This window comes from Cavia porcellus, unplaced genomic scaffold, assembly GCF_034190915.1.
Source record: "Cavia porcellus strain 051 isolate PalLab524CR breed Dunkin Hartley unplaced genomic scaffold, mCavPor4.1 scaffold_6, whole genome shotgun sequence".
NCBI classification, from domain to species: domain Eukaryota; kingdom Metazoa; phylum Chordata; class Mammalia; order Rodentia; family Caviidae; genus Cavia; species Cavia porcellus.
Window position 1 is genome coordinate 73,192,709 of NW_026947489.1, and position 71,607 is coordinate 73,264,315.

General features: G+C 47.6%; 1 protein-coding gene across 1 annotated transcript; it reads left to right on the top strand.

Annotated features, from left to right (window-relative positions):
• The first annotated feature begins 8,188 nt into the window (after positions 1 to 8,188).
• Positions 8,189 to 46,577, top strand: Wscd1 (WSC domain containing 1). The gene is made up of 9 exons (XM_003469631.5): positions 8,189 to 8,329; positions 16,713 to 17,419; positions 21,939 to 22,053; positions 22,927 to 23,111; positions 27,364 to 27,485; positions 39,063 to 39,222; positions 39,997 to 40,161; positions 42,967 to 43,167; positions 45,583 to 46,577. Exons 2-9 carry the CDS (start codon positions 16,999 to 17,001, stop codon positions 45,933 to 45,935), a joined length of 1,722 nt encoding a protein of 573 aa, XP_003469679.2. The 5' UTR covers positions 8,189 to 8,329; positions 16,713 to 16,998; the 3' UTR covers positions 45,936 to 46,577.
• Positions 46,578 to 71,607: the final 25,030 nt, after the last annotated feature.

Below are 71,607 nucleotides of genomic sequence, written 5' to 3' on the forward strand. Positions count from 1 at the left end.
GGAGGAGAAGAAGATTGTAAGCACTCTCTCCTTGCACATAGCATTAGAACCATGGAGCGCAGTCTTCCCTTGAAGATGAGATGGGAAGGGTGGTGCGGGGACATGATGAGAATGGAAGCAGGTAGCTGGCCTGCAGATGAACCTCAGTGTGGACCCACTTAGGGAGAATTTAATACAGAGCAGGCCTATTGGGTAAGGTGGAGACAGTGAGCATCTGGGAAGTGCAGCTTGGAGAAGACACAGCCATCCAAGTGAAGAGCTCAGGTGTTCTGAGAAGGTTGTATGCTCTTGTCTATTTGAATCTCAGAGTCCAGACAAGCTGAAGGGTAGGAACTTGCCTCCTGCTGCTCCTTTGAGTTCAGTAACATGCTTATGTACTCTGCTCACAGCTGTAGGTGGCCACACAGGATATACAGGAGAAATACCCCTCCCTTGAGATAGACTTGAGAAGGGCAGTTGAGAGACTTCAAGAAGCCAATATCAGGCTTAGTGTTTCTTCAAAAGCCTGGTGCAGCTTCACACTGTGCTCGGTATCCCTCCAGGTGGCTCCCGGTGAGTACACCCTGTGGGATCTCTGTGCCCTTGAATGCAGGCAGGATCTTGAATTGCTTACCAGTAGGATAGGCAAAGTAGATGAGATGCCACCCCTGATTACAACACGTTCTGTAAGGCCATCTTAACCCACTGCGACAGGTGAAGTTGTGGTCTTCAGGAAGCTAACAGCCATGTTATATGAAGCTGTGGGTGACCTCTAGGAACTGAAGGTGACCACCCAGCCAGCAGTCAGGAGGAAACCAGGCTATCAGTGACCCAGGGGCAAGGAAATAATTTCTGAACTTGGAAGTGATTCTTCCTCAGTGGAGAGAGGTGAGAATGCAGCCCTGCTGACTTTTTGCCTGCAGCCTGATGAGACTCTGAGCAGAAGGCTCAGCTACTCTGTACCCAAAATTCTAACATACAGAGACTATGAGGAAACTCATGTGCATTGCTTTAAGATGCTAAGATTGTGATAATTTTTGTGCAGCAACATGTCACTCATAAATCTAGCTGTCCGTGCATCACACGTTTTACCCCTTAGACCTCCACTCACCTCCACACACACATCTGCCTTCTGAGCTGTCACCTCCCATAGTTATAAATTTGATCAACAGATACTCACTGAGAGTCTGCTGTCTCTCAGCTGGGCAGCACCTGCAAATGTTAAGATACACAGGTTCCCTTCTGTCATGGGATATGAGTCTGGGCATTCATATCTGCTCCTCATCCACTCCGCACCTGTCCATCCCCCACTCCTCGGCCCATCTGCATAAAGCCCACACCCCCATCATCTGCTCACTAACACACCACCCTTCCAGAAGATAGGAGAAGACACAAAATGTGGAATCAAACTTCTAAAGCGTTCCATTCTCATAATGCGCAGACATTTGTTTGAAACTCATCGAACGTGTGATACTGTTACAAATTCATCAGTCCAGTATGTGTTAGAAGGGGTTATTATTTCCGGGGAAGAAATCATAGTAAAGCACATAAAAAAGTAGGATTTTCCCACCCCCAAACCAAGAGACCTCGGTGATGTGTGTTCAGAGGAAAACACACTCCATTGGTAGGACAGCTCAGGGGATCCACCAAGGATGCAGGCTTCCTTTTCCTTTGTACTATGCTCCCTTTGAGCATTAGTCTGTCATTTCATGGCGCAAAAACAGTATAGCTGAGTTTAAGTGTTTCAGTGGAAAGCCCTGAAGAAGAGAGGGTGAGGAAAGGGATTAGAGCAAATTAAAAATGTTTCTCTTTCTTAAGAAACAAAGGATGACTCACCTTGAAAAGGATGTTTACAGAACACTTTGGATGCCCCTTGGCATCAGTGTGCTGTGACCTTTTGGGCTTTGGGCAGAAAGGAGAAGAAGTAGGACAATATTTAAGTGAGTGGGTCTGTGCCTCTGGGATAAGGGGCAGAGCTGGAAGGTAAGGCAAGGGAAGGACACCTGGGGTGGGAAGAACACGGGGACAAGTGAGAAGCCCCTGCACACCAGGTGCACCTCTGGGAATCTGCCAGCAGTGCATTCAGACCTTGCTCCTGCATTTTCTCCAGAATTTTATTTCAGCCACGAGCCATCTGGCAGCCCTGATTCTGCCAGAATTTCTTCTGTGGCAGCTTCTCCTTCCTGCCTCTCTTCAGGAAATTGACCAGCTCTCTCTCCTCATGCCCTGAGAGACAGCATCCACACTTACATGATGCCACTAGCTTCAGAAGCTGCTCTAACTTGAGGTGTCTGGTTGTTTGCACTGAGCCAGCTGGACATTCCACCTGGCTAGTGCTTCTGGAAATTGCCAAAGTCATAAAAACAGGGAAAGAATGAGAACCCATCACAGACAAGAAGAGACTGGGAAGACACAGTATAATATATATTATAATATAATATAATGTGCCCTGGAAAGACATAATATAATGGGATAGGAAGGAGATATTAATGAAGAAACTGGGGGACATTCAAATAAAGTCTGGGGTTTGCATATGAGCAAAGTGCTAATGTCTTATCTTTGACAAAATACCACTGTAATATAAGATATCGACTGTAGGGAAAACTAATAAGAGGTATATGAAAATTCCTTTACAACTGACCTATAAATTTAACAGTATTCCAAAGTGAGAAGTTTATTAGAGTGACCTTCTTTTCTGTAGTATCAATGCTGTATGCTGGGATGCACTAGTAACTTAATAGTTGACTTGCAAGTGCAAGGCTTTCAGTGAAAGACTTGCAGGGAAGTGCATAAAAGTGAGGCACAAATGAGGTGCTTTCTCTGTGGAGCATCTGTGTCTGCTGGTCAGTTAATATCCATCAGGTCAGGGAACCAAAGGCTAGGCCACTTTTGTCATCCTCTTATACCATAGCTCATTCACCACGTTACATCTCCCAGCTGATGACCGATACCACACTGACCCCAGCCCAACTTCATGTTCGGCTGTCCTTCGGCATGTTCTGTGCTGCCTCTGTGTCAGTGGGGATGGAGATGCTGCAGTTATCAACCCAAACTCAACTGTCCGCTTTTCCAGAGCTGGAAGAATCATCATCGCTATCATGTATTACACATATGCACTGGCTAGAAACTATACCTTGGACATAAAGCACCTTTCCCGTTTTTCAGATTAATAACCTACATCTTAGTATTTTACCCACAGAGACATATCTTCCAAAATTGTCCTCTCTGCTGCTTTACCTCATCCTCTCTGCTGCTTTACCAACTAAGCTTATGTAATATTCTAGATCCTTTGTTATCATGTTAACAATATTCTAGCATCTTCACTGGAATAGACACATTCTCAAGAAACCAGTTTTCTTCATCCATAAGAATCAACTCTTCTTCTGAAAAAATTTGGACATTAGATTGCAGCAACTCAGTTGCATCTCTAGGCTTCGCGTCTGTTTTTTTCTCAGTATATTTAGAGTTGCTTCTTTCACCGAGGTCTTGAGCCCCTCAAAGTCAGCAAGGAAGGTTGGAGTCAACTTTTTCCAAACTCATGTTAATGTTGGTATTTTGACCTCTTCCCACAAGTTACGAATGTTCCAAATGTCATCTAAAATGGTGAATCCATTCTAAAAGGCTTTCAATTATCTCTATCCATATCCATTAGAAGAATCACTATCTGTGATAGCTATAGTCTTGCAAAATGTATTTTTTAAATAAGATTTGAAACTTTAAATTACTGATTGATCTACAAGCTATAGAAAGGGCATTTTATTATCAACCATTAAAGTCAAACAAACAAATTACATGAAAAAGGCAAAATTACTAGAAATTATATAATCTTCCCAAATATAGTCTTTTAAATGACCTGTCCATGTCAGTAGACAATCTGACCATTTCATCGGGGTTCAAACCAGGGATCAGAGTAATAAATTTTGCATGAGGCTACACAGCATATTCAGGTCTGGTCAGGAAAAGAACTCAGATCGGTTTCTTTCTGTCTCTCTATCTGTCTCTCTCTCCCTCACCCTCCACCCCCCACCCTTTCATTTTGATTCCTGAAAGCTTTCTGGGAGCCTCTGGCTCATGCCTAGAGTTCAACTTCTCCCAAACTAGAGCAGTGCTCAGGGAGTCCCCTCCCTCCTAGGCAGGTACAAATCCTTTGCCCTCCTCCACACCCTTCCTTCCCTGCCTCTGCAGGCCCAGCTCAGCAGGGGGTGCAATTACCATCTGTGTCACTGGCATCTTTACAGAGGCATATTTAAGTCACTGCAGCACTCACAGGAGAAAGCAAGTAAATACACAGCCCAGCGAGGTGCTGAAGCCAGCACGGAGCAGACCTCAAAGGTTCACACCACCACGGAAAAGAAAAGCAAAGGATGATAGAAGAGAGAACATTCTCCTTCTGCTGCACACATATGATGCCTGAGAGTTTAGACAGCTTTCACAGGCTACTCTGCCTGGCCAAGTCCATGTCACGTTGGAGACCAGGGTGGTAGTGGGGCAGCAGTCCAGAGGTGTGCAGTTAAAGGCAAAGGATGTGCAGATGCAGGTGGTCCCATGCAGTGATGGCCACTTGCATCCTCATCCAATCTCTGGTAAGTGGATGAGGTGAACAGTACCAGTCTCTGTCTCTCTCTGTCTCTGTGTCTGATTTTCCCTGTCTCTGTCTCTCTGTCTCTCCATTTCTGTCTGTCTGTGTGTCTGTCTCTCTGTCTCTCTCTGTCTCCCCGGAGGCCAGTACAATCTGATGAGCAATCATAACATGGCTGGCTACAAATAGAGATCAGTTTGTCACAAGAGCAAGAGCAAGCAATCTCTTGAGCTCTTGAGGAAAAAAAATGTGGCATCCATTGGCAACTTACTCAAATTCACTAAAAACATGTCATTGTAGGCATACTGCATCTTAAAAATCAATTGTTTCTTTAATAAATATTTAGTGAGCATGTCTATGTGCCAAGAATTAACCTAGCACTAATAAACTGTATAGCTGTTTCTGAAACAGAAATTTCCCTGGCTTTGGTAGACATTCGAATTCTAGCTGTGGGGTCTTTGAGGATTAAGAAGACCAGGAATAAGCTGGTAAATATACAAGTGATAATGGGGTGATGAGTGTTAGGAGAACTGGAAACTGAAAAGTGGGTTATGCATTTTAGTGGAACTGGATCAGATCTCTCTCGGGAGGTATCATTTAGAGGAAGAGACAGTACTACGAACCCAGTGGGCCAGTAACATGGCATGCATGGCGCTTCTGTGTTCTATCAAAGTTTTGGTGAAAAAAGTATATCTAATATTTAATAAACTGTGCTATGCACTTATTTGGTGGAAGATGCTGTTTTAGTCACACATTTTTCAATCATGACTTGGGAACTGTTTTCTGGTCCAGGTCTCCACAGCAGAGACCTCTTGAGGACACCACCGCTTCCTATCAGAGTCAGCTGTGTTCATGGCAAAAATCTAATACACTATGCTGTCTTGCTCAGTGACAAAATGAAAGGATGGCCTCAAGGGAAGAAAGAAAGGAGGAGGAAGAGAAACCAGCAGGTGACAGATAGTAGTTGGAGGCAGTGTATGTAGGTGGGATCCAATAATTAAGGTCCTCAAAGACAGCAGCAGATGTAGGCAAGAATCAAACAGAGAGATGGGAAGAAATGAGATCAGACTGATTGATTCTCAGTCCCAGGGATAAGGAGAAGCAGGAGGGAACGCATTATTCAGCAGGAACTCTGAGCATCATGTGGAACCACTGCTGAACCCTCTGTGGCACTAGGCTCTTTCCACAGCTGCTTTTGGGAGTGGACCAAAGGGGTATACGGATGACTAGCAATGTTTCCAGCTGTATAGAAAGACCTCAGTGCAGGGAGTTGGTGTTTGTTGGGAGAAACTGCTATCAGACCTACTCCACATGGCTCCTTACACCCTCTTATTTGTCACCAGTGCAAGGAAGGAGGATTTTGTGCCAATGCTGAAATACTCCTGGCCATTTGGACAACCAAGCTCCCTTTATAAAGCCCTACTTGATGACTCCATGAGTCCTATGATGGCCTTTCTCAGCTTCCCTCCCCAGAATCAGCAGATGTGCCTATTTTCCCTGCAGAGACCAGAAGTTCAGGTAAAGCGAGACATTGGGCTCCCCTCAATGCTCCTCTCCTTCCTTGATAGCATACAGACTCCCCAGCTTGCATCCTCTGTCTCACACGGCATCCCTTCAAAGTTGCCTCTTCTTCCAAGTGGCAGCTGAACGACAGTGCTAGACTCCCTCAGGAGCTGGACTTGAGCTCACCTAGGAGCTTGCCTGCGATTATCCACTTCTTGAATCCAAGAGCTTCATCATGAGCTCAGAAAGGCAGCTTACTGTGACTTTTAAGTGGGATGATGGGTACCAGAGGGCCAGGGTCGGGTGACCACTTGGGCAGAAGAACTATGCTCAGGATTCTATCATATCCTGATTTCATCTCTTGAAATTCTTGATAATTTTTGACATAGATTTCAACGTTTCCTGTTGCATTCAGTTCTGCAAAGTAGGCAGCTGGTCCTGGAGAAGGCTGTAAGAACCAAAGAGCACTATAAAGGTGCACAGTGGGATCTCCTTACTGATAACACAAGTGCTCGCTGCACAGCGCACGGGTAGAGGAGGGCTGTTGCACAAGCCTGAAATGTTGGGATCACTCAGAACTGGCCTCTCATTCCCTGGCTCCTTACCCAGGGATCAACTTTCACTTCCATGCCATGGACTCTGTTCCAATTCTGGACCTCACTTGCCTAGCTAGCTGTGCAGACTTCAAGGAGTCCCTTCTCCTCTGGGTGGCCTCGACTGACCTGCCTGAAGCCTGCTAGGACCAGTCTCCACACAATCTTCTCCTGCTGCCCTGCACCTGTTGAAATGCAGCTAGCTCTTCAGCCTGGCCAAGCAGCTCTGCCCCTAGCGGGAGTCAGAGGCATGCAGCTCCCTTTCAAGAAGACTGGGTTAGAGTCATTGCCTCCTGTGCCTGCCGCCTCTACTGTCCTCAGCCCCTGGAAGCATCTTGATGAGGGAGGACTGGGTGTTAGGGGCACCTGGCAGGGCAGGGAGGATGCTGTGACTTGAGAGCTTCTGAAGAGCAGGTGTGCCTATTCCTTAGTGAGGGGAAGTCCTTAAGATTAGATCCAACCTTTATTTAAGGGGGGTGTGCATCTGTGTGTGTGCACACGCGCATGTGTGTGGCCTGCCAGTGAGGCGACGCCAAGTGTCTCCCTCTATACAAGGGTGTCTGTTAATGGACTCCATCTGTGCGTGGCACCATTTCTGTGGGTAACCCAAGGAGGGATCTGTCACAGTGTGTCGGCACAGAGCAGTGTGATGAGCTGCTGGTGGAGCCTCAGGTGTGTAGGGAGACAGTGTCGGGTATTGTGGGATTGTGGCTCTGTGTGGGACTGTCTCAGATATCGTGTGTGTACTCGGGTGCGATTGCTTCTGAGTGTGTGTGTGTATGTGTGTGTGTGTGTGTGGGCGTGTGGCAAAGTCTATACAGTATGTGTCTGTGCCAAAAATCTAGTTGTCGGTCTCTAGCTGTGCATGAGATGGTGACCCACTGCGTGCCTGGCTCCTTAATTTCTTATCACAGTGCTACAAAGTACACGGGGTGTGTATGTGCCCGTGTGCGTGGGCGCCCTGGCCTGTCACACTGACCCAGTCTGCTGCTGCGAGTGGGCCGAGAGTGTGTGTGTGTGGGGGGGGGGTGAGTGTGTGTCTGTGAAGTGGTGATTCGGTGTGTATTTGTAGCAGACGGAGCGTCAGTCTGTGTTTGCGTCTGAGTGAGCCCCGCTGCAAGCCCCTCTCTCCAGTGCCCACGCGGGCAGGGTGATAAGCGCCACAGTGCGTGCCTGAAAGGCAGCGAGGCTCCAGTGCAAGGCTGTGGCAGAGACAGAGCCAGCGTCTGGGCTTGGCGGCTCAGCGTGTGGCCGGCTGCGGGCGCAGGTCTCCAGTCCCGTCAGAGTGCGGCTCTCAGCGCCAAGCGCGGACCCCTCCCTCCTTCCAGGGGAGCGGCGGGCGAGCGCACCGGCGCCGCTAGGACCCGGCGGCGGCCGGCCGCTGTCCCCGGGCCGCGCGAGTGAGCATGTGCAGAGCCGAGCGCCCGCCAGCCCGCTGCCCGCTGCCCGCTCCGCGCCGCCCGCCAGCTCCGCGCCCGCCCGCCCGCACTCTGCGCCCGCCCCGCCGCCTGGGCTTCGCGCGAGGAAAGCGGCCCCGGGAGCCTTAGGAGTCCGTGGGCTCGCGACGGGCGCTGGTGGCGCCCGGGCTGCGGGCACTGCAGGGCTGCAGGCTCGGCGCCCCGGGAGGCGGGCGTGTGGCCGCCGGTGTGGGCGCCCAGCTGGCCGCGATCACTGGGTGAGTCCTGTCTCCTGGGTGCCCTGGCCGGGACCCCTCCTGCGTGCCGCGAGCTGGATTCCCTCTGATGCGGGCAAACAAGTTTGTGCAGACGCGGCTGGGAGCGCGGCAAGGCTGCACCTGCTCGGGCTTCGGGCTGGCGCGTTGGGGGCGCCCTAGCGGGGTTGGGGCCGCACTGCCGGGGAAGCGGGTGTTAGCCGTGCGCGTCAGGGGAGCGCTTCGCAACAATCGGGCGGGTGGGGGTACGCTGGGCAGCTGCACAAGCCTGGCTCCGCCACCAGCAGTCCCAGCCAGGTCTGTTTCGCTGGAGGGCGCCTCAGAAGGAGCTCCGTGGGGCCGGAGCAGGGTCTGGGGTGCGCACTGCCTCCCTCCTAGGCGGAGACGTTCACCATCCGCAGCTCCTCGTTCCGCTACCCAGCCAGGCTTCCGGTCAGCGGAGGGTTTCTTCCATCTCTTGGTGAACTTGAGCAGAGGTAGAGGCAAAATCCAAACGTATGTGTCATGTTCGGAAAATTACCCACTATAGAGCTTTGTGTCTTCCTAGGTGTGCACAGAGACTCACAACTGGGTGCTCTCACGAGTTTTCCTCTGATCCTCAGAAGGGTCGCTGGTAGAGTCCCCCACCCCCGAGAGCCTCCCTGACTGTCTCCTGAGCATCTGTGCATCACGGGTGATGCCTGCCCAGCGCTGCCTCTCCCGTGGGGACGTGGGGACAAGGAGAGGGACCTCTGTCCCTTCTACCGACCCGTTCAGGGCTGACATGGAGGTTGCAGCGCCGCAGCCCTTCCCTGGGATCCAGCCCCATGGCCGCTGCTCCAGGATACGGACACCTCTTCCCTCTCACTGCTGAGTGCGGAAGGCACTTGCACTGTCCCACGTTAGCAGCAGTGCTTGGCATGAGAAGCGAGAACCTTTTCTTTGAATCACTGGTTTATCAGGCGCAAGGCTGGCGGGGAATGAAAGAATTAGAGGCCTCCAAGGGCAGCACCTCCCTTCCACCCAGGGGGGTTTTCCTGCATGTAGGAACAGGTTAATTTCTCCCAAACATGCCCCCTACACACACATACACACACACACACACACACACACACACACAGGCCCTCAGAAGTCCCCTGAAGAGGGAGTTTCAGGGAAAGTGGTCAGAGTCCAAAGTTTCTAGGGGAAGAGCAAGACTCATCCCAGGGACCCACTGGCTGTTTACCTGGTGCTCCCCACTCCCCAAGCCAGTGACCCTTACCTGCAACTTCATCTTCTAGGCCTCAGCAGGTTTGTTCTCACGGTTCCTCTGGAAAGGGTGAGGGATGTATCTCTCTTCTCAGTGAGCACCGCATGCCTTGTAGCATATGTAGTCAAAGTGAAGAGAAGCCTGAACTAAGCAGAAGGCCAGATTCCTGTCCCTTCCTCTGCTGGCTCACCAGATAGAGGAGGAGAGTCTGGGCCTGCTGCTAAGCCTGTGCCTCCAGCCTGGCCAGTTCAGCATGAGATCTTCAGACCAAGTCAGTGACTCACAGAGGTGGTTCCCTGTAGTCAGTGCATGCAAGCAGGTAGCTCAGACTCTCCAAACCCAGAACCTCCAGGCCCAAGTCAGATCATCTCTGAGCACACTGTTTCACTCTGGGGACACTCACAGCTGGTATTCTCATCAGCTCATAACCTGGCCAGTCTCAGTAAGACAAGTTCTCTGCTGCTTAGTGAGGTCAAGGCCAAGGACTTCAAGATTTGGGAAGCTCTGTGTTTAGACCTTCAGTGTCTTTACCCAGGAGAGTGATAATGATATATACCACCAGGGACAGCACTGAGCCCCAATATCTGGGGTTCGCTGGACTGGAACCTGCCCTCCTCCTCTAGGGAACCAGAAGGGTGAAAAAGCCCCTCCACTGATTTTTCCCTGTGCCTCTGGTCTTGCTTCCAGCTGTTGGATGCAATGTCTCCTCGTCTTGGTTTTATATCACCGTGTTGACCTGTGCTCTGAACAGTTATCACAAGTGTTCCACTTCAGGGGAATGTGGTTGGGGAGAATACATACTTATGTACCCCCTACCTCCTGGTGTGGACTTGAGAAATGGGTAGAAGGATGGAATGGATTAATTCTGTAATATAAAGACCTCTTGGTGTATGCTAAAGCCCTTCCCTTCCCACATTTCCCGAAACTCCTGGAGATGTTAGCCCACTCCCAGAGGGCGGCTGCATTCACAATGGGACCACTGGGTTTCTGAGGATGGAAATGCTCATGGAGTATCTTGGTCCACTTCCATAGCTTGCGTCCCCACCCCAGGAGCAGACATCAGGCTGGAGAACAGGGCTGATGGCAGGGTGCTCCACTCACTAGCTCAGATTTACCCACGTTCCTCAGTGGAGTTTGAACACCTCTTCACTTGTCACACTTTAAGCTGAGCTCCAGGTAGTATTCAAAACTTCTCCACCAGGTGGAGGAAACAGGAACAAATTAGGGTTAGTGATCAGTTAGAGATAGCCCAGAAGAGTGTGTGGTTGGCTATGTAACGTGGGATGGGCTCCCAATCAATCAAAAGGAAAACTCTAGTCCCACATGGGGCTCTGTCCCTCTTTGAAGGCCCAGCCCCTGGCACAGTGCTTGGAAGATCACCATTTGATGAACGGTGTGAAACAAAGGCTGTGTGGGATGGCAGATGACACTGCACACTTGGAACCAGGAAACTTGAGTTCAGTCTAGCAGTAGTTGTTTTCTTTTGCTCAAGACCTTGGTCCTCTCCCTGGCTCACACTCTGTATCTATGTAATGGGGATAGCAGTTCGTAATGTAACAGCTTTCTAAGTTTGTGGGAAGACCATTCATTCACTTGTTCATCTGCTCATTCAGCCAACACACTTAATAGTATGTAAAAGTACTTTGCGTTCTCAAATGTGGCATATAAAATTTATTATCATATGAACTTTAGCCATAGGTTTACTAAAAGACTTTTCCCCATTTGCAGTGAATGGAGCTTTGACGTTTCCAATTGTTTGTATTTTTTTCTTGTCTATGATGCACAAACTGAGGTTGTATTCATGAATGAGAGATGTTTGAGGTAGGTGTGCAATGAGGGATGATCTAAACTAGTTAACTATTATATTTCGTATCTTTTGCACAACATATTTTGAATCTTTTAAGCCTCAAAACTTAAGTGATAGAGATCTGCCTCTTCAAAGACAGGGACTGCACCCATCCCTAGGCCCCAGCCTCTATACCTGCCAAGAGCAGTAGGTTTGTGTTTAGTGGATTTGTTTTGTGTTTCATGGGTTTCTTGCTCCCTGTCTGCAGCCCTCAGTGCCTTGGGGCCCGTAGTCTTGGAGTAAACACGGCAGTCTCAGTACTGACTGCGCTTGCAAGGGGATCACACACTGGGAGAGGACTTAGGGACATGAGCAGGCAGCCTGACTCAAGGAACAACATAAAACCTAGGCACGGCCATCGCCACAGCAGCAGTAGCCTTCCCTGTCAGCACTGACAGCTCTGCTCCAGGCCTCAAGGGAACATCGTAAACGTGGCCTTGAAGTTAAGTCTTGGTGGGCTGGAAGTATTCCAGAGTGGTGAGCTGGGGTATAGGTACCCCTCACTGACATAAAGGCATGCATGAACTGGAGGGGCTTGGGGGCTTTAAGCATCTCAAGCCGGCCAGGGACATTGGGTTAACACACAGTGCCTGAGCCTGAGAAGGGTTAGAGGCAGAGGTCAGAGAGGGGAAAGACCAGGGAGTGGTCATCCAGCTGGAGGCTCTCATGTATGGCTTCACTGTGGTTCCATTTGGTGGTCACTGAGGCTGGGCTCTGAGCTTCTGGAGCATGGGTGTCCATTTGCTTGTCTGGAAAGCAACCAGCTGGGCCCCATTCTTGCTCTGTTCAGAGTGTCCAACTCTGAGTTAAGAGAGGTTCCTAGCCTTTGCTGCAGTGGCTGCAGTGGCCAGATTCCTTCTCTCTCCACACTCCTGCTCTCTGCAAGGCAACAGAAGGGAGCTGACATCACACAACTGAACCCCAGATCTTATTGGTCACCTGGGCCAGTTCCAGGACTGCCTCTTTCCCTACTGCCACCCTTCAGGCTCTGTCCCAGCTTGACTGGGAGGCAGGTGCCATTCGCCCCTTCTTCCTCTCTCTGGGGCTCAGGTTCACTGAGTCCTACGTACTGTAGGGTCTTGCTCCCCCTTTGACACTTGTAGAAGCCACTCTTTGATTATTCTCCTCTCTCTCCCAAGAGAGAGCTCTAAGTCCCTCTACTCAGGCCTCACTTTGCTCTAGAATAACTCTAAGGCCTCAGGAAGGCAGTGACCAGGGTGGTGGATAGACACTTTTACCTAACTCACATGCCCCCTTTTCACAGGGCTTCGCCTCATGCAGGGGTGCAGTGGATCCACTAACCTCCCCCCAAAGCACCTTGCATGGCTCTGAGACAGGAGGTATACCTGGCAAGAACCCCTAGAGAAGGCTTCACCTTGGGGAAGAACACAGAGACTTCTGGGGGTGGGGGACACTCAAACTGCTTCCCACTGGCCCTGGGAGGCTGGGACATTTACCCACATGGTAGCATCCGGAAGGTTTGACTCAGCAGGCACTATGTGTAACATCTTCTCCAGGAGCTCCAGCCTGGCATGAGTTCAAAAAGCTGCTGAGAGAAGCACACAAAACTCCTTTCAAGAATAAATCTTGCTTCATGCAAAGCTGGGGTTGGGATAGGGAGAGACACAGGAAGTTCTATAGGTGCAAGGAGGAATCTGGGAGCAGATGGCTGGGCCTTACTACTGGCCTTGGTAGTCTAATCTGGGGCACTGAGTGTCTCTACCTAAAGTTAGGGATGGACTTCAGCTCTTAAGCATAAGGAAGCAGGGCTTCTGCTGTGTGGAGTGAAAGAGATGGTGCCAGGGAAGTATGCAGTCTGTCTAACCTGCTTCCTAATACTGCAAAGACTCTACTATGTGGTGACACTGAGAAAAGCAGCAGTGGTTACCAGCATCTCAACAGGCATCAGCTCCAAGCAAGAGTGTGTCCATCCTGGGGTTGGGGCTCACATGGAGGTCAGAGGCCATTGAGACTGATTTCATTAGTGCCACTGCTGCTCTAAGGCTGTCCTCCAGTTGGTACTTATCCACCTATTTTGCACTTATAACCAGTATGTGCCACAGTAGGTAACAGAAGTGTCAGGTCTACTCCCTGGTTTCATCCCACGGTAATGTTTGCTTACACCTATTTAACAGATGAGGAGCCTAGGGCTCTGTGCTGGACAGTTGTTTTCCTGAGCGAGAGTGCTGTAATGGAGTGTTTGCTGGGTTTGGGATACAGTGGGAACTGCCCATGACCTTCTAGTGGGCGCTGGCTAGATCCTTGTCCAGTTTTCAGCTGGTTCTAGCTAATCTTGTAACTTGGCTGTTAACCCTCCTGCAGGTGTTCAAGTCCCCCCCACTGCTACTTCATTCAACCACTCAAAAAACATGTCTGACCACTTCCCTTCTATCTGTGTATTGAGATCTGTGGACATGGAGATAAACCAAGTGTAATCTGTGCCTTGGAGAGGCTATAATACCAGCCTTACAGAGTGGTGACCATGGCAGAGAACGGAGAACAATTTGCAAATAGGAATTTAGCAGTAAAGTGCTATGGAAGTCCAGGACAAGGGAGTGAATTCCTCATGCTTTGAGCATACAGATCCCCCTGCCTATCCTGGCTAGTGTTCTGGCATGGAGACAGCTTGCCATTCTGAAAGTGGGAGAAGACAGTCTGCCCTATAGGACACCTGGGCCACAGGACTCTATTTTAAAAGTGATACTGACCTCACAGTGCTTAGCACACCTTGCCTTTGGAAGGCGCAGCGCCAGGAAGGACTGGGGAGGCACCTGAGAAGCCTGAGTGGGACCCACTCCCGATGGACCAGCCCCAACGCCCCACCCTACCACGCCTTGATCTGACTTGTATCAAGCATTCAAACCTGAGTTTTAGACTATATATGAGTATTACACCAATCTTGCCTTTAAATTTCATAACTGTGGGGTCATACCCTTGTACTCCAGCTCAGTAGAAACTTTTTCCTAGTGGGCCACCTTTCACTTTTCATTTTAGTTTCCTTAGATCTTTCAGTGATACAGTTCCAACATTTTTTAGCTAGAACCTTTTTGTAAACACACCTGGAAAGCCCTCTTCCGGTACTTCCTGGATTGATCAGATTCCACGTAAAGCACACACAATGCCCTGTCCCTGAGAGATGCCAACCCTGGAGCTGCATCCTTTGGTTACATTCACCGTCCTTCTTCCCCACATCTCAGGCTTCACCCCAGTGCTGGGTGAGGGGCATGGGAGATCTGACCCTCTAAGTACAGGTTTCTGATTATCAGGACCTGTTTGTTTGTTTTTCTGTGCTCTCACTAATTTGAAAAACTGCATTCGCAAAGTTCACTGAGCAGCCGCACCCACAATGCCTCAGGCTGGGGGCCAGAGGGACAAACATGAACTGGGGATGGCTTCTCCCCTGGAGGTGACCAGAGTCCTCAGGATGCTTGAGGAGGACAGTGCTAATCATTCTACCATGGTGTGTGCGAGGATAGGGGTCAGCACAAGCTACAGGGTGACCAAGGAATCGATGCCCATGCACGGGTGGGCAGAGGGGATTCTCCTCTGGTGAGGGTGGTGAAGAAACTGACACCTGGGATGAGCCTTAGGGATGCACAGAAATTGGCCAGGTGAGGAGAGGAAGAGCAGTAAAGGCAGCAGGTATGAAGGCACAGATGCTGTGATTGTAGGTGTCTGTGTTGGAACACAGTGGTAGAGGTACAGCAGAAAGGGCATTAAAAGCTCTGACTGGCCAGACCAGATCACAAAAGGGGCCCTGTACATCCAGCTAAGGAGCTTGGAGTTTATCCCCAAAGCCCCAGGGCCCCATTGAAAGGGGTTTTAAGCAGGGGAGCACCATGAGCAGATTTGCACGTTAGGCGGATCACCCTTGCAGCCTTGTGGAAGATGAATTCGCGGGGCCAAAGCTGGAGGCCGAGAGATCAGTCAGGATTTCCTAGGATTTTCTCCATGGTTTTATAAATCTGAGGCCCTCTGGGTAGGCCCAGTGGATACATCACTTAGAGAAAAGAAAGGCGCTTAGAGCCTTCTCAGATAGCACCCCACTTCTGATTAATTCTGCCTCCATTTGCTGATTGCCAGGCCCAAGCCACCCGTGCTCCCATGTCTCTGCCTTTCTGGAGCCCGGGAACCTGGATGCCCTCAGCGCTTACTCAGAAAAGGTCACACTGGTCCAGGATGCGCCTCTGAGAGCCTAGAATGGCGGCCCCAGAGCCCCAACGTTGTCATCCTTCTCCCCCTGTCCATCAGTCTCCAGGGGCACACAGAGCAACCATTGAATGGCTGCGTGGGCCTGGCAAGAGTCCCAGGCCACATTAGTCACGGGCAGTGGCTTAGTCACGCTTCTGGGGCCCTTTCTTCCAGGACAAGCCTGCCCTTTGTGTGGAGGGCCTTCCTCACATGGCAGCCCAGCTCGCGGCAGCTGCAGAGCCCTCTGCCAACCCTAACAACACACTTCAGAGGCTCCGCCAGTGGAAATCAGAGCCCGACTCAACCCCTGCTTCCTGAGGAGCAGGGAAACATGGGGGTGGGAGTGCTGCTCACAAAGCTTTCAGTCCTCTCTACAGCAGGTGCCACAACCTCGGTGCTAACCTTGTCCTGCCCTTGGGCTTCGGCAGGGAAGTACCGAAGCCTACTCTACCTCTTAGGCCCCTTCTTGTGAGAGCCAGCTGCCAACCTCCACAAAATCTCCTTCCAGGACACAGCTTGCAGTCCCAATGCACACCGTGGAGTCAACTTGGTGCATGCATGTATCCAGCACCTACTGTATACACAGCCTAGCCTAAGTGCATTTATACATGCTGGTGTCTCATTACAGATTGGTTTTTTTCATGAAGATGGAGTCTGAATAGAGAGTGTTCAACACCTTGGTTCTTCTTGTTTCTCAAAATTACTTTGTCTCCACTTGCTAATTTTCAAATCTGCAAATTGGTAATATTTCAGTATCAGCTGCACTGCGTTGGTTAAATGCAGTTGTGTGTAACACAGAAAGCTGAGTGTCTAGGACTCAGGAAAGGACTGAGTAAGAAGCTGCCCTTGCTTTTCTTACGTTTGTTGCTGTTGCTATTATCTCAAGGCTTTCAGAACTACTCAAGAGCAGTGTGTTAGGTCCACTTTATAGATGAAGAAGCTGAGACCCAGAGAAGGAAAGCAATCTGTCACAAAACTGGCCAGCGGCACAGCTGGGATCTGAACCCAGTCCTGGGCCCAGGGCTCCTGTAACACAGCGGCTGCTTCAATGAATCAGCCGTGCGGCAATGAGGGGAGGGAGCAGACTCTTCGATCTAAGTCCTCTTCCCCTGTTTGTCCAGGTTTCCAAGCCAGAAGATGAGAAGCAGCAGAAGTCAGGGATGGGAAAGCCCGTGACTCCTGAGCAGAAGCTGCTGCTGCTGCAGGGCCTCGTGGCTGCTGGTCAGAAGTGATGGTGCCTTCTGCACACCTACAGGACATGGTGCTGTAACGGTAGCCTGAGGGAGCCCAGTCAGGTGCCAAGAGCCAGGATGCAAGGATGACACCCCTGGAGGCCCTGGCCTCCCTCCTTCCCGGGTGCTAGGAGCCATCCCCAGGCTCCAGCCGGGAGCCCTGCTGCCCAGGGGCATGGCCAAACCTTTCTTCCGACTCCAGAAGTTTCTCCGCAGAACACAGTTCCTGCTGCTCTTCCTCACGGCTGCTTATTTGATGACCGGCACCTTGCTGCTACTGCAGCGGGGGGCCCGAATGGCCCTTCCCCAAAGCCCCCGGGCACCTGGCACCCTTCAGGCCTTGCCGGTGGCCACTGTAGCACTGGGCATGGGCCTGCTGGACAGCAAAGGCCTCCAGGACTCCCGGATCAGCTCAGACCTCTTGCTCAACGTGGATATGTTGCAGAACCCTCTGGCCCGGCTCCCACCTGGACTCCGCTGGCCCCGGAGAAACCGCAGCTCAGTACGGCGTCGCTGGTTCCACCACTTTGTGAATGATCCACATGGGTCACCCACCCTGGGTCCCGAAGCCCCCAGAGCAGCCGCCCACAGCCGAGGTAGGTGCTCAGGGTGTCTTTGGACACAAGATCCCTACACAAGTTCAGGGATCGGGGTCCCCCTTGTCTGGCTCTGTGGCAGCCTGAAGAAATAAGCCCTGCAGGTTCATGACCTTGACAAATTGAACCTTCTGCTCTGCGGGCCGGGGATGTAAACTGTGGTGGGTTTGTTCACTTCCTGTCTGGAATTCCATAAGATGAGCTGTGTGAGTGGGTCACCTCCAGCTGTAGATTTGGGCTTACACAGACCTGGTTTTGAATACTGGCTTAGCCACATCTTTGCTAGGTGACCTTGGGCATCTCACTTGGTTGCTGTGAAATGCAGATGGAGGCCCATACCCTGTTTTGAGGACTAAATGTGATCGTGTACAGTAGTGGTTACCTCCAGCGACTTACAGTGGTGATAGAAGGGAGTCCAGTAAGAACCAGAGATTATGGTTATATGTAAACAGGACTGACTCTCATCTGCTGTTCAACATCCAGTCTTATCAGGCAGCTAGGAACACTTCCACTCCTGTTTCTAGTTCCTGTTTTAGCCTCTGTGGTGTCTTCCATACTCTCACTGCCTCCCCCGACTTAGGAAAAAGGGTTCACGCCAGGAACCACAGAGTACCCAGGTTCAGTTCTAAATAGTAGCATTTTCTAAAGGTTGCTGCCCTCCATGGGTTGTTAAATATTTGGATATATCCTGAGATTTTGGGAGCAATGTGCTGTCCCTGCAGAACATGAAAAACCTTGTATGGGGAAGGCCCTGCTGTGACCCGGTTGGAGGTCTTCAGGGAAAGTCAGGGTGCTGGCCTAGTTGCCCCCCAGTGGCCCTTGGATCTGGGGTACTGTGCTGGCAGGCAGGCCTCACTGGCAGAGAGTGGCCCAGAAGGCAGCCCTAGTGTAGCCGCTGGAGCTGCAGATAAGCAAGCATCTCTTTGCGGCCTGGGCATCCCGCCACGCTCCTGAAAGGGGATCCTGCAACCCAAGGAAGCTGCAGGAGGCTCCATCAATCACGGAGCATTTCATTATACCTTGGACAACATCCATAATGGAATAAAATGTCAGTAAGTTTACTAGGGGAAAAATAGTAACTTCTCAGTAGCCAGTTTGGTTTTTATTGATAGTAATTTCCAAAGACATTCCAATATCTCCAAAGCCATCGTTAATAGCCTCATGACTTGTCCATTTTGATGTGCAAATGAGCAGATGTGAAGTCACAGACAATAATGCATTGCCTCCATTTCAGGCGAAAGCAATAAATCTGTCTCAGATGTGTCCCGGTGTATCCCTTGAAAGTTCTGTCTTCCCTGGGTATTCTTGCCTGTGTCAGGAAGTTAGGAAAACCATTTGTTATGTCTCGGGATAAAAGAGCTCACCTGCCACTCACAAACCAGAGCAACTATCTGCGTCTCGGGCTCCGGCCACACAGGAAAAGGGACCGGGCGGGGGCTTCCTCTCCACCCTGGCCAGGCGCATGACCGACCAGTCAGTTACTCCTGCCACCGCTGGTACTCACAAGAATCAAGCCTGCCTGCTGGAAACCACTTTTCTCTCCCATATTAATGTGCTAATTATTCAGCTAATATTTACCAATTCCTTGTCACACTGGGTCTCTGGTTAGGATGCAGGACCAGAACGATGTTAGCTGTTTAGCAGAGATGCACATCTGTTGTCTCATTTATCTCATTTTCACACAGCCTCTGGCATAAGTGGTGCTATCACTGTTTTAATGTTTCAGAAAAATAAAAGTAATTGGGATATTTTCATTATTAATCACGCTTTATGAACAGTAAAAATGATTGCTACTGTGTACTTCCTATTCCAAGACTGGTGTTAGACTCTTGATATATGTTCTCCCAACCAGCCCATAGCTTGACACCGTGTTCCTATTTCACAGATGGGAAAACTGAGACTCAAAGATGCAAGCCACACATCCCAGGTTACACAGGTAGCTAGTGATGGAGATACGATTTAAACTCAAGTCTGTCTTTTCCCAGAAGCCGTTTCCATTCTGTAGCCCAGAAATATGTCTTATACCTGCCTCAGACTTGGACAGTTTTGAGCCCAAGCACTCTTAAATTCCCAACTACACTGTTAGATATTTTGGGTGTTTAATTGAAAGCAGAAGTGAACTTTCTTCTTTGCTGAGAAAGACATCAGAAATTTTTCAAAGGGTAGTTTTATTTTATTTACTAAACAGACAGGAGAAAAATACATGCCCACTGCCCTGGGTGAGGTTTCTGCAGTGGTGCATGCTGTGTGCTGTGGTACTGAACCCTATAGGAGAGAAGTTTGCAGGGCCCCAGGACAGGGAAGCGGTCCCAGGGCAAGGAAATAGCAGAGGCTGTGGTCAGTACACTGGGTATGGCCATCTCTCCATGAAGGTAACCCCAGAAGGCTAATAGCTTGGGAAGGAGCCAGACCTTTGAAGAATAGGAAAGAAGGCAGGTGTTTGCTCCTTCCTCAGCTCTGGTCCTCTGATCTGAGGGTCTCTGGGTCCTTCAAATCCTGCATCCTGCAGCCATTTTTACCTTCCTTGGCTGAGCCTCTCTTACATCAGAGCCCTGGGAAGTGCACTCAGGACAGTCAGCAGGTCCTCTCCTCCCTGTGCTGGGCTCTCTGTGCCCATCTGTACACCCACAAGCATCTCAGTGTGGTTCTAGGGAGCTGTGACCCACTGCTCAGTTAGGCGTCGACGTTTGCACTGTCCTTAACTCTGATCAGTCACTGAGGGTCGCCAACTAGGGTGAAGGCAGGCCCAAACCCTGCCCTCCAAGAGGCTGCAGTCATGTTGCAGAGACAAGACACACGAATTTAGAAGGTTTTTAACAGCAACAGTCAATGGCAGGGATGTGGTTGACAAACGAGTTATTCAGACAAAACATACAAGAGTTCAAAGAAAAGAGAGGCAGGAGTGGAGTCAGGGTCTCAGCTATCAGGGCGGGTGGGAAGCACAGAGCAAACGTGAAAAAAGTAAGGGAGGGGTCCAAAGGTGGCGCAGGAGAAATGAGCCGACTTCTGTGGAGGAAACTGAGGCACAGATGGTTGAAGTGAGAGCAAGATAGGAGGGAAGGCAGTGTGGCAGTGCTCACAGATATGAAAACTATGGCCTGCTGCACACCCCAGGAGTGGAAGGACAGGGAACCTACTCCCCGGTGCCCCTCAGCATGTGGCCCGGGGCCTCCCCATTGGCAGGAATAAAAATGATCTTTCCCTGCCTTCAAAGAGCTTGGGGAACACTAGACCATCAGGACTTTCCTCCTCACCAAAGTGCCATGCGGGAGTGACAGGCTGCCTAGAACCTTTGGTGTACCTTCCAAAGACAACTTAATTCCTCTGGAGGCAGGCACACCACAGGTGACATTTCAGAGGCACCGATAGCTGAATGCAGAAGTTCTCGGGGAGATGTGTGACATCTTTATCACAGATGCCCAATCCAGATCTCAGCACAGCTATTGTGGCTTTGCTTTCACAGCTTGGGTACCACGTGGTGGTGTGTTTGCAAATCCCCAAAGCACCATTCCTTCACAGTTCTGATGCATGTGTGACATTTACCTGACTGGTGCTGCGTTTGCGTTTGCTCCCTTTCTCTGAGTTTTCTGTACATCTCCAGGCGGCATTTCTTTCCCTGGGGGAACAGAACAGGGCTGATCAGACTTCTACTGGCCCATCCCTGGTTAGGTCAACGTCACTGCTGCCTTCTGTCATCCCCAGTGTCACTGGTGAGAGACAGGGATGCATTACAGGGTACTGGAGACTGTACAAGGTACAAAGAGACAGCAGAGGGCCCTGTGGGCTCTTGGCCCCATTGATTCCTTTGCAGGACCCTGCCCTACACTCTCACACACTCTGCTTACAGACTCCAACCTCAGATGTCAAATGCCTTTATACACACAGCTCCCCTCTTCTGAAACCTCTTCTTTACATCAGCCACTATCAGCTTTTCCTTGATTATGTCTTCCCATTGGCCCCCATGGAGAATTTTCTTTTGGGACTTTTGGAGAGGCACAGGGACCCTTCTAAGCCTTGGAGGAGGGATGGGGAGGAGACGATGAGGGCCATAGGAGGTCATTAAATTGTCCAATTATTACAAGTAAAATAAAAGTTTTTCTTTACTATTTATGGAGATGGAAATGCTAACTGCCCTGATTGGATCATTGTACACTGTATACATATACTGAGTGTACCCTGTAATGCATACAACGATATAATAATAGTGAATCTAAAAAACCCCAATACAGACATTGGCACTTGGGGAGTGGGGGAAGAAAGCAGCCACCAGGCTGCCACTGGGCTCCTGTCAGTACTGTGCAGGGACAGGGGCCATTAACCGAGAGAAGGGGCATGAAATAGACAAGATAGAGACGGCCACGTGCCTGCTTGACTCCTACACCGAGAGGAAGTTGGACCACAGCCCTCCCCAGCCATGTTTCCCTGAGCGGTGCCTGGGCCAGGGGGGCTGGACAGTCCCTGGCTTTCCCTGAGGGTAAAGCTTCTCCCAGTCCTCTGACAGCCACCTGCCTTCTTACAGGAACCTACATGGGATGCTTCAGTGACGAAGGCCAGGAGAGGACGCTGAAGGGAGCGGTGTTCTATGACCTGAGGAAAATGACGGTTGCCCATTGCCAGGATGCATGCGCTGAGCGGTAAGTGCAGGGCCCCTGCTGCTGACTGCACAGAAATAAAGCAGGATTTAGTCCTCAGCCTACTGACACCTTAACTACAGTCAGCTGTCCATCTGCCCTCAGGGGCCTGGAGGAAGCTCATTGGCAGATGACATGGGCTCTGGGTCAGTGTCAAGTGACCTGAATTCTGATCCAGTTGTTCTAAAGATTTGCTCTTTGGCTTTGCTTCTTTTCCTTCTCTGAGCCTCAGTTCTCTTTGTGTAAAACGAACTAAAGACTTTTATCGGAGACTTTTTTGGAGGCCCTTTCCCCCTATGGCAGGATGAGTATTCCTACCTTGCATTTATAATAAGGTTTGCATTTCCTGATACTGCTGGTTCAGCCGGCAGTTACTAGACATTTGTCAGGTGCCAGGGATCAGGCCTTACCACTGAGGCAGTCACAGTGCAGGCTGTGCTGTGTGGCTGCTGTGTCAGACCGCTGGGCCGGGACCTACTTCAATTTTAAGAGCTGCAGTGAGCTGTGATTGTGGTGAGAGTGTTCCCGCCACAGCAATGGGCAAGTGTCTCCCAGCTCCTACCAGAATCAGTTTCCCAGGCTGCCACTGGTTTCGTCCCTCAAAGCCATTTATATGGGTGGTATCAAAGCTCGGAGCTCACAAGACATACTGGTGTAGCCGAAATGTGTATGACAAAGGAAACACTGGTTCCTGAATTTAGATGACCTTTAAGTCAGGATGAAGTCAGGTTTCTCGAGCATCCTTGTGCTGATGGCTGTGACTCTGGCTGTTCACTCAGACCCGGCTGCATTGCCTGAACTGTCCCTTCCTGTAGGTAGGACCCCAGCCCTTGCTCGGTGCCCAGCTCCAGACTCACCCAGCCTACTCTCCCACAGGTCCTACATGTACGCTGGCTTGGAGGCGGGGGCAGAGTGCTACTGTGGGAACCGGCTGCCAGCTGCGCGCGTTGGACTGAACGAGTGCAATCACGAGTGTAAGGGCGAGAAGGGCGCCATGTGTGGGGCCCTGGGCCGGCTCTCCGTATACCGCGTGGACATGCTGCATCCAAGCGCCAACAAGCGTGAGTGGCCACCTTCTCTGGAGCATTGCATATCCCGGGTGCCCCAGCTGCTCCTGCCCACAGCCTCAAGTGCGTGCTGTGTGAGGCAGAACCATGGGATAGGTCCTTCCTTCCCTATGCTTTCTCTGGACGGGGTCCTGGCAGGCGCGGTGAGCTTAGGGTCCATCGCAAACCCAGTTGTTTCATTTATGACAGGGGCACAACTTTGCTTGTCCCTTAGAGGAGGAACTTGGTAGGAGGCCTGTTGTGCCTCAGACATGCAGTGTGGCCCCAGACAGTTCGTTTCCTCCTCTGCAGTTTAGTTTATTTTGTAAAATGTCACTGGAAAGAACCTAGATTTTCAGCAGTAGGTGGACCTGCGGATCTGAAAGTTCCCTAACTATAAAACACCTAAAAAATAAAAAGCAAAACTAGGTAAGATTTAACCACTATCATTTTTGGGGGGTTAAATTTTCATTAAACCACTATCATTTTTTTTAGTTTTTAAAAATACTTTCCTTTATAGATAAAAATCGTGTAGATGCAGCTTGACATGTGCTAGGCTTAGGTCCTGATAAACACATTACGTGTTAAAAATGTGTCTAATTTGTTGCATCTTACCTGCTGGATTCTTGTTTGGCAATCCTGGACTTGAAACTAGGACTTTGCACCCAGATCCATCTTTGCCACTTTTTAAAAATTTGTTTTTTTAGTAAGTGTTTGCAGTACATAACGACGACATTCACTGTGGGGAGCTGGTATACGTGCACCCCCTTCCATCCCTTGCTTAACTAGAAGGACAGTAAGGCAGTCCCTAGGTCCAGAAATGTAAAAGGAGCCAGGAACCAAGTGGGGAGAGGCAGAAACAAGGCTGTGCCCTGGGTTTTAGTAAAGCGAAGGTGGCAGCTTAGGTGGACTCAGGGCATAGGTTTTAAGGTCTAAGCAAAGCAATCATGCAGGGCTTGGGCCTGGCATCCAGTGGGACCTGGGTAGAAATCTCTGCATAAGGTTTCAATTGAACTCAGTTTTACTGATGTTTAGATATAAAAAAAAAAGCAATAATAAAACACATACATACCAGATAGGGGAGACAGAAAACTTTTCTGTTTTGACTTGAGCTTCACATGAAAAAAAATTTTGTAAGAATTTGTAGCTTATAGTCCAGCATTTGTGTGAGTTTCAAGGTTCAGTGTAAAAGTTGGTTCTGAGGGGTCTGGAGATATCGGGCAGAAGCCATGCAAAATCCCTCTTGAGAGCTGTCCCACTGACCTAGGTGTTAAGGGTTCTCACAGGAAATTCCCATGGAAGATGAGCTTACAGTTCACGATTACAGAACATAGAAGAAAAGAACCTATCATGAGGGAAATAAGTAAAAATGGCAATCAGCAAGAAATTCAGGTGAGAGGGCTGCCAAGTAGAGGACACAAAGGGGTCCAGGTAAGTGAATCTGAAACTCAAGACGGTCCTTACTGTAAGCCAATGAGCCCCAAATCCACTTACTCTGATTACAAAAGGCTCCTGTACGACAACGGGTTGTGCACATTCAGACACCCTGGAAGCCATCTGTCCGATGACGAGACAGAGTGAGAGTAGGACAAAGTGAGACTCCTCTCAAAGAACTGATGCAGACTTCCCCTTCCACTGGCAGGGGTAGGACACCGATGATGGCAGCATCGTGCAGCAGCCAGGCACCTTAGTCATAGACCTGACTACCATTGCTTTGGTTTTACTAAAAAGATTTCAGAGTGTAACCCAGTGAATGAAGTGTCAGAGCAAAAGCTAAGCCTGTGGAGGTATTTCTGGGAAGGCTGCCATAGTAACAAGCAAGTTTTCCAAGCAGTGCCGAAGCCCAGCCCCTGTGCCTATCCTGGCCACTGCAGGGGTCAGAGAACAGGTAGAGCGATTTGGGCCCTGACAGCCTTCGGTGCTCAGGTGCTTCCCGCATTCAGACAGAATGAGCACGGGAGTCAGGAGGCCCAGGTGGAGCAATGAGCGTAATGGGGAGACCCTGACAATTTCTCTAGTGTAAGCGTTTTGCTCATGAGGACTTTCGCTCCCCAGGTTCCACTGCCACCTGTTCCTGGAACCTTGACCTGGCACAGGGTTATCCTGCCATTCACATGGGCATCTGAGGACCACAGGAGAGTTTCCTGAATCTTTCATATCTCTGGGTTCAAACGCTAGCCCCTCCCCTTGCTGCTGACCCCAAGCAGAGTCGGGCCTGAATGTAGATCCTGGGCTGCCCACCAGCCTTCCTGGCCGTTCAGTCCTGGCTGCTCAGTCCCCGACTTTCAGAGACAGTTGTTTTGCCTCCCATGTCCATTGGTGAAGGAACTCATGATTCAGTCATTTAGGTCAGCAGCGGACTTTGAGTCCACCAGACCTGCAGGTCGTAGCTAATGCTGAAAATGGTGTTAGTGCTGCCCTTTAGAATAGGCTGCAGAGCCTTGTATGGTTGACCCTGCCCTCCTGCTCCCTTTTGAAGGGGCCTTGGCTAATGGGATCTCTGTCAAAGGTGACCAGATGACCACTGACTGTAAATTGCAGCTTCTGGCTAGTGGGGTACATTCACAAGGAACAAGACCCATAAGCAGGCACAAGTTTAGAATCAGGTGTCTAGACGGCTCATTAACGCCTTCCCCTCGGCAGTGTAGTTCTGCCCTGGGTAGCCCTCAGGCTCTTACCTGGGGAGTGAGGGAGAAAGCTGTAGAACAGGCCACAGGAGGTGCCATATCAGTGTCATCTAACAGCAGCCTGTGTGACCTCCTCACATGTGACTCACCTGTCACTGCCCATGCAGTTCCCTCCCCCGCTCTCCTTGTTCAGCACTCACTGGACACCCACTGGGTGTCAAGGTCAGCTCTCTCCAGCAAATGCAGGATAATCAGGTGCAGACTGTCCCAGAAACATCGTTCCGGAGCTGTGGAGTGGGGTTACTGGGATGCTGGTCCGTCTCCCGACCCTGTGTCTGTCCTGTCCTACTGACTCTCCCCCGACCTTCTGCCCCTGAGTCTGTCTCTCACCTCACTATTTTCCAGCCCAGTGGCTGGCTGAGTACCCCACCCACCTAGAGGTTGGTTCTTTGAGCCCAGCTGCACCACAGGCCCACGAAGAGTCTTGCAAGCTGGGTGCCATCGCCCTCAGCCTGCACATGGCAATCTGGGGCAGTCTGTCAGGAGACAGTGTGTGAGTGTCCAGTGCCGCTCATAGCATGGTCCTTGCAGGGTGGAGGTAGGAAATGCAGCCTTCAAGTCTATAACACACAGACATTGCAGCCAGTCACAGGTGTGACTGAGTGAGCCCTGCCCTGAGGGCACTAACCCCAGCTGGTTTCTCTGCATCGGGCAGCTTTTCTGAGTCTGCCTTGCCAGTTCTGTGCCCATCTTCAAGATTACTGGTCCCATGGTTGATCAGGATGGGTTCTCAGAGCCAGAGTTTGGTGTTGCTCTGGCAATGTGGCATGGAAGGAGCCCTCTCCCTGCCACATGGCTAAGGCTGGTGAGAGAGTCTTTGCTGCCTGCCACAAAGATTGCCAGCCAGAGAACTGGGGGAACTTTCAAGCTCTAGAAGACCATCTGTGAAAAGGAGTGTGGGATAAGGATCAGCACCTCATCCAGAGAAGTTCTGGGGAGTCTGGAAACTGTAAGCAGTGGGTGCCAGAATATTCCAGAAGGTTTCTTTGGCACCAAGGGAGCCAATGAGAGTCGGGCCTTTCCACCAGAAGATCTAGAGAGCATGTTGTCAGGAAGCTCTCTTCGTGCCATAGATTTGAGGAGTTTTTCTAGAACTCAGGTGGGAGCTCAAGAGCACTGTGAGGCAGTCTTGCCAGGAAGCAGTGCACTGGTCTGCCACCTGACACAGGCAGTCAGCAGGGTTCCAGAGGTTCAGGTCTGCTTTTCTCTTAGTGCATGTTCACAAGTCACCCACTACAGAACCTGGCACCTACTAAATGTGCATGGCAAAGCTATTGAAGGGAAGAAGAGCAGGAGAGAGGGAAAACAGGCAGGTACCAACTCCAGAGAAGGAGAAATAAAACCTGAGCTCAGCCATTCCAACTAGGTGGTCCTCATCAGTGACGCTGGTGACCAACATCCCGATGCATCTCTCCCAGGAGTTCAGTTCACCTGTACACTTTTCCCTCTCTGATTTAAGATCGGCCCTTTTGTGTATTCTTACAACTATCTAGAGGTCCACAGCCAGCATTTTCCCTTGTGACAGATACCAACAACCATGAATACTGTCTCTCACCGGAAACCCATTTCCTTCCCCACAGGCCGGATTGCCACCTACCGCGGGTGCTTCCGACTGCCAGAGAATGTCACACACGCCTTCCCCACCTCCTTGATCCAGGCCAACATGACCGTGGAGATGTGCTCAGGATTTTGTTCCCAGAAAGTAAGACTCATTATGATTTTTCAACTTTTTAATGACCCAGCGTGTGAGGTGGCTTCCAGAGAGGGGGAGGCTCCCAACTTGGGCTGTGCACATCTACCCGGGCAACCTGAGTGGGAGTTGAGGAGTAAAGTGTGGGAGAGAAGCAGGCCATGTACCTGGTGTCACAGGAGGGCTGGCAATTAGCTCGTTGTTAGAGATTGGAGGCTGAGTAGGGAGTTGTCAGTGAAAGTTGTAAAGCTGAAAGTAATGTACCTTTCTGGATGTCAGTTCTTGGCACAAGTGTCAGAAGTTAAATTGACTTGGTTTGGATGCAAGAAGATGCTGGCTGGGGACTTGGGGACAGCTGATGGATTTTCTGTTGTTTGTGCTGACAGCGCTGGGCTGTGAATCTGACTGCAGGGGCCATGGACACACCTGCTCCTTTGGTTCAGCACAGGCCGAGAATAGAGCAACTCTGTGGGGGCTCTGCTGGGCACCAGAGACACTGTCTTATATACAACTCACTTAGAGTTGGTCAAGCACACAGGGGCCCATAGGGGGCAGGGCTAGAAGAGAGAATCGAGGCTGGTGAGACCCTGCAGGCTGTGTCCAGAGATCCCTGAGGGCTTGGACTAGGGTCCAATCAGTTTCCAGCAAGAGAGTGGCTGAGGCTTTACCGATGGCCCTGGGCATCATTAGGCTAAGGCTCAGGACCGCTGTGGCTGTGCTGGGTTCACAAGCCTTAATGGAGCACACAGCACAGCATTTGACAGCATAATCGACCAGATTCCAGAAGAGTGCAAGGCCTTGCTGGTGATTATGATTACGATGATAACGACAGTGACAGTGATGATCACAGAAGCTAACATCTACTGATGGTCTATTCCACGCCAGGTGATATTCTAGGCACTTGCTTGTGCTGACTCATTCACCCTTCCTAGTAACCCTGTGAGATAGGTACTGTGATAATCTGTGTTTTGCAGCTGAGGAAACTGAGAGGGAAAGATTAAGCACTCTGCCTGAGGTCACGGAGGGTGAGAGCTATAACCTGACCTCAGCTAGCTGTACAACCTGCTGGTAAAAGCAGGAGGTGTGCTTCCAAGAGGCAGACATGACACGAACACGTCCATCTCTGGCTGCTCTCCCCATGCACGCTGGAGACTGCCTTCTTCCTGCCTCCTGGTTCCTCAGCCCCTAGGATGTCTACCTACTCCCAGAAAGTGTCCCCCAAGGGTGGAGCGGAGCAAAGCCTTTCACAGTTGCATTCCTTGTGCCCAAGTCTTTGAAGTGGCTCTACTGTATCCTTAGCATTTCCAGAAGCAGTTCCAAGGATGCCTTTGGGTGTCCAAGGTCACAGGACAGAAGGTAGCCAGCCCAGAAGGCAACTCATTGGTTTGTAGATGACTGGCTTGGGAATTTCTTTGCTTTTCAAGCTCCTGGGATCAGGGGTATGGAGGAAGGGGAAAGCGATGGGGATACCTTCTCAGCCACTAGCCCCTGCTTGTGTCCACAAGGGAACACGTAACCCCTCAAGCATCCCTCCCCCTGCAGTTCTCAGAGGTTCTCCAGAGACCTCCCCGCTGAAATCACAGGAGCTCTGCCAGCCAGGAGCAGGCCAAAGCAGGCCTTCCTGCTCAGCAACCTTGGAGAGTCCCTCCATGGCTTTCCATGGGACACTTGCTTTAATCCTCCAGGCTGAGTACGAGAGGAAATGTTCAGATTCCTGTTTGCTGCAGGAGGCAGTTCAGGCTTGCAGTTTGAGAGCATAAACCATAGGCTCCAAGTGACCAGCGTCACAGTCCTGGCTCCTGATACCACCCCTCCTGCTATCGATGTGTGAGGGGGAATCAGCCACACAATGGCCCCTCTGTGCAATAGGAGTAAGTGACAGAGGACATGAGACAAAATGAGGAAAGGGAATGGGCGGTGATGGGGGCTGTGTTCCCCGAGGTCTTCTGAAGAGTTTTGAGTGGCCACTGTGACACATGGAACACAGTACCAAGATGTCCAAGTCTCTCCTCCTCAACCCCCATCCTTGGTGGCAGTGTGCTGTCCTGGCTTTTCCTGTCCACTTTCAGAGACTGGAAACTCAAGCAATTGAGTCCTCCATTCTATTACAAACCTCACAGATGGCAACAAACCACATGCTATTCTGCACTGAACCTATTCTGCCAGACAGTCCACCTCAGATTGTTCCCCTCCATGCAGGAGGTGATTTCTTTTTCTCTTTTCCCATTGTACAGATGTCCTCTAATTTATTTAAGCAGCCATCCACTCTGAAGCACTTAGCTTGTGTCTAGCTTCTGCCTTCACAAACAATGCTGCGATGACTATGATTGGATCATTTTGTGTAAATGTATTTACTTAAAAACAACTCTTAGAAGAGACACTGAGTTAAAGAGAATGTGTCATTGTCATTTCAGTCAACTTTGCCAGTTTGCCCTTGGCAGAGGTTGTGCTAATTTTACACCCCTTCCAGCAGTGTATGAGGGAGAATTTGCCGTGCTTATAATGATTCTTTGGGGAAAGGTAGTTTAAAGCAACTTCTTCGGCAAATGCCCCGGTATTGGGGGGGGGGCGCGCTTCACTTCGGCAGTCCTCTACAATCCTGAGAGTTCTGCCTTGTGGTTACAGACAAGGATTTACAGATTTAAAATATTTCAACTTCTATTTTCAGCCTTCCTTCATATTTACTGGCACAGATCCAGACTGCTGCAATTTCATAGTGGAGTCTATGCCAAGAGACACCCGTGGGCTCTTGGTGTCTTAAGCCATTTTGCACCTTATCACCTTGTCCAACTCCTTTCACAGTACTTTGCAAGGACAAGTTACCTGCTCAGCCTTGGTGTATGGGTCAGACACACATGGAAGGACGCCCAGGTTCTCCGAGCTCACGCTGATGGCCAGCCCCTTGTCCTGACCAGTCTATGTTGCTGGATGGCCAGAGGGTGTGAGAGGGTGTGTGTTTCCTCCCGTGCTATTGTTCCTAGCTGCAGGATTTTGCAGCTGTAGGAACAGTCACCATTTCCAGCTTTCAAGTTGAAACTGGGTCTCAGCAAAGTATATTTAGAGGAATTTGGCCAAACACATCTGCTGATATCTACAGTGGGTAAACTCACGTGCTGGGTACCAGCAGATCCCTGTGCTGGGTGAAAGTCAGCCCCACAAAGAATGTAGTTTGTGACCAGGAAAGGACTGAGACGGGAACTCAGGTGACTAACACATGGCAGAGTAAGGCCAGTGCCTAAACAGGGTGAAAAAGCTTGGACGGAGACTTAGAAGGGAAAGGAACTGCAACTTTTAGGAGCCTTTGGCGCAGTGTTAGCAGGAGTGCATTTTAAGGAGCAGCAGGGCAGGACCAGCCTGGTGGGAAAGCACCCCAGGGTGGCCTAGCAAAGTGCTGCATGTGGCGGTATGAAAGGTGGGGTGGGGACACACTGCAGAGAGCCTTGCGTTTCTGCCTTAAAGTTCAGAATTTCTTTTACAGTGGGAAGCAGGTGGCAGCATATGGTGTAGTAGCGAGAGAGGGCTCTGTCTAGTAGGACACTTTACAGCTGGAGAAGGGATGCACTGGAGCGAGACAAGTAGCAAAGCGGGCGCAGGAGGAAGGAGATCTAAATGATGCCACAGAAACTGAATCCCTGGAGAGGATGTGGGAGAGACACATTCTCTGTGGATCCCTGCTAGAAGTGGCTTCCCTCAGGGTCACCCTCATAGATGCCTTGTCTGCCTCAGAAATCAACTTGTGACCCAGCTCTGGAGTTAAGAGTCCAGGAACAAAAGAATAGTGCCTGGGTGTCACACATCAGATAAAACCACTATCTACACAGCCAGGTTCCCAGGGTGGCCGTCAGTTTTCCCTGGCTTCAACTCGTGGGTGTTGGTAACTTGAACTCGAGCCTTCTGCTCTGTTTCTTGGTGGAAACTTGATGTGGCCCTAAAGCCACATATTTTAACCTTATAAGAGCTGGCTTTGTGGGTTGGAGAATTCTATTTTAGGATCTGTCTTTGCATTGTAGGATATTTGCGATATCCTCCTTAGTCTCTACCCATGAAACACCAGTAACAACTCTACCCTTCTCTGTGACACTGACCAATATACCCCAAAGGGCAAACTTGTCCCTTGTTGAGACCTGCAGCACTAGAAAACCTGCTGGCCAGGAGTGTCCAAGCTGACCCACCTCCCACCCACCGATTCCTGCCTCCAGGCCTGGAAGTCTGGGCATGAGAAGTCAGCCGTAAGTTCACCTGATCTTGTCCTCAGCAGGAAATCATTTGTCCTTTTCTCTGCTGAATGCCAAAGGTCGTAGCAAAGATGCAAATGGGGGCATATAGCTGTGCTTTCCTGTTCTGAAATCCATGTGGTTTCTCTCTGGACAGGCTGGTGATCTTTCCATTACCCAGGAGGCAGCTTTGCCTTACCCTCATTTGGCTGAGAAGCAGCTCGGATGCCCTGGGAGGAGGGAACGGCTCAGTGATGCTGGGGCTATAGACTGGACTGTAATGCAACCATTGAAAATGTTTCCAAAGACTTCGATGAGGGGATATGCTCAAATAAGATTATTCGGTAAGGCGGAGCTAAACCTGAGTGGCCTGCGAGGCCACAGGCTTAACTGCGACTAACTGGGCACCAGGGCTGCTGGGAGATGCAAGAGTTAGAGCTGGGAAGCAGGAAAAGAGGGTATGCTCCCCTGGCTTCACCCCTACTTTTGAGCTACTCTCTAAGGCTTATTTGTGGCCCCAATAAAAGTCTCTAATCTATTTTGTCAGTTAGTGAAAGTGGATTCAGAGAGTTCTGAGAGTTCTGGGAATGCTGAAGGTGAGGGGAGAGGGGAGAAGATTTTGAGGGGAGTATCAACATCTTGATGATCCAGTTCACGGCCAGCAAGAAGGACATAATATGCTGTTAAAGCCCCGTAAAATGGTCTTGTCTAATTTCCAGCAATGCTGTTGAAGATGAAGGGGAACTTCCCCCTCCTCTGTGACTCAACATCCTATGGCCTGTTTGGCTTAGGTGCACAGTGTGAGTGGGCAGAGGGGAGCAGGGGTGCTCTGCTACCAACTCAGATCTGGGGTGTTAATTTTGAAGGCTGATATTTGCCACGCAGGAAGCAAGACTATTTGTGAGCTTTTGGAGTTGGTGCTGGTAGCTCAGCAGTGTGGAGTGTGGACTGTATAGCTCAGGCAGCAAACAGGTGACTACTGAGTGGCTCAAAGTCCCTTTCACTAGCTGTCATGCCTTGGAAGCACATCTTTGTTCTCCCAGAAGCTGCTAGTGGTTCTACTAATAAACTTATAGTGGGAAAAGAAGATCGGGAAATGATATCATTTTTTGTTTGTTTGTTGTTTATTTTTTGTTTGGGGGGGTTGCCCTCTTTTAACCTCTTTTGGATATTTAAATTCTGTAAGGAGAATATTAAGCACCTTATGTTTTCCCACCGACATTTTTTCTAACATTTTTCCCCTTTTGGCCACCGATGGTGGTACTAACCTGGCCACCTATGTACTGGAAAGGCTGGCTTTCATGTGGAGCTGTTGACTCTTCACCAGGGTCTGCTCTTGCTAAACGCACTTGCATCCCAGTAGATGTGCTCTGCCCCTTGAAGATGCCCTTCTCCACGGGGCACCTAATTTCATGTCCTTGGCAAGGGTGTGGTCTGTGAGAGTTTGGATTTTGTGGACCACTACCTCAATCTGCAGAATTTTTCTTTAGCCATAGACTGCCCAGTAAGTGAGAAAAGGAGTTTCTCAGCCATGTGTGGTGCACACACCTCTAATCCAAGCACTTGAGAGGCTGATATAGGAGGATCGCTATGAGTTTGGAGCCAACCTGGGCTTCATAGTGAGTTCAAGGACAACCTGGGCTCCCAGTAGGACCTTGTCTCAAAACATAAACAACAACAGAAAAAGAACTGCTTTAGATTTTCAAAAGTCTATAGAGAACCTACAATATCAGCTCCTAAGCTGCTTCTAAGAACACTTATTTGTTTTTGGGTTTTGCTGGTTTATTTTTCTTAGAAGGTTATAAAAGTCATGTATATCTATTTTAGAAAATTTGAAAAATTTGTTAAATACAAAAAATAAAATTCACCTATAACTTTACCACATCAAAGAAAATAGCTGATGACATTTTACATCTGTTCTTTATTCTAAGTGTATGTCTAGGGAATTGGTTTTATAAGCATTGAATCTTCCATTCTTCCATTTGTTTGGAAAACTGCCTAAGATATGTAACTGGTCCTTCTCCAGCTTATCGGAAACCTGGCTTCTGAAGAATCCTGATTGCTTGGGGGTTCTGAGTCCTGAGCATTCCACAGGCTCTTCTGTCTGCTGTGTCTTGGGCTTTAATGGAAGGGTGCTCTCTTCACATGGGCCAGGCAGGTCTGCTGCCTGTAGACTCAGGTCCTCAGAAATGGTTCATCTCTTAAGGCCTCTGGAGTCACCCTGATCTTCCCCACAACTCCCTTGCCTGACCTTTTCTCTTACAGTTAGTCCAGCCCTGGTGTGTGTGTGTGTGTGTGTGTGTGTGTGTGTGTGTGTGTGTGTGTGTGTGTTAGAACTGCTGGTCCCTCACGGCTAGACAGATGAACAGACTGGCGTCTGTTGAATAAACCTGTATGTGAAGAAGAGAAGATGCTGGGGTGACAGGATGGAAGCCTCCAGCTTCATGCATTTACCTCCCTCAACTCAGATAGTTCAAGTTGCTGAGTAGCTACTCTCTGAAAGACACCTGGAGAGTATTTTAATGCGGGAATGCCTCTTATGAAAGGAGGAATCAAATCAGTCTACCTAAATTCAAACCCAGCCTGTAGACCTCGGAGCCCTTCATCACTGCCATGCCCCTTTTACAAATGATATACCAAGGGTCAGAGATACCCAGTAGCTTTTCCAGAGTCCATAAATGGAGTTCAGAACCAAAGGCTCCCGATGGCAAGCATCGGGCTGTTTTCTTCTGCCCAGTGCCAACCACTCTACACCTTGCAGTTACGGTATCAGTGACTGAGCTGTCCTTCGACCTGGCATTGCCCTGCAAGCAGAAGTATGTCCCTTTGCCTCCCTCTACATGTCACCTTTGTGAGCATCTTTCCTTTTGTCCATTGAGTGTCTAGCTCTGCCCTGGAGTGAAAGCAGATTTCACTAGAAACCCAGCACAGAGGTAGGGTGGTCTCTGAGGAGCTGAGTTGGTAAGGTGAAGCCCTGGGCTGGGGTCCAGAAGGCTGACTTCTGAGCTCATTCACTGCCAAACTAGAGATTTTTGGCTGTTGGCTACTTGCTTTCAAGGCTCCGTTTCCCTTTCTATGATGTCTGAATCAATCTCTTCAATTCTAACCAGTGCTGGAGATTCTGAGAATAACGTTCAAGGAAGAACGGAAATGAATGAGAGGAGATACAAATGGGTCTCCCTTGTCCCTTGCTCTGTGTGTAGAGAAATATTTACGCCTTGACCCCTTGGTCATAAGCCAAACCCCTGCATGTGAGGCCCCATGACACACAGAGTCGTACCCTCAAAGTGTCGTGACCTGGCTTAGACTGATGTTCCCCCAGCGTCAGCATCGGCCCTCCCCAGTCCCCGCCTGACTTCCCATCTGGACACCTAGCCTGGCCGAGGCCCTGAGTACCTCTGCTCTGCCCCAGGCTTAGGCTGACCCAGCCCCATGGAGCTCTGCCCTTCTTTTGATGAGGACAATCCCACATCTACGCATGCTTTCTTTTTCTGCCCTCTTCTCTCTGACCTTTTTCTCTTCTTTCTCTCCTCTTTCTTTTTCTCTCACTGAAGCTTGGAGTGGAGGCGGAGGGAGTTGGGAAGTTGGCAGAGAGATAAGATTCATCAATATTTAATTTTTATGGAAATCATGTCCTAGAAATCCCCAAGGGGCTGAAAATTGTTCTGTGTTTTCAGAATCCAGTGATGTTGCTGAAGCAGTTATGTTGTAAATAAAACCACATTACTGTCTGCAGCTCTCCCGTTGCTCTGCAAACCCCGGAAACTTGACAGTTTAATCCACTCAAGAAAGCAGAAAAGGTTCGGGTCACTGGTGGGGGCAGCCCATTCCGCAGCCTTGGGATATAAGATTATGAACCGCTGCATCAACAGCGCGGTTACTGCGGGGAGGGAGAGGGAGCGGGCATGGCCTGAGCATGCTTACCACGCTGGGCAGCCGTCCTTCCTCAGAACAGGAGCCCCAGGACAGCAGAGCCCCACCTGGAAGGTGTGCTCGGATGCTGTGGGGGTTTTCTCCCTCCCTCACATGCTGTGATGCTGTAGAGCCTGCGACCAGCAGAAAGATGGCACCCAAGTGTGCTGCTGGTCCAGCCTGCAAGGGAGCTGGGCTCTGGGAAGCATCCAGTCACCCAGTCGTTTGTCCATCAGTCAGACATTTATTGAGCATCTGCCACATGTTAGATACTGTTTTGGATACTGAGGTTGCAGCAAGGCATACAAAATCTGTGAAAACCCCTTCCCCACTTAAAATCCTCAAGGGTGGGGCAGGCGGGGGTAGGGCTGGTGATTTAGCTCAGAGGTGTAAGCAAGCGCCAAACTGGCAAGCGCTAAGTCGCGAGTGCGACCCCGGTACCAAAAAAAAAAAAAAAAAAAAAAAACTAAAAAAAGTCCGCGTGGGTGGAGGCAGACAATAAACAGATAAATAAGGAAAACATACAGCATGCTGTGTGGTGATAAATGCAGTGGACAAAGATGAGGCAGGAAGTGTAGATGTTTATCTGTGAAAAACTGACCCACCAAAAGCCTCGTATCAGCATGTTTAAAGCAGCTCTCTTCACAATAGCGAAACATGCGAAAAGTCCAGATGTCCACCAAGTGAATGGGCACATGAAATACTACTACCAGTAAGAGGCCATGATCTAGAGGTATGTAAACCACCAAATGTTTGTCTGAATGAAGGAAGCCAAGTACGTGAAAGTACATGCCGGGTGATTCTATTTGTGTGGCCTCCTCAAAGAGATGAAACTAACCTGTGGCGATAGAAACCAGAACAGAGGTTGCTTTGAGTGAGGAAGGGATGGAGGAACCTCTGGCCAACGGAAATGCTGCTTGTCATGACCCATGTTCATTGAAGCAGACTGAGCATGACCATTTCACTCATGAAGTTGCTACATGAAAGTGGAAAATACATTGAAAGAATAGGATGTGTTGCTGGAGGTAGGAGGGGAATCATAACTTGGAAATGGGTGGTGGCGGAGGTGAGCTGCAGAAAGTAAGGAGAGCGTGCGTATATCTGGGGGAGGAACTCTCCGGACAGAGGATGGGAGAGCATGTGTAAAGGTCCTGGGGTGGGCCTCAGCTATAGCAATCAGGAACAGCAAGATAGGCATTGTTTTGGGCATCCAAAGCTGCTCTAACGAATCACCGTAGACTAGATGGCTTCAATGACATTACATTTGCTTTCTTATAGTTCTGGAAGCTGGAAGTCCAAGGTCAAGGTGTTTGTAGGACTCGTTTCTCCTGAGATCTCTTCCGGGCCTGAGAATCATCACCTTCTCACAGTAGCCTCATGTGGTTGTCCCTAGGTCTGCCGATTGTCTGTGTTCTTACCTCCTCTCCACAAGACAAGAGTAATGACTTCTTTTACTTATCTCTGTAAAGATCTTTGTTATAGTTTAGACCTCAGATGCCTCCCAAAACTCTCATGGGTGTGGAAGATGACTGGATCGTGGAGGTTTCTGAGTATCCTGTGGGAGGTGGGGCTGGTCAAAGGGGGAATAATAGGGGACATGGCCTGGAAGGCTCATTCTTGTCTCTAGCTCCTCCCTTTTTTCTCTGCTTGCTGGCTGCCATGGGCTGAGTGTCTTCTCCTCTTTCCCTCTAGCATCCGGTTCCTGCTAGGGGAAACCATGGACCAACATAAACCCCTCCTCTTTTAAATTGTAGGTATTGCGTATTTTGTTCCAACAATGAGGAAAATGCAAAGACTATTTCCAAAGCAGGTCACATTCTGAAATACTGGGGTTAGGCCTTCAGTGGATGAAGCCAGGCAAGGGTCTCTGTGAGCCAGGAAAGGTGGAGCTGCAGAGGTCAGAGCTCATGGTTCTCAGGTTTGCTTTCCATGTGCTCACATCAGCAGGAAACTGCTTTTTGGAAAACCAGCATTGTCTACAATGAGGTCAGGGCACAGTTTGCTGACTGTTGAGCAGTGAGGTGAGGACCACAAGTTCAAAGCCTGGTTAGAGGTGCTCGGAAGCTGGGCAGCCTCTTGTGTACTCACCCCAAGAGTGGTGGCCTGCTGAATTCAGGAAGCAGGAGGAAGGTTGGGGGCACTTTCCTGGGGACTGGTAGGCATGGAGCAGAGGACTCCCTGCATTTACAGGTCACGTTCCCTTGGCGGGGAGCACCCATCATCCTTTCCTTGCACACTCTCCTGGGATGCTCCTCACACTCCCCAGGCTCTGCATCGCCCTTCCAGGGACACTGTGGCTGTGTTACGGGAGTGCTGAGATCCTCAGCTTTACCACACTGCACACAGAAAATGCTATTGATTTTCTTTTATTTATTTATTTATGAGGTTTCTTGCTGTGGGCAAAAAATAAAAAGGTTTATGCAGCATTTCCCTCAGCAATGAGCAGCTTTCTCCACCAGCTGCTTCCCTCCTCCCTCACGCATATCCCTAGGACTGCTCTCTCTCTATGCTTCAGGAGGCCTGGTGTCCCTGGGTTGCAAGATGCAGGAAGGGGGCTAAATATCCTACCAAGTATCTGGTGCATAGTAAGTGCTCAGAAAAATACGTGAGACACAAGTAGATGCATTTTTGGTGAGCTGTGTTTGGTACCAAAAGAGTGAGGAGGCTGAGGAAGGCCCCTTCCTCTGTGGAGCACCTACCTCGTGCCAGGCTCAGTGCTGGGCAGTGAGCCAGAATGCAGTCACACCCTCAGGACGTCAGCACCCAGCTTTCATCAGCACTCACTGGAGAGCTAGAACCTACCGAGAGACCCTCAAGTGCTCTCAGGGCATTCCCTGCAATGCACTCGTGTCTCTGAGCACCTTAGGTAGAAACCAGGCATGCGCATCTCCACCCCTTCCCTCTTTGGAAAGATGGCCGCGTGGGGCTCCATCTCTACCCTGCAGTGGGGCTTCAGGCACAAGGATTAGTTTGGGTCTCCTTTCCCTGGAGGGAACTAGACACAGAGTTCAAAGGAAACTCTAATCCCCTCTCAGGCCTTGAGGTCTGTCACTAAGGAGTGACACACCAAGCTTTGAGCTGCCCTGGGTCCTCTCAGGCATGCCAGCGCCCTTCCCAGGAACTTTTCCCTCCCAAGTGGAGCCCCTAGATGTCTCAGAGCCCAGGTCTACCCTCCACTTTTAGGTTCTTCTCCTTTACTCACCCTTCTGCTACACTGCTGCTCAAGTGTGTGTAGCTGCGGACTTGTCCTTGGTCAGCATTGAGCTCCTGGGGAGCAAAAGTGATGTCTTATTGAGCTCTACCTCCCTGGGTTTGGACATGGAGTCTGATATGGAGGACTGAGAGCGCCCCCACTGACCCAGTACAGCCACTGCCCCCAGACTGTCCAGCCCCAGGGCCTGAGCTGCAAGAGGCCTGGCCTTCACCTTCACCGTGATGCTTTGCTCTCTCTCCTTCCCGACAGGAGTTTCCCTTGGCCGTCCTGCGGGTCTGGGAGTGCTACTGTGCCTACCCTACCCCCCAGTTCAACCTTCGGGATGCTGTGAGCAGCGCATTGTGTGGCCCTGCCTCTGAGGACCCGAGGATGGCTGGTTACTGCCAGGTCTACCAGACCCCTGTGCAAGGTGAGCTCTGCAGCCACCACTGGATGTGGCTTTGAGTTTCAAAGGTCAGGGAAGTTCCAGTGTGCAGTCCTAAGCCAGGACATGGTATCAGTGTGAAGCCCCATGCGTTACAGTGGAGAGAATGGAAAGGGTGAAGCCTGGCCTAGCCAGAAGAGGGGCCACCAGGCCTGTAGGCCTCCTGGGTAGGAGCATTGTGGCTGGCCGAGCAGGCCCAGGATGAGCAGGTGAGTGGGAATGTTGCCAGTTTTATCCAGAACCTGATGTGCCCCAGTTCAGCTGGGAAGGCTGGGGGACTTTGCCCTGGTGACTCTTGTGTGTCTTGCAGCAGTCCTGGTGAAGGGAATAAAACACGGAGAGTTACTTGTCTGAAATACCTGAAGCCAGTGGCCGCTCGCTGAGTGCCTGAAATAAGTCCTGCTCTGGCTCGCTGTGGCTGGGCACAACCTCCATCCACTTCCCCAAGCAAAATCTGAGGCTGTCTCTGCTTGAGCCAGGGTTCATCTGTGGCCATAGAGACGGGTGTGGGGGGAGGCCAAGGGCCCCTAGTACACTTGATTCCTTCCCTTGCTGGGCTATGGGAAGACTTGCCATGGGCTTTCTTTGTCCAGGCATGGACCTTGCAGCCAAGGTACAGGTGAAAAATCCCTTCCCCTCTTTGGATCTCTATTTTCCCATTTATTAAATGGGACTTTTAGCTCATTTGTCCTGGGGTGGAGGCCCAGTGGTGGATCTATGGGTCATCATGAAGGTAACTAGTGACATCTGGACTTTCAGACACACGGTGCACAGACAGGAGGTTCCTTCCCAGCAAATCCAAGGTGTTTGTGGCTCTATCAAGCTTCCCAGGAGCTGGGAACACGTGGGCCAGGCACCTCATCGAGCACGCCACGGGCTTCTACACAGGGAGCTACTACTTCGATGGAACGTTGTACAACAAAGGTGAGTCAGGACTGCGATCCCAGGGCAGCTCACAGAACCCCAACTGTCTGCTCACCAGCCAGCTTCCTCCTCAACTCACTACAGAGTGCCTCTCACACTTTAGTGCACCTAAAGATCCCCCAGAGAGCTTTCTGGAGGGCAGATTCCTGGCCCACACTCCCAGTATCACTCAGTTTGACCCAGGATCTGGGATTTTGCATTTCTATAAGTTTCCATGGGATGTTGGTACAACAGCCCTGGGATTGGACTTTGAGTGGACGTTACAAAATAGTGCTTGTTCCAGATTGTAAAGGAAATGCTAACAACTTGGATTGCCCCCTCTATAGACATTTCTTGTATTTTCCTTAATTTTTAAAACCCTCAATAATTAGGAGCAAAATTCACTATCTACATACCCTTCCCCTGTTTTTTGAGGCAAGGGCTAGCTCATTAAACTAGCTCATTAAAATACAACTTTATTTAAATAGGTTCAAAAATCATTAAGAGTTTTATGATTTCTAATCTTTCCCCTGTAGAAATAAGAGGTCTCCTTTGCCAAGTAAATTAGTGTAAATGGCTCCAGTCTGTGTACTGTTTAAAGACAAAGAACAAGAGGCCTCAAACAAGTCAAGTAGCAGCTAACGTTGGCAAAATGTTTTACCCTGTTGTCTAATGTTGGAGCATTTTCTCTCAATTTCTTTAATCAGGATTTTGCTTGGCAAAAAGTAATAGCATCAGTAACATCCTAGAGAAACAGAAACTTCTCGAGGTTGCCGGCGAGCCTAGAAGCTCTCACAGGATCCTTTTTCAAGTACTGCTTTAATTTACATCTCTCCAATCATCAGTGATGTTGAACATGTTTTCATCTGTGTATTTGCCATTTGTACACCTTCTGAGAAGCGTCCGTTTATTTCAGGTGACAATTTAGGGACTGCGTCTTTATATTTGGGGATCTGGTTTTTTCCAATTCTATATATGTTCTAGGTGTTAATTTTTGTCTGAAGAACAGCTGGCTAAGATTTTTTCCCCACTCTGTGGGTTGTGTTTTCATTCTGTTGGTGATTCTTTTGCTGTGTAAAAAGTTTTTTAATAAGATGAGATCCCAGTTGTTGATTCTTTGTGGTATTTTTTGTGCCATCAGGGTTTTTTGTTCACGAAGTCTTTGCCTACACCTGTGTCTTCAGGAGTTCTACCTATTGTAACTTCTAGCAGATTTAGTGTTTCTATTTTAATATTTAGATCATTGATCTGCTTTGATTCTAGTTTAGTGCATGCTGATAGACATGAGTCTAGTTTTAGTCTTCAGCATGTGAAAAGCTAGCTTTTCCAGCACCGTTTATTAAAGAGGCTATCTTTCTTCCAGTGAAGGTGTTTGGCCTTTTTGTCAAAGATAAGGGTGTGTTTTAAGTTGTTTCTGTGTCTTCTAATCTGTTCCATCGATGCTCATGTCTGGGTTTTTTTTTTTGCCAGTACCATGCTGTTTTTATCACAGTAGCTCCGTAATATAATTTTGTCAAGGATTGTGAGGATGCCCACCCCCCCACCCCCCCCACCTTGCCTTTGTTGCCCAGAATTGTTTTTGCTATTCTAGGTTCCAAATGAATTTTAGGAATGGTTTCTCTAGTTCTGTGAGGTGTGCTAATGGATTATGAATGGGAAAGCTCATTTTGTTCCTAAAAGCCCAAGATAATAAGCTAATTAACATTTATGGGGCTTGTCCTCATAGCTGGATGGCACGGGCTATGTTAGGATATGGCCAGGAGATAGATCTCCCTGGCATCCAGTGATTTGGTCTCCCCTGCTGTACATCTCTGTCTGCTCCTATGTTCTGTACTATGGCCCATCTGTCTACTAGAAGGTAGGCTTAAAGGCAGGGTCTTATTCTTTCACTGCCAGTTTAAAGTCCAAGCCTCTGATAATATTGCAAAATCATACACACTTCCGTGGATGGAAAATAGAGTCTGGTCTTCTCAGTTGGCTGTCATGAATGTTCTGAGTGCCCAGTACCATACCAAGGGGCCAAGGAAAGAGACCTCAGAGAAGTTGGTCAATGGGAGTAAGTTTCCATTCTTAGAAATTAGGCTTGCATTCCTCAGGATTAGACCCAAATACCATGGATGGAGCCTTAACCAGACCTGCTTCACAAGCCAAGGTGGGCAATCTCCCTGCATGCAATAGGCCTGTATTATAGGACACAGCATAAAGTCGGAGGGTGGGGACTCACCCTCCTTTAGCCCTTTAGCCATTGAGCCTGAGGATGGGCCCCACTGTGGGAAGTTGGGTGGAAAGCGGGGATACACAGGGATACACAGCGGCACATGAGGAGAGCTCTGTTACTGTTTATGTGGTGCTACATGATCTTCAGCTAGTCACACACTTCCTCTGAGCTTCAGTCCCTTCATCTGGTTGTGCCTACAGCTATTTAACTCATGAGATTATCTACGAATGCTTAGTGAAATTCTCTCCATGAAAAGCCTCAAAAAGCCTGCATCTTCTATGTCTCTAGAAGGTATAGTCAGGCTCTCTGCCTCCTGATCCTTGGGGCTGAATGGGCTGAGTGGCCTTATTTCTCTTGTAGCTGTCATCTTGCCCTGCCCACAGATGCTTCCTGCTCCACCTTCCTTGGGACACGGTCACTCTCATGGAGACCTCCTGTGCCCTATCCATGGATACTGAGCCATCCCTGGCCCTCTCATCCCCAGGACTGACTTCCCCCCTACTGGTTGTGTAGGTCAGCATCAGAACTCCTGCTGCTGTGGAAGCAGGGACAACCATGGGAACGGCGGCGACTTCCTCTATGGGGACCTTTTTGTTTCTCCTGCACAGGGTTCAAGGGTGAGAAGGACCACTGGCGGAGCCGGCGCACCATCTGCGTGAAGACCCACGAGAGTGGCAAGAGGGAGATTGAGATGTTCGACTCAGCCATTCTGCTGATCCGGAACCCCTACAGGTCCTTGGTGGCCGAATTCAACAGGAAATGTGCTGGGCACCTGGGCTACGCTCCTGACCACAATTGGAAGAGTAAAGGTAAGCAGGGGACCAGCCAGGCAGGGCCACAGGGTGCTAGCAAGATGCCTTCTGGCACACAGGGTCAGCACACAGTTTTCCTGGAGGCTTGTGCTGCTGTGCCTAGCTTGAATTCACCTCTTCTCCATCCCTTCAAAGCCTGCTCACTCCATGCATGATAGTGTCTTATATGGGTGTCAGCTTGATAGCCAAGAATGTCTTCCACCCCCTCAACTGGGTAGTGGGATTATCTGTGCCCCTTTACTTCTCCTGCTCATACCCAAGGGCTTACACATTGCTGGGAGAAGAGCTCTGGCTTTATACAGGTGGTCACGCTTTCTCCACCACCGCCTGCCTGGATCAGCTTCCTCCTAGCTCGTGAGATACAGCCACAGAGAACAGCTCATGGGGCAAGATGATGCATGTTCCCAGTTTGTGCTCAGGGCTCATTATACCAGGCCCCTCCTACGCTCCCCTGAGGAACTTTCCACAGTGTCCCATAGAAGAATCCAGAACTTTCCTGATGAACCCAGAGGATACAGCTGTGTGACTTGCACACGTAGCAGACCTGGGTCTCAGACCCTTCACTATAGTGATCTCTGGTGGCCACAGATCAAGTGATGTAAGCAACAGACGACTTTTCATCACAGTTCTGGATGCTGAAAACCCAAGGCCAGAGTGCCTGCCTGGTCCCTGTAGCTCGCCATGATCGTATAGTGGTTAGTACTCTGCGTTTTGGCCACAAGAGTGCCTGCCTGTTCAGTTCCTGTCGAGGCCTTTCTTTCCAGATTGCAGACAGCACCCTATCACTGTGTCCTCACATGACAGGGACTGAAAACCCTCTGATGGCTCTTAAAAGAACATTAATCAGATCACAAGGACACATCTTCAAATACCCTCGTACTGAGGATGAGGGTTTCAACATACAGATTCAAGGGGCTACATTTTGTCCATAACATCCAGATTTCCTGATTCTCGGTTAGATTGGCTTGTTCTCTCCAGCAGCTTTATTCAGAGCCTATGAACCTAGAGTCACTGAGGTACCACTGTGCACCAGGCCCCCTGTGGGGCATGAGGGCCCAAACTAAAGGGTAAGAGCCTCTACATCCAAGGCACACATGGTTCAGCCTTTGGGAGTGAATAATAAAGACACTCGTCTGCTGTAAGTAGTGTAGATTTAACTCCGAAATCAAGCTGCATCATGGCAGGATGATGGTGAGAAGAGATGCAGGTAGGCTACAGCAGTGAGGCCTGATTCGTGTTCCAGGCTGGAACCCAGTTCTTTTCCATTGTCTTCCACCTCGACCAAGCCCCCACAGCCATCCTGTCCTTGCCAACTCACCTTCAGATGCAGAGACCGTGGCAAGCAGTGTGCCCTCATGGGTGAGCAGGCTGAGTTCACATTCCCCCTCTGCCTCTTGGAAGCCACATGACCCTCAAGGGTCACCTTCAGGCTCACTCTCTTGTTCAGGAATCATAGGGCGATGGTGAAGATGAGAGAATGCAAACCATAACATTGGAGGTATATACAGCCCAGTTACAGAAACTCTTGTGCCATGATGACTCTCAACAAGTTATACCCCAACCCCTTCCAAAAATTAATTTCTGAATTTTCTAGGAAAGGCAACTCATGGAGAAGATCATTTGCTAAAGTTTGAGGCCACCGTCTGTGGTTCCACTGTGTGTTCCAACTCCCAGCAGAATCATGGGTTCAAACTGTCCATGAAACTCACGAGATGCCCTGGGTATCTATCCAGCACCACGTCCACCTCACCCAGTGTGATGTAGGAGAACCCAGCACAGAAAACCGAACTGGGCCCAGCAGCTCTTTCACACCCAGGCACATACTACTCAGTCACCAAGATGGTCTTGCTCCTTGGGGATCCAAGCAAGTCACCCCTAGAGAAGGGACAGCAGAAAACCCCGGCTGTGTCCCTCTCCTTAACTTTAGACAAACGTAGTGACTGAGGACATGGTGAAGGTGATAGTGGTTCATCTGTAAAGAGATGCCTGCTTAGCTCTCGCACTCACCTTAGATCCTAGTGTGCCAAGATGGCCTGGATCCCCGGTCTACCCCAGGCCTGCTTGCCCAGGTGCAATCTCAAAGGTTAAGGAAATCATAGTGCACACAGTGATGAGAGGTTCTGCGCTAGCAGGCCATGTTTTTCTTGATACCTTTCCAATGAAATGCTGCTGGGGGAGGGCAGCCACAAAGTTGTCATCTCTAACAGCCTAGGACTCCTCCAAGCCCAATCCGACATTAACCCATCATTCACATTAAGTCACCGAGGAGTCCGCACCCATGGAGATCCAGGCTGGTTGGCCCTGGGCAGTGGGCCTGGAAACCCTGCTGCCTCTTTCTCCTGAGCAGGCCCAGTGGGGCTAGCAGCCGTGAAAGGGCCGCCTGTGACCGTGTCCCTTCTCTGTCCCCTGCAGAGTGGCCGGATTTTGTGAATAGTTATGCGTCCTGGTGGTCCTCGCACGTGCTGGACTGGCTGAAGTACGGGAAGCGGCTGCTGGTGGTGCACTACGAGGAGCTGCGCCGCAGCCTCGTGCCCACCCTGCGAGCGATGGTGGCCTTCCTCAACATGTCTGTGAGCGAGGACCGGCTGCTGTGCGTGGAGCACAACAAGGAAGGCAGCTTCCGGCGGCACGGCCAGCGCCCGCGCGACCCGGAGCCCTTCACACCCGAGATGAAAGAGCTGATCGACGGCTACATCCGGACGGTAGACCAGGCCTTGCGTGACCACAACTGGGCTGGGCTGCCCAGGGAGTACGTGCCCAGATGATAGCCCCCGCCCAAGCTGCTCTTTGCTCTTGCGAGCTGTCGTCATGCCATGGAACTGTCCCCTGCTCTGCTGCTGGGCCTTGGACCTCTGGGACATGGGGCACATGGCTGCTCGCACATGGTCAGCAGGGAGGCCCTCAGGGCTGCCTCACATGCAGAGAGACCTGATCTAGATGCCACACCCACCCAGGTGACACATGACCGAACAAGCACATGCTCCTGAGAGGTGCCCACACGATCACAGACACTGAGACATTGCTCCACATCACAGTGCTCATTTCGATGTGCCTAAGCTGCCCATGCAGGGTGAGCCAGACGTACCCCACCTTGTAAGTGCAGCCACACAGAGACATAGACACTGGGGGTCCGGGCATGTGCCCAGAAGCTGGCTGGCTCTCTCTCACACTTGCACATGCACACACACACACCCTAGTCTCTGAGACACCCTAGGCATCCTGTGTCCAGTGCCAGCACAGACCTGCTTGCCAGAGCCCTCGACTCTAGAATGCCAGGTGACAGGCATTTGCGCTCCAAGTGAAAAGGAATGGAATTGGGGGTACGGACGGTTGATGCTGGGCTACACAGCCCTGACCTTATCTGCCATCCCATAAAGGTGTGTGCTGTGATTTCCAGGCACTGCGAACTCTGCAGTCTGGCCTCTCTCTCTCTCTCTGCGGATGGGATGGTGAGGCGCTGTGGGGAGAGTGAGGCCCACCACTCTGCCCTGCCCTGAAAGTGTGCATACTGGCCTCTCTGCCCAACCCTTTGACTCAGCCTGGTTTGGTGCTCCTCAGAGCGGGCCCTTGCCTGCCTTCTTCCCCTTTCTAAGGAAGCTGAGAATTCACACTCTGCCCCAGAAGTAGGGCTGGTTGCTAAACCTCTAGGGGAGCCCAAGATCTTAGAGGCTCATATGCCATCAAGAGGGGGCCCAGGTAGACATGGGAGGTCCCTGAGGGTACATTCTGCAGCCACTGGGACTGTCACCCGCACATATTAACAAGACCTGTTCTCTGTGGGTCTTACACTGAGGTCATGGCCATGTTCTATGTGGCACAGCTTCTGCCTGGTCCTTCGTGGCAGAGCCCATTGTGTCACTGTGTGCACCCTAACACATCTTGTCACTACGCTATTGTCGCTCAGCCTCTGCCATACCCTCTGTTTCTGTGTGGAGACATTGTTCCCACTTGTTCATCCATCCCTCTGCCCTAGGGGAAGGGCACATAGACATGGGTCCAATGCATGCCAGGCATGGGAAAAAGACAGATTCCAGAGCCCTTGCTCCCCCCTCGCCTCATGGCCCAGTACGGGAGGGAAGGCCAGGAGATGTCTCATCTCCAATGTGTGCTGTGCGGGCTCTGAGGGGCCTTGGCCACTGTCCTGGGGGGATTTGCATAGTGCCTTCGACACTGAAGAAGTCTTAAGGAATCTGTGATCATCCTGGCACAGAGGAGATGGGGGAGAAGAGTCAAGGCAGAGAGGGAGAGCACTACAAAGCCCCGGAGCCTGGGGCAAACTTTGTAAAAGACAGTGGGCATAGAAGGGACTCTGTCCTTACAGCCACTTAGTGCTCAGCCCAGGCCGTGGCCTGCAAACCTGAGACCAGGATCGTTGCTGATGCTAATGACCAACTTCGGTCATGCTTTACAGCATATCTTAGACTCTGAGCCTGGGAAGCTCTGGTTCAAGGGTAGGATGCAATCTGAGAGCAAGGCCAAGATGTGGGGAGGATGGTAGAGATCTCATTGCACAATAACCCACCAGGGCAGAAGTCAATGACCCTGAAATTGAGCAGCCCCTGAGCTTGAGCTAATCCCAGCAGGACCCTGAAATCCTGGCCTGGCCTGGCTAGGACCTCCGCTCAGCCTGGGTTTTGGAATGGCCAGGTTCTGCCACCCTGACCTGCCCATGAAAGCCAAGGGCTCCTTGCCATCAGTACAGGCCAGGTGGAGGACCCAGTGAAGTGCACCCCCAAGACAGGGAACTGGGGTGAGTATCCCTGCTCTATGTCCTTCCCAGTGTGAGGCTATTCTAGAACTTATTTTAGAATCTTACAGCTGGGAACACCAGGGTCTTTGTAAATGTTCACTGTCTTGGGATGGATGGCTACATATCCTTCCATGAAAGTCCCTGACAAAGCCATTTCCCTTGAACACTGGGGCAGCTGAGACCCACAGGAGTTTCCATGCTGCCTTAGAAGGGAGCCAGGCATGTCTACATCCCAGAGCACACCTATAGTCTCAAAAAGGCAGTAAGCCTGGCATCAGATTGCTAGAGAGCATAGAGGCAGCTTCCTTCTGCAGCAGACCCAAAGCTTGGACTCACTCTCCAGAGCTAGATGATCAGAGGCAAAGGCTGAAACCACAGAGGCTGGAAAGGACAAACATGTAGAAAGGGCATGCCAGGCCTGCACCCAGGGCATGATCTGTACGTCACTTACCACCCCAGGGATCTGCAAGCAACAGCCCCAGTTTCTCCTAGGAGTTGGTTGGTACATTCACTGCTGCCAGATGCCCAAGGCTTCATTTCCTTTTAGAAGGGGCACCTTCAGTTCATACAGCACAGAGTTCACAGCCACTGCTGTGCTCAGCACCCTTCACCCTGGGTCTGCCTCCTCACTAAGACGACAGCCTGTCTGTCCTCTGGAGGAAATCCATTTGACTCTCTCCAAGTTAGATCTCATCTACAGCTCTCACCTTCCCAGGAAAGAGGATACTGTTCTGACCAGACACAGACTACACGCTGATCTGTCTCTCAAACACGGAAGTGTGACAAATGAATTGAGAGTCAATTAGAACAGAACAGCAAAAGCCTGTCTACAGATTCCAACTTTAATAGCAAGGAAATGGAGTTACACAAACCTGTGCTAAAACATGTCGCTTTCACAGATTTTATCTCTTGTTTTGGATCAATTTGGAAACAGCAAAATATATAATTTTAAAAAGTAAAACACATTCTGATAATCCTAGTGATGTGTACATGAGAGAGAAGAATAGACAGGCTCCCAAATCATGGGAAGAAAGCTGCTTAATTATGTGAACATCTTATAATGAAGCCTCTTGCAGCTAAAATTAGATTTTGAGTGCATGAATATGCGATCATGTTTGCACATCAGAATGCAGTTTTTTTCTCTTAAAAGTACCAAGAGCTATTTGGTTCTTAGGAGGCCCCAGAAGGGAAGGAAGAAGAGATGAGTTTGATCCTTGTGGCTGCAAAAATTCTTGGGGCCCAAGCTTGGTTTTTTGTTTGACCTCAAAGCTTGGTGAAGGTGTTTGAAATTCAGTGACTACAAAGAAGTTTATGAGGGCCACAGAGAAATTGATTGTTCCAAACTGTTCATCATGCTGAGTGCACCAGCCTGAATCAGGTAGGAGCAATGCACAGTGGGAACATTGGAGGGTTTATGTATGTTTGGACTGGCTTGTGGTCCCAGCTCTGCTATCATCTTGGACAGTCGTTTCCCATGTCTGGTCTCCGTCTCTCATCCATAAAGCAAGGGATGTGATGAATGTTGATTGCATCTCCAACACATGTTCCCCTATTTCCTTTCCCATCAGTTCCTCATTTCTGCTAAGGGTTCATATGACTTGGCAGATGGGCTCTCACCATTTTCAGGAGTGAACATGTGATATAGACTGAGCCAACATCATATTCCATCTTTCTGGCCAGTGTGATTGATCCAAGTATGGCTGTGTGATCTAGGTTTCTGCAGGCAGAGAGAATTTCGCGATTTCTGGGGCTGGCCAGGTTAAGTGGCAGGTGTCTGAAATCTCAGCAATCTGGGAGGCTGATGCAAAAAAATCAGAAGTGTGAGCCCATTGTGGGTAGCTTAAAGAGGCATCATCACAAAGAAAAGAAATTCTTTTAAGGACTGGGAATGTAGCTCAGTGGGAAGATCCTGGGTTTAATACCCAGTATGAGAGAGAGAGAGAGAGAGAGAGAGAGAGAGAGAGAGAGAGAGAGAGATATGGGGAGGGTTGGGAAGGGCTGAGAAGGGAAATAATGAAGAGAAAAAGGAGAAAGAAATGATATTCTGGAAATTATGAATAGCAACTTAGTGCCTCTGCTGGTTATGAAAGAGACGGCAGGTAACCCTGAATCTTGGCAGCAGCCACCTGGGGACCATGACACACTCTCAGCATGAAGCTGAAGAGAGAGTTGAGGACAGATCCTTGGGACATTAAGTGCGGCAGGGTAAATTCTGAGAGCAGCCCCACCTCTGGGCCTTTTTCACTTATGAGCCAATAAACTCTCTCCGTTTGTTGAACTGGCTTACGTCGGACTTCCATTATTACAGCACAGCACTCTAGAAAGGCTTGGATTGAAAGGCGCTAGCACTCTGACATTCTCCATCTCTACAGCTGATATACACAAAACAGGAAACCCTGCTACTGTGATCTGGTGGACCTCATTTTAAAGGAAGGGCTGAGTGTGAAGTGCTCACAGGAAATCATCCACCAAGACAAGCAGTGTTACTAAGTCCTAACATGGAAGTCACCCAGATACCCTCGAAGGCAGTTCCTTTTAGATGCTCAGCCAACCAGCTTTTCCATTTAGTCCTTATGAACTCTTTAGTGTGGTTGTTATTCTCTCTGCTTGATGAGTGAGGACTGGAATACCATCTGGTTTGTGTGTGAAAGTGTGGTGGTTCTTTTGCATTTGCCAAAACTACTTTCATGGAAAAGACCCTGTGATATAGGAAAGAATTCTTTGAGAAACTACTTTGACAGAGAGGAGATGCCTTTCAATGGGTAGGAGATAACAGTGACACCAGAGAGGCAGTTAGGTGCCATCTAATTAGGTAGGCATGATTAGCCGTGTAGTTTTGATTTTGCTATTTGGGACATGCAGGCTTGAGGTGGAATGGAGTAGTTACCACTGGAGAAGCAGGGTGATGCCACTTGAGAGTTCTCTTCCTCAGAATTCCCTCTTTAAGCTTACTGTGTGCCAGAAATTAGAGAGGCACAGGGAGTTACATGTGCTAACTTCAAATTCTCCTTTGAACGAACACCTTTCATATGTATGTCAGAGTAAAGTTCTGTAAAATATGTAAATAAAGACAAGGATTCCAGGAGGTCAGTATGAATGCACTTGCCCACTGTTACCCCTTTTATGACTAGAATTAGATTTATCAGGCTTTCCTATGTAGAAACATCACAGAAATCACATGCCTGACATGGGAAATATGAGCAGATCCATCCTAAATTGCAAACATGATTGTCTTTATAAAATGAAGAATCTTTATGTCAAACAAACATGAAAATACCAGTTGATGCTATAAGCATGAGTTGATTAGTGAGCTATCCAAAGTGTGTCTTCAGTGCTTGAGACATTTTGTCTTTCAGATTTTGACATTGATAATTACAAATCCATGTCCCAAAAGTATGACTACTGATAATCAATAGAGTAAACAGTATTCCTCTTGTTGTAGTCAGGGATTGCAAGAAAAACAATTACACATAGGACACAAAATTTATAGTATTATTTATGGTAGTCATCCAAGGTGTTAAATACAAAGAAAGTGCAGGAAATCTGTCCACATGCTAAAGACCTACAGAATCCAGCAGAGGACCTGGGTCACACCTCAATGTCCTGCATGAGTCCAGCTGAAAACCTAGAGCCCATGATAATGCCCTCCACAAGTCCAACTAGAGGCCTAGAGCCCACAACAATGACTCTGGCAAGACTGCTTCATGAATCTTCACTAGGAAGGCCCAAAGGTCAGCAATGGAAGCTAGAAAGTCTGTGCCAGCAGGGTGAAGGATCTGTGCCAGCAGGCTGAGGGTCTGCACTGGAACCAAGCAGTAGCACTCAATAAAAGGATGAGGGCTGCCCTGAAAAGTACTGCAGCCATCCTCAGCAACAAGGAAGTTCTGAGCTCCACTGACCGTGAGAACAGCCGAGTTCATCTCAGGAAGCCAGAGTGAGGAGCTTCTCCTGGAGAATGAACAGCACTCATCTTCCCTCCAGAGCCAGAAAGCGATGCTCAAAGCAAGGACCAGAGCTCCCCCAAAGTGTACCCCAGCCATTCTCAGTGACATGGTCCTGAATTCCTCTAATGACAACAGCCAAGTCCATTCAGGGAGGCCAGCATGATAAGCTCCTCCAGGAGAACCAACAGCTCCAAACAACAACACTTAGGAAAACCAACAGTGTTACTCTTCCTCTCCAGGTCTCCTTTTTTATGCTGGCAACTTTCCTCAGGGTGGGCCGTCTACATGCAGAACCACACTGATTCAGTTCAGCTGGAGCATTAACAGTTTTTGATTCCCCCACCTCTGGGTCATGAAGTTCCACAGGTGTCCGTCATCTCACAGGTGTCTCAGTGAGGTGGACATTGTTATTGTCACGCAGAGAGAAGAGGAAATATAGTTCCTAAGACCAAAAATTGACCAAAATTTAGTGCTTTTATTGTACAGATGAGGAAAAGGAGACTAAGAATGGAGAAGGGTATTGTAGATGGCCGTGCTATGAGATCGGTGGAAGAGCTGGGACCTGAATGTGGGACCTTTCCCCCACCACCTGATCTCCTCTACCCTGTATCCCTGTAGCTTACCAAGAAGCTGCTGAAAATGAGACTATTGTGCATAGTCATCTTATTTGGAATTGAGTCCATTGACTTCAGTGCTAATTCATGGCCAAAATACTTGTTGGTAGGCACCTGAGTTCACTTTTAAAGGCCACAATTTGCTGTAATAGCTTTCTGTTATGTAACAAAATGCTCAGATAATCAAGGTGAAAAGAAAAAGAGTTTATTTCTGCTCCGCTTTGAAGTTTGGGCTATGATGTGTTGCTTTTGTGCTATGGCAAGCCAGCACATCATGGCAAAACCTGGGAAAGAAAGAAAGGGGCTGGAGTTCCAAAAATCCCTTCTGAAGGCATTCCCTAGTGACCAGAAGACCCTCCATCAGGCCCCGCTCCTAAAATTTTCATCACTTCCCACCCATACCAGGGCCTCAGATCAGGACTTTTGGGGACACTTAGCCAAACCACAGCACTCGCCATAAGACAAGAGCCTGGGGCTTTTTCATTCTGATCCACAAATATCCCAGGCAGTGGAAAGGCCTTGCTATTCCAAGATATTAGTAAGCAAGCATCTGTAGTGAGTTCATCCAGCTTTGTGTATGTGTTTACAAGTACACAGGCACACAGATGTGAGCTCCAGCTGCTGACAGACAACAGCACCTTTGAATCATCTGCCAGCCATCCTGAGCATTACCAGTAGGAGGAGCACAGTCCACCAGGGCATCAACAACAACTCAAAAAACTCTCCCTTCTCAATCAGAGCTACCTATCCATGTGAAAAGAATGCATTCTCACTTTGAAAGGCAGGTTAGTGTGTGTCTGAAGAAATACTAATACAACAGAGTAGTAGTACTAAGCACAGACATTTCTCCAGCCTTCCACTGAAATTGATGTTCTGGAATTACCTGTATTTGCTTTATCTTGCTGCCTAACAGACAATCACAAACTGAATAGTGGAAAATGACACCCATTGGTCATCCCATACTTTGTGTGCAGGTCACCAATCTGAGCATAGCTGGGTTCCCTGCCTCAGGATTTCATCACGCTGCTACTAAGGCAGACTTGGTATTCATCTGAATATGAGACCAGAGAAGTGGCCACTTCCAAGCTCATTCAGCTTGTTGGCAAAATTAACCCATGTGTGGGTACAGCACAGAGGCCCTACCACAGACCACTCACTGTTCTATCACAGGTAGGTCTCTTCCTATGGAGGTTATTGAACAATTGTTTGCTTCCTAAAGACCAAACAGAAAGTGAGTGTCTTGGTTCTTTTTTCTCATTGCTGAGATAAAGCACCCAACACTCAAAATTAAGGAAGGCAAGGCTTATTTAGCCCACAGTTTATGGAGGTTTCAGTCCATAATCCACTGACTCCAAGGCAGGGTGGCATGGCACAGGGGTGACAGTTAAAGGCAGCAGAAGACATAAAAGCAGCAAGAGTAAAAGGAAGGGAAAGCAAACCTCTTCTCCACCCTTATATTGTAAACAGGCTACCACACCCCCGAGGTGGGGTAGCAATCACAAAATTTCTCTTGCCCTCCTCTTGCATAGGCTCAGGATATTTACAAAATGAGGACCCTGATTCCCTGCTGAGTCACTTAGCTAAACCTCTAAACTTCTCAAATTGACACAATGTATCAACCATAACAGTAAGATCATTTTGCATATATAACAAAAAAGGAGAGAGCTCCTTCACTTTTGCTATGTCTACTGGTTAAAAGCAAGTCACAGGTCCCACCCACACACAAGGGCGACACAAAGGCATAAACAGCAGGAAGTAAGAATCATTAGGGATCACCTTTCAGTCTGTCAACCACAACTCCAGGAAGGAAAAATTCCAGCAGTCAGGATAGGCTTTATGTCTGTAGACCACCATGGATTGAATTGTGCAGAAAGTAGCAGGTGTTTCAAAGCATCAGTCTGCAGCCAAACTATAACAATGAATTTAAAGTCACCTTTCCAATACAATGCAGCAACATTACCAAAAGCTAAACTTGAATCCCAAATTTATATTGCCCAACCCTATTTTTTAACCGAATTTATCCTTCTCTGTACATGGTGCCCCCTTTGACACCTGGATTTATTTCTTTCTTTTTAGAATATCATTAATCATTATTTCTTTGACTACTGGCATCACTGTCCTTCTCTACTCTCTCTTTTTGGTATTTATGTTGCTCCTAGAATGCAAGAATTGAGTTGCTACATCTCAGCTCCTTTGTCATTCTTGTCCCCTCCTCCTAGTTCACTGATTTCAGAGACGATCCTTCACTTTGATAATCACCTATTTTAATTTACTTTTCATTGTGTGAATTCTAGTCTTCAACCACTTGTTGATTTCTACAGATACACTTTTTTAAAATTTTCAGACTACTATTTGATCTTTTAACAATTGGAACTTATTTCATAGATACGATATCCTCTGCATCTCTCTGATGTCATCTATATTATGCTCTGCAATGCTTGTTTTATCAGCTTAGTTTTTTTAAGTTTTCCATTTGTTGATTTTGCCGTCTCCTTTATAATTTTATCAAAATTTTTTTGATTATGTCTTCAGGAAAACAGAAAACTGTCAATCATCTTTACAGTCCTACTTGTGATACCTTAACTAAGAAATGACTCTGTTACTTACCACTGGCTACTCCCTACTGTAAAATTCAAATAGGAGGCACTCATATTTCTGAGGGGGATCTCTCAGTTGTATCCCGGATGCCAGCTTTCTAATAAGATTCCATCTACTTTTTATCTTTCAGAATGTACACATACAGGGTCTGCATTAGTGCCTTTCCTCATTTTCCAAGCATAGTTATGTTATATAGATTTAAAAATAAGAACTTCACTAACCTACCATCTTGAAAATCAGATCTTTGATGATTAAATTATCACCAAAAAGAAAGTCATTGATTACACAGTCCAGATCTTTAATGTTCTGACCTAAGAGCATCATATAGAATGACGGCTTGGGCCAAGATAAAGACTTGGGTTCTCATCTCAATGTATAATTTATTTGTTATGTGACCTTGGATATGTATCCTCTGCTCTATGAATCTATTTCTTCATTTAAAATGTTACAAACTTAGAAAAAGAATTGTCAAAATCCTCATTAATCTTGGGTATTTTATTCTAAAATTCTGCTTATCTTACCCATGTAATCTTATGAAAATGAAAGATTTTGCACACTCAAAACACAGAATCTTGCCAATGATATCAAAGCAGATAGACTTTCACAAAAGCTGGATTCTGAGTGTTGATCAGGTCTTCCTTATCTTCTAAATAGTGTCTTGGGAAAAATAAAATACCCTAAAAATAAGTTTTGTTCATTCCTTTATTTTTGTCATTTCTTTAAATTCAATTATTAATTCTCCAACTTTCTTATTCACTTCAAAAGATGTTTATTTAAGCCCTTCATTAGATATTTAATCCAGTGGAGCCAGTAAGGCATTTGTAAGTCAGTGTATTATTTTGCGTTTATCTTTACAGCCTCATCCACTAGTGTAAAACCTGCTGTATAGGAGGCACAAGAACTGAGTGGAATAGAAGAGGAATGGATGAAAATCCAGGTTCACCTGACATTGAAAGTTTTCAAAGGAAATAAAACCTCCCCGAGAGATAAAAACTTGCTTTTCCTGTTTAAGAGATGTTGCTAGAGATACTTGATTGGGTTGTTCTACCAGCTACTTATTGACTGGCCCCAGGGACGAGTTGGGCTGTACCTGCTCAGTGCTGCAGGTCTAAAAGGTCAGGAAATGCAGCAGCCACCGAACTGTGCTGCGAAGCTGTGTGAGCTAAAAAGAGCAGGATACAAATTAGCAGGACTTCTGTCCAAGTCCCCATGCATGGTGGTTCAGAAGGATAATCCAAGACGCAGTACATGTCCTGGCTCCGCGTTAGTCTCTGCTGAAAATGGATGCTGCCCTCGTCTGCCTCAATGGCCACGTCTCTAGCTTGCCCAATTCTTCAGCTCCCCACCTAAAGCTAATCATTAAATTGATAGAAAATGTGTTTATTTCGGTACAAACCTGCCTTCTATTTTAGGCTCCACGGTGAAACCCAAAGACCCTACTCCTTGGGATGGGGCAAGGGTGAGGATGCTGAGATACAGCAAGAAGCATCTGCCTGCTGGGTGGCTGGAGCCTCCCAACTCAGGAGCACGGCAAGGTCTCAGACTCATTAGTGACGACTGATGGCTGTGTAACACATTTCTCAAAACTCAGTCACAGTGTTAAAGAACAGTTATTAACTCAGAGCTTCTGTAGGTCAAGAATCCAGGCAGAGCCTATCTGGGTCCTCTGGCATGGGGGCCCTCCTAAACTGCAGTCAGAAAGCTGAGCTGGCTTACAATCTCATCTGAAGTCTCAGCTCAAGTAACGTACTCGCAAGATTCAGTGCCCTGAGGTTGCTGGGCTGGGACCCCATCTCTTCTGGCTGTTGGTCAGAGCTCACTCCATTTCCTTGCCGCTTGGGCCTCTCCGTGGCAGCATCTCACAAGGTGACTGCTTGCTTGGTCAGAAAGGACTGATGACGAAAGCTAGAGAAAAGGTGCATAAGACAGAAATCTTGGTGTTTTATTTATTACCTGATCTTGGAAGCGATATCACATTGTTTTCACCATATTATATCTGTTAGAAGCAAATCATTCAGGGCTGGGGATTTAGTTCAGCAGCATAAGCACCTGCCTTGCAAACAGGCAGTCCTGAGTTTGATCCCTGGTACCGATAAAAAAAAAGAAAAAGGAAGCAAATCGTTCAATCCAGCCCATATCCAGAGAGTGGGGCATGCAATACACAAGGGCATAGGTTCTAACAGCGTGTTAAATGAGCTGCCAACCTGTAGCCCTCAAGGCCTCCTACACTAGAGTGATAGGTCACCCGGAGCTGCATGCACTTTGTGTCCTTCCTGCACATGGCCATACCAGGGCCTTCACTGTCCTACTCTGGCTTAGCTTCTGCCTGCATCATCAAAGATATTTCCTGAAATCCTACTTCCCAAGTCTGCAGTCACTATTTATTTACACCAAGAATAACTGTTCTGGTCTCCATATTCAGCCTGATAGGGAACCAGCTGGGTAGGAAAGCTCTGGCCAGACATCCCTGTTGGGATGGCACCGTCCACCCCACACCCGTGAAACCTGTTATTAACATAATCCATGATACCCTTCTGGACTCAGGCTTCCCCTGTTCCTCAGACATGTTAACCTCCATCAGATAATTAAGGGCTTGGCTTACCATGAGGGACGTTAAATGTCACCTTTCTGCCACCCTATATATCTCTAAATGACACAGAGTCTAATGAGATGTTCAAATATAGAAAACTGAAAGACTCCTTGCTTTTGTCGTGACATTTATCCAGCTAGAGTAATCCGACTACAACACTACATTACTTACAATTTCCACCCGACCTTGGGTGGTGAAGTGCAATCTTTAAGGAAACTACCCATTTAATCTCTCTCACTTTATTAACATTTAATTACTATGACAAATTTCCAGCCATACAAAAGATGGTAGGATTATAATTCAATTTTCTCCTCAAATGGCTGAGTAACCAAGGCCAGTGGGCAGTTATTAGGGAAGTGCCTACAAGCTGTGATTTCCTCTGCCACGCTGTCCACTAAGCAGGACTTCACAGTGCCAGCAGGATCCCTGCCAGGGCCAACTCTGCTTCCCGACTTCCTGGCTTCTCTCAGTGCACTGAGTTTTGCCATGCAGTTCAGGATCAGGCTGAGGTATCGGGCCAGGAATAGGCCATTTTACATGTAGGATGCCCGCAGGTAACCTGCACTGGGCGGTAGACACCATATGCAAACTGTTTTACACAGATGTTCAACTGTGGGAAAACAACAAATAGAAATAAGCCAGAGGCACCCTCATCTATTCTCATTCCTCTAAAAGCCATACTCTGCCCTGTAAATTACTCTCTTGTTTTCCCATAGAGATGTCCCATTTTGCTGCCTCTGTTTATGCTAATCTCATAATCACTGGCCCACGTCATTTTTGTTTAGAGTCACCAGTGCTTAGATGTAGAGAATGAATCAACCCTGAGGAAAGGAAAGATCACCCAATCGGGTCCAGAGGCCTCAGTTTCTAGAACTAGTTCTACAACTAACCGATCATCCACATCATTAGAAATTGCCGGCCCCTTCCCTGAAAACTATCACTCAGTGTTAGGCTGGGGATTTAGCTCAGTGGCTTAAGAGCCTGCTTGGCAAACACAAGGTCGTGAGTTCAATCCTTGGTGCCAGGAAAAAAAAAAAAAAAAAAAAAAAAAACAATAACAACAACAACAACAAAAAAAAAAACACATGGACCTCATGCCTGGATTTGATTTCATGGCTTTGTCTCCATGGCCAGACCTCACTGGACCACTGGGACCCTGTAACCTAAGCTGAAACAATCAGATTATCTCTACTGATGACTTAGTTTGAGCTTTAGAGAGCTCAGCCTGTCTTCTGGGAGTGTGAATTGGAGACTCAGGAATGTGAAGCCCAGGGAGCATGCATATGGGAAGGCAGAGACCTCTGCAAGCAACAAATGAAATAATTTTGCCACAAAAAAGAAAACCAAAAAGTAACCCAGGGAGAATGAGACAGTACCTGCTAACGTTGATGTTAAAATGATAGTTAATCCCAAGGCAAATATTGTGCACTAATCACATCAATTCTGATTTATTTGTTTTCTGGTCCTTGTTCCAGTTAATTTACTTTTACCTATACTGACTTATCTAACTCACAGATTTTTTTCTACTCTTTTTTAAATATTATATCATTTCTACTTTCTGGTGTTTATAGTCTTTTTATATGTGATTTCTCTCAGTGTAGATATAAATAAAAAATGTAAGGGTGTCATTTGTTTTTGCAAACAAAAATTTTTTTAAATGTTTACTGAATGTTGTACTATGTTCACTTTTTTAGAAGATAGCATAATATTCTCCAGTAGGGATTTACAAAATAGGCAAATATACTACATTGGCACTAGGAAAAAATATTCAAACTTCTATTTTTATACCATCTCTTTAAAATTTCTATTTTGTGTTTGCCATCCTAAACCTAAGATAGTCACACACACAAGTAACTATATTATAGAAGTACGTACTATCACTAAGTGAACATTTTAAAATATTTAGGGATTACCAATCTACAAAATTAGGGAACAGTTTACTTACATATTTGCCTTTTGATGGAGTCCCAGGCTGTTTCTAGAGTCTGAAACAAGCAGCACTTTTTGCAGACATTTCTGTCCTAGTCCTTGGCATTCTGTAGGACAAGTTCCCAAAGGTGAAACTGCTGATTTAAAGGGTGTGTGAAATTTTAAAGTTCATCGACTTTGCTAGCCTAATCTTCAAAATACAGCAATTCACATCCCTACCAGCAACTGACATATGAATTCCACTGAAATATATATTTACATGAAATACAAATTCACATGCATTTTTACAGACTTCAGAAGTTACCGCTTTTTTTCAGCTTTTGTCAATTCAATGGAGCTTTAAGTATTGGCATCGCATCTGAAAGTGTTTTTTTTTTTTTTTTAATTTAAAGAGAAAGGAAAAAAAAGGATAGAAACAATACAGAATTTCAGAAAAATAAACAGTAAGAAATCACCAGTCAATAAGTTATATACTGTCATCTTAGAAATAGTTGCTCAAGTTACAAAATTAAAGCATACAAAGTAATATTCAAATAATGATACTGCAAACAGTTCTGCTCAGCGATCCAACAAGAACTTAGTAATACGGTTATCAGTCCTATACACTTGTTTTTTATCTTAAAGAGGGTAAGATTAACAATAACAAAACAAAACAGTTTATAAGGAAACAATTTAAAGAAACACAGATTTCAAAGCAAGTCCACTGGAGATCTTCACTGTCTATCTTATTTTCTCTAATTTTCTTCCAAATAGTTGTCCCCATCTTCACACACATTGAATATATACTGAACATTATAGAGCTAATCAAATCATTAATCTGAAAGTGTTTTGAAAACATCTTTATGTATGAGAAAACGCATCGGACAACACGATCTCTGAGACTCTTCTAATTCAAGTGTCCAGGATTTTCTCATCGCCTGTTTCCAGAGCTCCCTTGTCAGTAGCTGTGTTTAGCCCACTCCGACAGCCGTTTGTGAATCCTAGAGACATCACTGGGAAAAGTGCTGGAAACTAACAAATCGAAGGCTAGAAAGTGTAAGAACGGTGAATGTGGTCCAGGAGATCATCTTGCCAATTCTGCTCAGCTTGTAAAAAACCATCAAGGCCAAATCCCTGTGATTTCACTCAGAACAAATAATAAAAAGCAGTGTGCAATATTTCTAGGATGAGCATATTCATAGTAAATATTTTAAGATCAATGGCTGTACAAGATGCATTTTCCTTAGAGGCTCATTTTTCAAATGGCTTTGTATTAGAAGTACTACCTCAATAAATATTCATGGAGAAATTCATTGATGTGTTTCACCATGTATAGCTAAAATTTTAAAAGGCCTGGGAAAAAAAAGGTGTGTGAAGCATTTCTTACTCTCTTAGGAGAAGTGGTAAAAAATACATGATATTCTTCGGTTTTCTCTCACCTCAAATCCTCCAAAGCAAGACCTGCACTTTTCATTCCCACTCTTCTTTATCTCATCCAGGGGTAGATCACAGCCTGGTCGGAACCCAACAGGCTAGAAGGGCTTGGGGAGGAAGGAGCAGTGACAGATTAGATGGCCTATGTGTCCAGCCTCTTCCAAGTCTCCAGAGCTGTTCCTGACAGCTGCCGTCCAGTGACCACTTCTCACAATCCCAGAACGCAGCCAACGTCTTTCTGTACAAGCTGTCATTGATCCCTCTTTCCAACCCTGTGAAAAAGTCACCATTATCTTTCCCATTTGCAGATGGGGAAGCCAGGCTTCCAAAAACTTAAGCTATTTGTTCCCAAAGTCACACAACTAGTTAGCTGATAGAAATAGGATTAAGGCTGAGCCCACCTGACTCCAAGTTTCTCATTTATAATTTCCTCATGTCTCTAAGAGCTCGTTGGGCTACAGCAATTAGAACAGTGTGGTGCTGGAAGCTTTCTTCTCTGTCTCCTCTGCTCCACACGCCTTGGTAAGTACAAGCTGTCTATCTGGTCTTGATATGAGGCTTCCTGCATCCCCCTGTGACATGGTTCTTCTTGGCTCTTTTACCTATGGCAGGAAGTAAACTGAAACAACCAAAAACTAAAAATATGGCCATTTATGCCTCCAAGTATTTCAACCTTGGGTAGTTGTATTCATTTTTACAATGACAGGCTTTATCCTTGGCAATGATCTGATCCAATTGTTCCCTCAATTAAGATGTTGGAGTCACTTCCGTATACAGTAGCATAAAAACCAAAGGCTTCACTTGGCTACATATTCAGTATCCTCTGTAGCCACCCACAATTGCTGTGATCATCCATCTACACATCAGCCAGTCCACATGGTAGGTCTTCTGTCCGCCTATGAAGTCTTTGTTTTTTGGTCTCTGATTTTTTGAGTCTCAAGTATCCAAGCTGAGTGAACCTATCTCCTCCAGACAACTGAAAGGCAAAATTAATGGGTCTCTCTTCTATAATGCTCCCAGTTCTGTTCCATCATTCTGCTTCTGGTCATCATTGATGTTTCTTTATATCTGTTTTGACAGCTAGACCATGACCTGCCATAGGGCAGGGGTCATGCTAGTCACCTGTTTCTACTGTATCCCTCTTGTCACGAGGCTCAAAGTAGTGGTAACAGTGACAACATCAATAGCAATAATTATAGCTAACATCTCTGAATGATCTAAAATGTGATTTTACTCAATTCTCAAAACAATCTCCTGAGACAGTTGTTATATTAAGTTCTATTTAACAGATCAGGAAATAAAAAGCTTCCAGAAGTCACACAGAAATAGCAGTCACCAAGTTAGCCACTCTTCACTTGACACCTATTAAATGTTAAATTCATTAACAAAGACAATGTTATGATTTAGAACAAGAATTCACCCCAAAGTGTCATGTTCTCACAGGTGGGACTTTTGGAAGGTGACTGAATCATGAAGAGGAGAGGGGCATAACTGAACTGACTTGCTGTTAGGAGGTGGGGTCTGATCAGAAGCGGTGCTGCAGTGCTGGATGTGACCTGGAGCAATGCTTCTCCCTTGTGGCTCCTCCCTTCTCTCTCTCTCTCTTTCTCTACTTCTTGGCCAGCATGATGGGCACAGCATTTTCTCCGCTATGTCACTCTGTCATTCTGTTTCTGCTTTGGAGCCAGCTGACCATACGCTGTAATCAGGAGATAAAATAAACTTCTGCTCTAAGTTTTGGTGCTGGGTATTTTGTCTCAGTAACAAGAGAAGTGACTAACGTAGACATTAGTGGTCCAATGAATAACAAGAAAAACCACGAGGTAGATGTAAAAGGATTGTCCCTTCCATTGACCAAAGCAAGGGATTTCTTAGAACCCAAGCAATGGTAACCAAGCAAAGGCTTCCCCCTCCCCCCCCCACACTGACTCAGTTCAGCTGAGGGTTCCAAGTTGCCCATTAGGTAATCCACCACACCACTAGGTGTCATTTCTAACACACTTCCAAGGGATATGAAAAAGACAGTCTCACCTCTTCTGGATGTAGGACAAATTCTGCTTGTTCCCAGGACAAGACCTGTGAGCTGGTCTCAGACCAACAAGCATGGGTGACTGGTTCATTAACATCATTTCTAATAATCTTCCAGAGCAAACAGTAGTCCTGAGCCTGCCCGAGAGTGTCAGAGAACAGCACAGACAGACAATGTTTGGAGAAAGAAAGGCAGCTAAATGGGATGAAGGAAATTTAGAGAATGGTGGGTAGTGAGCAGACAATGGCCATGTGGGACCGGGCTACCGAACCATCAGGCTGGTGAAACTCAGAGTGCTGATGTGGGCATAGAAATGTGGGAGATAAGACCGTAACCAAGTCGCTCCCAGAAAAGCCTTAGGTGCCAGGTGACCATATGGCAGGGTGCTCAGACAGCTGCAAATGCACACACAGGGTCCAACATACCTGCCAATCAGTGGGCACTGAGCCTTCCTGATGCTCAGAGGAAGGTTGAGCACATGTACCCTCCCTGTGCTCCTTCTGCCCACCTACCCTACACAGGGAAAATTCTGAGGACAGAAAACACAGACACTCAGGGGCCACATACACACACACACACATACACACACATTTACACATGCATAAACACACTTTCTTGGACACATAGACACACATATATTTATACTTTTGCACATGACCTTAGACAGGTATACACACTTTTCTCAGAAACAAGTATATATCTTTCACATACACAAGTAGATAGATAAGTGTACACACAGAAAGACATACACGCACATAGTTCCTGCCTCATACATGGACACATTCACAAACATACTCATGCACACACAAATATACTCACACATACCCAATAAGTGTGTACATATATGCACACATTTTCTCACACGTGAACACATCCACACATACACACCCACACTCCAAAAGCATGCCAGACTCCCATGTCCTCCAAAGCATATGTAAATGGATAGACGTCGTTTCCAGAAAGAAACCAATGTGTCCTGAAAACTGTGACCAGGGTTCTTCCCCTGGAGGAACTGCCAGATACCTTCTGAGTCCCCATTTCCATCCTTGAAAGTTCACGAGTCAGTGAAGAGCCAGAGAATGGAGTGACATAGCCAAAAGAAATAAGAAAGAGAAGCAAATACTTTTCACGAGGAAGATTTAATTTCCAGTTAGGAAGACTGCAATAATTTTCTAAAGTGTTTTTGGAAGCACATGAAAGTACTTTTCTTTCTGAACTTGAGAGACAGCTCTGGAAGCCGTTAACTAACACCTGAGGTGTTCAAGAATCCTGTTCCCTCTCCAGGAGAGCTGAGAACCGTGGTAGGATCTGAAGTCTGTGCCAGAATATCGAAGATGGAGTATGAGAAGTCTCACCCAATTCAACTGAACCCATCCATCCTTTGTTTACCCATCCGCCTTTGGTCCTTCATGCATGCGATTAATATTTATTATCACCTGCTGCGACTCTTCAGCCTGGCCTTGGGCCCAGGACCCCCCTCATCCTCTGAATTACCCACTGGAAAGAAGGAACACTGGTTTATGCTCTCCTAACTCAGATACAAACCAGAGGACAAACCCTCTCAGGGGAAACACCCTGTGCTGGGGGGAGGACGGTGCAGTAGTAGCCTGGGCCTGGCCCCTGCAGCCACTCTGGAAAAAAGCTGCTGATTTAGAATAACTGGTATTACCTGCTAAAATGCCCTCCATGAACTTCATATTTCCTGTCTTTGAAAGCCTTTCATGATAGAAGTGAGGTTGAACGATTATGTAAGAATGCTTTTTGCAACAAGTTTATGGGTATATTTTGAAGGAAGCAAACATATGCCTATTAAGCACGGAGAGAATTATCAGTGAATGTTTTTAAATGACCAATAAAAGTGAAATTATCATTGCTCATTGTTTTTTATGGATCATAATGTGTTTTTTCTTATGGAAATATCTAACAAACTCCTCTCCTAGCTGCAGCCGCTAATTACATAGTTAGCACACAGCAATCCATGCACATGGGTTCTTGACTGTCATAATTCATCTTCATAAATGTAATTGGCCCAATGAAAGAGACCACAAAATAGTTCTGCAAAGAGGAGATGGATTCATTAAAAATGGATTTTACTCTTCTCTTTTCCAACATTACAAGCTTGGGACAGAAATTCTTAAAAGCATAACAGACTTTCTCAGAGTGCTACCCCCTCCCAATTTGTTTGTTGCTAAACTGTTTATTGATTCATTGAGGAATCATTGGCCCTATTATAATCTTTGGCTAAACACTGGTGTAAATCAGAACTTAAACTCCCCAATGCACGGAACCACTCACCAACTGGTGAAGAAAGTGGATAAGCAAGAGACAGAAATAATGGTGATATAAGGTCAATAGTAATAAATGCTCTAGAAGAGATTCAGAGATGAGCTAAAAGTAGTTGCTTCTGCTGGGGAGTCGTGGAAGGCATGATGGAAGAAGAATGGGAGCTGGACTTTGATGATATAGAGATTTGCAGATAAGGAGGTAAATAGCCATTCTGAAGAATTAAATCGGATTAGCCTGGAAATGATTCTGGTGTGGTGCACACTGGAGAAGAATGATGAGAGACAGAGTGGGAAGATAAAGCCAAAGTTTCTAGGATGCAGGGAGAGCACATTTAATTTTTAGTGCAGGCTGCGCATGCTTTTCCCTCTACACACGCAGTAAATGTGAACTGATACAATCAGCACAGCACGCTGACTTGCTAGACTCCGATGTGGCTCCTAGGAGACCAGGTAATACAGGCACGAATTGTACCCACAGCAACTCAGATAGGAAGTAGAAATTATGCTGTGGCCACACTGGCTTGGGCTGCATTTTTAGTCACATGGGAGTTTACTGCTTAAATGTGATCCCAGTCAGCTCACATCCACATTCCGCATCACAGCAGGTACCACCAGTATGAAGCTGGTGCCCTTCTGAGGCGAAGACTGCTGGACCATTCACTGCCAGATGCTTTTTTTCTCTAGCTCAGTCACCAGCATTTTTCTCCTGGAAAATCTGAATTATCCTAGAAAGGATGCTAAGAAGAAATAGGGAGATAGAGCAAAAGTCAAATGAGCATCACAAAACAATTCAAAGAACGGCAAATTTCAGGAAGGGAATGGTTTACAGCATCACCAACTACAGACAATTAAAATAAGAGGTTTGGAAAGTGCTGTTGGGGTTAGCATGGAGAAAAACACTGATAGCTGGACTGGAACCAGGGAGCAGAGGTCAGGGAAGCAGCTTGACCTGAGACAGGGGTGAGCTGGCGTGGGGTGAGCTGGTGTGGGATGGCACAGGTATCTAGTCATTGCCTGTCATTCACAGCTCTCCTTTGTGTTTTTGCTTTGTCCTTCAATAGACATAATAACACTGTGAAAATTATACTTCTTTGTTTTTTAATGCATATATTATACAGTACTATGATATTTTTATATTGGAGGGTCTTTGTGATGGCTTGAGCTGATTTCACTAGGGTGGTTTATACACTTTCATGGAACAAAACCCCAGCTCAGTAATATAGATGTGCCATATAGACCTAGAAACTACCATTTGAGAGAAGATCCCCCAAAGAAATATGAGATAATCCTGAGTCTGTCCTGTAGCATGAACAATGCCAATAAACCTATAGCATGAAGCACATCAATATCCCCAATATCAACAGGATCGTCCAGGCTTTAATCAACCTGCACACTCATATTTATGAGAATAAATACTGCTTTTAAGCCACTGTGCTTGCAGTTCTTTATACAGCATAACTGCAGCACCAGCTAGCTGGTACAGTCTCACTAGATCAAAGACTCAAACTCTCATTCTTTCAAATCCAACTATTCATACAGACTGTTAACCAATCTCAATCATCATTCAAAAAAGAAATACTTTCCTTTCAGCGTTTTTCAGTATTTCTTCCAAAGGTTTACTACTTTTTCCTCATTTGTTCCTATATTCAACAAATGGCTACTTGTGCTAAGTGCAGCAGAGGCACAGGGGCAAAGAAGGGGTGTTTATAAGTTAAAAGGATGCACGTTTCACCCCTTAACGTGAGAGTGAAAGCTGTGCACATGAATAATCACATTTCAAGGGCCCACCATATTTCTTGTTCTAAAACAAACCAAGTGGAGATAAAATGATCATCCTTGCAAATGCCTTGTGTGTACTGATAAGCAATTGTCTGTGGGCATGTAATAAACATCTATAGTAATTACTAATTTGCCTTTTTCTCTTTTGCAGATCATCTGAGCCAGTGAGGAACTGGAATGCAAGACGTTCTTACCATATGTCAATATCAAATACATTCTCCTTTAAAGTGTGCTTTGTGCGTCCTTCTGGAAGAAGGGGAACAAAATGTACTCGTAAACAAACAGGACTGATTCACAAGACCATTATTGCTTTTCATCAGTTACATCATTTATGTTCAACAATAGGACTTAGTGAAATGCATTTACAGCTTGGTGAAAACACTCCATGTAACAATTCAGACCTTGTTACATCCTGGTGTGCTCAACTGAGCATGGTAGGGCTGGCAATCAGCAGAACTTGGTCCACTGACTATGACCAAGAAGAATGGCATGCAGGGGAGAAGCCCTTTCTGATCCCCCTTTCTGCTGTCATGATAGGAGACAGGGAATTACAGGGTTTTAGTGGGATTTCAATAAACTATCCAGTCAGTTATTATACATTTACCCATACCATGTCAGCTGAGGGGGATACATGCTAAATGCATGGTCGGGCTTCCAATTTTTCATGATATCATTGAAGATGTACATCACCATACCACTCCAGCTCCTTTAGCTACGATAAAACTTTTAAAAAGAAAATATCATATCTGCCCTGAAATCCTGCATTCATAATATTACATTGATAATAATTACTATATGGGGGAATGCATGCCTCATTGAAACTAAGAAAAATATTTTGACAAGCTGAAAGCATTCAATAAATGCTTTTAGCAATGTTGGTATCATGACCATGGGTGTGATCAGTACTGTAACAGAAACACAGCAAGGCATCCAACCACTTATGTAGGGCTCTAATCCATATCAGAAAGAAACTTCTTGGAGAAGAAGACATCAAGGTAGAAATGAGAAATGTCGTGTGTGCAGAATATCTGCACTTACATGTGACAGAGGCATAGGGATTGGCAAGGGCAGCGCACAGCAAGTGCCTGCAGTCAGGTGCAGAAAGATGTGGAAAGACCCTCTGCAGGCTAACGATTCAAGGGATTCAGTCAAAGTCAAAGGTCTGGAACTCCCTGCAGACTCCTGTGCAACGCCGTATCGGGAAGCCTGAAAAGGTCTGCACTGGAGGCCTGGAGATTGATAACCAAAGCAATAGCAAAGACCACCGCTCTCCTGAGAAATAGAAGCTGGACTTGCTTCTTTTTCCTCTTTTTATTCTATCCAGGCTGCTACCAGCCTGTTAATTGAAGCCACCCACACCCAGGGTGTGTCTTCTATCTTCAGTAAGTCCACCACTGGACACTCCCAGAACTATGTGAAAAACCAATTAGTGAGTGTTTCTCATTCAACCTGATGCCACAGTTAATTATCACCTACGCAGAGCTTCTCAGAGTTACCTCCAAAGACCTCCTAGACAACAAATCTACACCTCCAAGGAGCCCCAGATAAGGTCTGAAAAGCTACACAATTTATTGAACTTTTGTAATTATTCCTAAAATGTCATATCTTTTTTGGCACTTTTATTTTGTCTTTATTGGTTTTAATATGAAAATACTTTCCAACTTCCTAGTAGGCTTATTTTATATCTAAGAATGTGTTGTCCTTAAGCTGTGATTCTGAATCTCCCCCAGCATACATGCATGTACACGCTCAAGTCCTCGAAGATTCGGTCAAACTCCCCATCCCTGCATCAAGATGGTCCCTACCCGAGCCAGAGGCAATGGCATACTCCTTTAATTACAGCACGCTAGGAGGTTGAGGCAATAATATAGCAACTTTGAGACCAGCCTAAACAACTTGGTGTGACACTATCTCAAAATAAAAACTTAAAGAAAGACTTGGGACATAACTCAGTGCAAAGGTCCTTGGTTCACTCATCAGTATTAAAAAAAAAATAGTCTCTGTTTGACTTGCTGTAATATCTCCTTGCCTTTCCACATGCTCTCATTTCCTGGCCAAATATCCTGATTCTCTGGCAATCTGGCCAATTCTTCTCCATGTTCTTATGCTATAGATCTGCTGTATCACAATTGGAGCTATACTTAGATGGTGGCAAGAGCTGAATTTGTTTGAGTTTCCCATTTACTATTGTGTAGCAAATTATTCAGAAGTCTGAAAGCAATTATTTTACTTTGCTCACAGTTTTGTGGGGGTAGAGCTCGGGAGGAGCTCAGTGAGTGAACAGTCTCTCGTGCAGGCTGCAGGCACATATGTGCAGAGGCTGCAGTCATGTGGAGGCTGTCAGCTGGGAGTTCAGAAAGTGCTGTGGACAGGGGCAGCTAGGCATAGCCTCTCTGGCCACACTTCCTGACGTGTCTGAATTCCCTCAGAGAAAGAATTTCAAGAGAAGCAGGAATGCTTCTTTCTGGTCCAGCCTCAGAAAGAAGCATTCAGTGTCACAACCAGCCACATCTTGATGGCTACAAGTAGGTCATGGACCATGTGAATTCAAGAAGTGGGAAATCGAACTCTGCCTCTGGACATCACATTATAGAAGAGCATGTACTGGAAGCTAGTATGGCAATACTTTTTGAAAAACTCAGTCTCTACAGTGAGCATCTCATATCTTCACACCACACAGGGAATGAACACATGGGTTCCTGGGGTTCTCAGCACCGCACCTTTCCCAGGATATGGTTTTCATGTGAAACAGGAGTGAAATCTCCCTCATTTCTTGAAATCTTCTTTTCCCTATAACAAACTCTACCTGATTCTATCTGAGGCTGACAAGAAGCCGAGAGGAACAGAAACAGCAAACAAGAAGAAGGAAGGGATGAGATGAAAGGGAGCAGGAAGATTTCCAACTCTTGGGAAGGTAAAAAACTAATCCCCCAACCTTTCTTCCACCAAAATTAGCTTTTCTTCCCCACCCCAAATAGGAAGTGCAGCAGTGCGGATTTACTTTGAACACAGATTAATAGTCAATAAGACAAATATTAAGCTTTTGAAGGGTTTTAACCAGCATGAATGCCCTAACCCAGAAATGAAGCACATCCCAGCCTTTTGGACTTGTTGGCTGAAATGATTCACACAACTGCACCCCACCACTTGATATCCATGCGTCCCTCCTGAACTATTTCTGTGCCCCTCCCTTGGGGCCTCATTCTCCCCCTTCACCACTAAAACAGAGAGCTTTCCTGGCCCACTCATCTCTTAGGTCCCTGCCACAGTTAAATCGTATGATTTCATAACACATTCCCACCCAACTTAGCACAACATTGGCCTCTTGGGGAAAAGCAGCCTGTCATTCAGAGAACTCTCCTTCTCCAAAATCTAATATCACCTTATCTCCCATTACGAGTTCAGTTATGGGAGCCTTCATAGCAGGTGTCATTAAATAGACATTAAGACCCAACAGGGCATGTTTTACGGGACCATTACCATATGCCTGATGTTTGCTGTGACAAATGGAGATTCATCCAACCACACCATGTGATAATGGGTTGGGAAACACCCCCTGGGGTGAAATGATGTGATTAGAAGACTGAGCTGTCATTGTTAATGCCATCTACTGGAAAGGGACCAATTCTTTGCTGACTCACTTTAAAGTCAGGCTTCACCCAGTTCTTCCTGGATCCATTGGACAGTTGGGCCAAGGAAAATGGAGTCTGTTTGGCCAGGATGTCTCAAGTAAGTGTGCTTTGTATATCAAGAGCCAAGGTCTACACAGCCTTTGTAGATGATTAGAGTTTGTTAGCCAGAGGCAGAATAATAAATGTGAGAGAGCTCTCTTTAGTCAGATTCCCTAATGTTAAGAACACTTTCTCATAACATGGATGCATTGATCATAACTCAGGCATTAATACTGTTATGATATGATTAACTAAATTAGAGACTTTTATTTTGGTATTTCTCATGTCCCCACTCAAATTTCATGATTGTGTTTGGAGAGATTATTTTTGAAACCTAATACTTAGGATCAGATCCACAAAACCTAGGCTGGCTACCCAGTCTTAGTAAAGACTTTATATTGTTCCCACCACGAATCCACTGTAACTAACCTGATCCAAAAGAGAGATTGCCTTTGAGCTCATGAGCTATGAGTCAGTTTTGCATTACCAAGGTTCTGGAGGGGAGCAGAGAGCCATGAGTTCTCCAAGAATCACATCTTATTCAGAGTCCTTAATATTGTTGGAATTCATTTGCCCTAGCTGGTTCCCAGGCACCGTGCAGCCTGTACTTCTGTCTCTTTCTTCATGTCTCAGTCTGGAGGGGAGGTCCTGAAACATGGCTCTCTCAGAGGCTTCAGAGCACCAAGATGTGTCTCTCACTCAGGTATCAAGCCCCTTAAGGCTTACCCTGCCACCTTACCTCACCACCTCTTCCGCTAGCACTCAAGTTCATGGGGCTGCCACTTCCTGGACGTTACACACATGAAAGACAGTTTTTGAAGAGTTTGAGCCAGCA

Excerpts from the sequence above, each read along its gene's own strand:
- Wscd1 (XM_003469631.5), top strand. The coding sequence starts at position 16,999 with ATGGCCAAACCTTTCTTCCGACTCCAGAAGTTTCTCCGCAGAACACAG. Across the intron at positions 27,486-39,062 it reads CAGGATTTTGTTCCCAGAAA|GAGTTTCCCTTGGCCGTCCT; the intron begins GTAAGACTCATT and ends CCTTCCCGACAG. Across the intron at positions 39,223-39,996 it reads CTACCAGACCCCTGTGCAAG|ACACACGGTGCACAGACAGG; the intron begins GTGAGCTCTGCA and ends CTGGACTTTCAG.